The 72,089-nt window shown below is 29.2% G+C and overlaps 6 protein-coding genes across 7 annotated transcripts; 2 read left to right on the top strand and 4 right to left on the bottom strand.

Moving 5' to 3' along the window:
• The first annotated feature begins 3,058 nt into the window (after nt 1-3,058).
• LOC111281637 (cyclin-D4-1-like) lies at nt 3,059-4,979 on the top strand. Its single transcript, XM_022869321.2, has 5 exons — nt 3,059-3,651; nt 3,720-3,806; nt 3,904-4,216; nt 4,322-4,440; nt 4,543-4,979. Exons 1-5 carry the CDS (start codon nt 3,352-3,354, stop codon nt 4,780-4,782), a joined length of 1,059 nt encoding a protein of 352 aa, XP_022725056.2. The 5' UTR covers nt 3,059-3,351; the 3' UTR covers nt 4,783-4,979.
• A 19,482-nt stretch (nt 4,980-24,461) lies between these two features.
• LOC149518908 (protein SOB FIVE-LIKE 5-like) lies at nt 24,462-25,820 on the top strand. 2 transcript variants are annotated; one of them, XM_089761509.1, is made up of 4 exons: nt 24,462-24,994; nt 25,081-25,164; nt 25,270-25,343; nt 25,453-25,820. In XM_089761509.1, the coding sequence occupies exons 1-4, from the start codon at nt 24,569-24,571 to the stop codon at nt 25,484-25,486; spliced, it is 618 nt and encodes a 205-aa protein (XP_089617635.1). In that variant the 5' UTR covers nt 24,462-24,568; the 3' UTR covers nt 25,487-25,820. The 2 variants fall into 2 exon arrangements, with proteins under 2 accessions (XP_089617635.1, XP_089617634.1); XM_089761508.1 differs by having other exon boundaries at nt 24,470-24,994; nt 25,432-25,808.
• A 2,768-nt stretch (nt 25,821-28,588) lies between these two features.
• LOC111282486 (magnesium transporter MRS2-3-like) lies at nt 28,589-31,625 on the bottom strand. Its single transcript, XM_022870593.2, has 6 exons — nt 31,071-31,625; nt 30,734-30,943; nt 30,505-30,633; nt 30,135-30,286; nt 29,844-30,048; nt 28,589-29,162 (listed from the first exon to the last, which is right to left on the bottom strand). Exons 1-6 carry the CDS (start codon nt 31,500-31,502, stop codon nt 28,878-28,880), a joined length of 1,413 nt encoding a protein of 470 aa, XP_022726328.2. The 5' UTR covers nt 31,503-31,625; the 3' UTR covers nt 28,589-28,877.
• A 1,013-nt stretch (nt 31,626-32,638) lies between these two features.
• LOC111281638 (uncharacterized) lies at nt 32,639-33,389 on the bottom strand. The gene has a single exon (XM_022869322.2). It carries the CDS (start codon nt 33,259-33,261, stop codon nt 32,764-32,766), a length of 498 nt encoding a protein of 165 aa, XP_022725057.2. The 5' UTR covers nt 33,262-33,389; the 3' UTR covers nt 32,639-32,763.
• A 1,480-nt stretch (nt 33,390-34,869) lies between these two features.
• On the bottom strand, nt 34,870-35,642 carry LOC111283072 (uncharacterized). The gene has a single exon (XM_022871461.2). It carries the CDS (start codon nt 35,467-35,469, stop codon nt 35,008-35,010), a length of 462 nt encoding a protein of 153 aa, XP_022727196.2. The 5' UTR covers nt 35,470-35,642; the 3' UTR covers nt 34,870-35,007.
• Nucleotides 35,643-53,726: 18,084 nt separating this feature from the next.
• On the bottom strand, nt 53,727-54,435 carry LOC111283179 (phytosulfokines-like). Its single transcript, XM_022871615.2, has 2 exons — nt 54,230-54,435; nt 53,727-54,117 (listed from the first exon to the last, which is right to left on the bottom strand). Exons 1-2 carry the CDS (start codon nt 54,416-54,418, stop codon nt 53,980-53,982), a joined length of 327 nt encoding a protein of 108 aa, XP_022727350.2. The 5' UTR covers nt 54,419-54,435; the 3' UTR covers nt 53,727-53,979.
• Nucleotides 54,436-72,089: the final 17,654 nt, after the last annotated feature.

Below are 72,089 nucleotides of genomic sequence, written 5' to 3'. Positions count from 1 at the left end.
TAAATTAAATTTTCATTACCAGTAATCTCCTTTGTAAATCAATATAAATCCACGTAGAAACTCCTAGTATACCCTGACCCTGAAATCAGATAGATTCTCGGTTAAATTTTTTTATATATAAAAAAAAATCTCATCTTTTTATTGAGGTTGAAGGAATAGTGAAGTAGAAAATAAATTCACAGCGTTGGCCTCGAATGGAAGGCAACTTGGACTAATCTAAATTGATTTGGGCCTCTACACAATGAAGCCTTAATAGTTAATTAATACCTAATACCCATTTCGACTGTAAAGTCTATGTTGTTCATAAATAACCACTACGTAAAGGCCATGAACCGAAGTATTATTTCGTATTTAAAATGTTAGCAGCGGTATTCTCAGAATTTCTTGCGACAATTCTGGCATTGGAATAGTGAATAGCGACAATTCTGGCTCATGTGCTGGACCCAATTGCACATAATGTCTCTGAGTTGATAATCAGAAAAATCAATTCTCAAAATTATAAGGCTCACCGGTTCAGTGGATTTTCTCCCTTAGTCAAGACTCAAGACCCCATTTGTTTCAGGGGAAAATATTTGTTGAATTTAGGCCATTAAAAGTTGTGTTGATGTTAGCCTTGTCCTCTGCATTTTATTCGAGGGAACAAGTTTTTTTGTTTTTTTCTTTTCCTTTTTTGATGGGATGGGATTCATTGGGCAGGCAAATTCCTTTCATGAAGTTGGTTATAGAATTCGAGCTTGTTCACACTAGTGGTACAAACGGAATAAGTGAAGCGCCTTGAGAGCTGCTTGAGCTGGCCCCTATTTTCTAAAATGAGCCTACTTTAATCTCAAATCACGAATTGCTAGGCTGATCAAGCTTCAGCCCATCAAATACATTGAGGTCAAAAAAAAGAAAAGAAAAAAAAATCCCAGGTATGGTTATATTTTGGTCATTGGATCAACATTTTTTCAACCATCAAATTAATATTAGTTAATTATCATGTTGATTATCAAATCAATTAATCTAACTTTTAATTAATATCAAATAAATTGATCACATTAACATAAACCGTTATAAAAAATAAAATAAAATTACAAATATTTTATTTTTATAATTTTTTTATAAGAAATAATTTGAGAATAAATAAATTACTCGATTCTCCATAAAATATATCGTTTCTGACAATTTAAAATTAATAGTTGTAGATCATACATACAAGATAATTTTAATAAATAATTACCAATAAGATTCAAATTCAAAAATTCTTTAATATAAGCTTTAACCAATTGAACCCAAGGCCTTTTATTTTTATTTGTTCTCTTATTTTTCTCCTGTCCTCGTATCTACCTTCCCTTCCCTATTATCGATATGAACGTAGGAACATGGCCTGAAATTTTACTATCAAAAACCTTCTAACCGTTTTCTCTATTACAAATTATTCCAACTTTCAAATCAATCATCCAACCAATTTCCTAATAAAGCAATTAGTAATCAAATCCAAAAAACCATCAACAAATCTCAACTGATTTAACCTTACCAAGACTCAAATTCTGATAAAACTTGGTACTCAGTTCATGAAAATGAAATGATAATACCATAAGAAACAAAGTCATATCTAAGCCTAAACTTCGTTTAAGTTTTGATTATCATAATGAAAATGTATTTGATACACACAAGAGGGGTTTCATTGCAGCTACGGCCTGTTAAGTTGAAGGGAAAACCATCTTCTAATTTCATTTTATAGATCCCTTTAAACCCAAGTGATCATCTTTTTTTGACCATAAAAGACAGACGACAGCCACAGCTAATATCGAGTTTGAGAAAAATACTCTTTTCATCGATAGAATCCATAGGGACCCATGGCTGCAAACCAATGGATCGACCGAAATACGAGCCTGTGACTATGAGCTGACGCCCACGAATTTAGTAAGACATTAATCAATAAGCATGTGCGCTTTGGTTTAATCAAAAGGTCGAATCAAACTTGACATTCCATCATCTGCCCTTTATTGCAATGCATTAATCCAAAAGTCCAATGGGACCTAATCCCTCTTCTTCAACCACATAATCCTTTTTCCCTTTATTATAAATGATTCTACATTTGACTTGATGCTTAGCAGGCCTTGTGTTCTCTTCTCCTATAGTAATATAAATGATATATCATACCAAAGATTTCACACTAGAAGAAAGAAAATTGGAGGGAAAGAGACAGAAATGAACAAAAAAATTATTTTTTATTTCTTATTTCTGTTATATATGATTTTGAATTACAGAATGGAAAGCAATTCTTTCTCAACCATATTTTCACTCATCTAGCTTCAAAATTTGGACGCGGAACTTTAGATATTAAATTCCAAACTATAATGAGCGGAGGATATGTGTGATGAAAAAAAAGAAAAAAAAAAAAACATTTGATGGTATATGAAAATCAAAATTGAAAAGATAATATATTCCTTTCTATTACTTGGAATTTTTTGGGATAAAATTTTTTATCAAGACTGTCTATAAATCTATGCTTTTGCACCTTTTAATAAAAATATGACAAGTCATGTAAAATTTATACTTTAATTTAAAAAATAAAAAATATATTACCTATAATTATTGAATTATTGAATACAATTAATCAATATTGTGCAAGGTCCATCAAAAAATTATATAAAATTAATACTTTTAAGTAATAAATTTTTTATTTTGATTGATTAATTGTAATATTATAATAAAAATTATAAATTAAATATTCTTAAAAAAAATAAATGTATATCTATTTTGAATTTTTAATTGCATACATTATTTGAATTTTATGTTTTTATGTCATATTATGATAATAAATTAATTAATAAATAATAATTAAAATTTTCATACATCACACAAGGGACTAAAATTAGTTATTATAATAATTATAGTATTACATTGCAATTTGCAAACTCTACCATGTGAAAAAAAATTTCTTCTATATAAATCATTTCGATCCCATAAAAAGAAACTGTCTATTTTGACATTCATCTATTTATAATAAATCATATTCTTTTTCTAGTAAAAAAATCATATAACCTTTAGAAATGGAGGTTTTTTTTTAATGTTTTTTTAGAGAGAATTGAAATTAACACAGCATTAGCCCGCCACCCCCAATAAACTCTAGAGAAAGAAAAAAGCAGAGTCAATAAAAGCAAGAAAAAAAAATTGATAAAAAAATAAGATGCAAAACCATGAAGCAAAGCTTCCTCATAAAAACTGAAAGCCGAATGACCAATATCACTTACTCCTCCGCTCCATAGCTGCAGTAATCAATGCCGTCGCAGCCTCCAAAGCTGCTATCCCTCCATTAAAAGCCGTTTCAGCCGCCACCACAGCATCTTTATCATTACCATCCAAATGTCTCCCTCTCACTCTCACTTTCCCTTGGACAAGTCCTCTCGCTCTGCTGGTAGTAGCTGCAGCATCAGCTTGTCTTGCTGTGAGGACGCAGGTGAAGTGGTAAACTGGGAACCCGACACGTCTTCCCACCATCAGTTTCCGTCTCCAGACAATTATCCACAGTACGATGAGGATACCATTTCAAAACTCATCGACTTGGAATCCGCTCATATGCCTTCTACCGATTACCTCCACCGTTGCCAGGACCGTTCCATCGACGTCATAACCCGGCAGGACTCCATCAATTGGATCCTAAAGGTACCCATTTTCTCTTATATACACAAAATATAATTTTTATTGATTTTTGATATGATAAGCCGATGCAGGTGCATGCATTCTATCACTTCAGCCCAGTAACGGCATTTCTCTCCGTCAACTACTTCGATCGTTTCCTCTCTTCTCATTATCTGCCGGTAAAGACGCCCTTTATTTCTGTATTTTAGGAATGAAAAATTTTGCAACTTTCTTTGCAAAATGCATAACTTTTTTTTTTTCAAAATTCGTCTATAGCAAGCAAATGGGTGGCCGTTTCAGCTTCTATCGGTGGCTTGTTTATCTTTAGCAGCGAAAATAGAGGAATCCGAAGTGCCATTGTTACTGGACCTTCAAGTATTCGAGCCCAGATTCGTTTTCGAACCTAAAACAATCCAAAGAATGGAGCTTTATGTCATGGCTACTCTCAATTGGAGACTACGTTCTGTAACACCCTTTGATTATCTCCATCACTTCATTCGCAAGCTTCCTTCATGCTCGACCCTGTTACCCGATTCGTTTTCTTTGGTTATCTCTACTTCTTCGGATCTCATACTCTGCACCGCCCGTGGTATAATTATACTATTGATCTATGAACTGAATTAAAGCTTATAATTTAATTTGTTAATGTTTCTTGAGTCTTATCCTTTTTGTTGGTTTCTGGGGTTGTTTGCAGTTATTGATTTCTTGCGATTTAGGCCGTCGACAATGGCGGCAGCCGCTGCGCTTTGTGCCGCCGGAGAGAGTTTTGAATTTCCTGCTGATTACGCTTTTTTTCACGAGAGTGTAAACGAAGTAAGTTATGTTTCAAGTGGATCTAAGTATGATTTTATGTTTCTGTAAGGGTCGTTTTGCAAATATTTAGTTTTTTGGCTCTTTTCTTTTTGTTTGGGATAGGAAATGGTGAGAAGCTGTCAACAACTAATGGAGGAATATCTGATCGACACGTGTCCTTCTGCTCGGCTCAAAGAGCTAAGAGTCAAACAGCCACCTGCGCCTCCAAGTCCAGTCGGTGTGCTCGATGCTATTGCTTGTGGCAGCTGTGACACGCGCTCCGAGCATCCCAGCTCCAGCAGCCAAGTAGAGCCGCCAGCCAAGCGGTTGCGATCTTCTGCTTCGGATGTACAGCAATCATAGATAAGACCCCACCTCATTTCATCTCAAGAAAATTGGAGACCCTATTTTTTGGTCATTTTTATGTCATTAATTATATAATGAACGGTCGAGATTGAATGTTGTAAAGTGGAGAGGGAATTTTTTATTTTAATCCTTATCATAATTATATAATTATTATTTTAAAGGCTAAATATAGTAGATATTATAAGTTTTGTTTTTCTATGGGCTTTTTGATTAAACCGCCTAAGCTGAGCTGGTTCTCATGATGTTTAAATTATACTCAACGCATAACCCAATCACACTGCATTAACACTTGTGAGTCGTAACTCGTTAAGATAGTTGGACCAATCATTTCATACAGACTAAGACCAAAATACCCTTTTCTTTTTCTTTCTTGCACCGTTGGTTGTGTATCTACTTTTGCTGATCTTTAAACGAGCAAATTGATTGGCAAATGGTGATACAGGTTACTGTGTGTGTGGGAACAGATGCTTTCACTCCAAGTGTCCGACAAAAATTACGGACAGTGGATCAGCGTATTTGGCGACTGGCAAGTGGTATGAAATAAGTAGTTAATGCAGTGTTTCAGGTTATTTCGGACATGGTTCTATAATGAAATAAGTAGTCATACGGGGACATTATGGTAAATTCAGAGTAACCAATTTTATTGGGTGATCGCCACGTAAGGGTATGATCTCAGGAGTAATGCGAGCGTCTGGCATGTGAGATTTGGTGCCAATTGCTAAGGGGAAAAAAGTTGAGAGCAAGTACGAATTATAATTTTTTTTTTATCACAATGCTATAATAAAAAAATTATTTTATCATTTAATGCAGATTTTACATAATTTTTTTAATAAATTTTACAAAACTTTAAATTATTATTAATTAATTATATTATAATAATTGTCGGTGATTAACTCTCGAAAAATAGGGTGTGGGGAGGATTTGGATTTGGAAGTTAAGCATCAAAGTGGGGGTGGGGGGTGAAATCTAGGCCGTCCAATTGTACAAAGTGTTGAGATCCATTTTCAGTCTGAAAAAAATTTATGATACTTAAATTTTTGAGTTTTTTTTTCTAAACTAATATATTTCTAAATCTTAATTTTTTAATAAGAGTACTTTTAAATTTTATTACAAAATAAGAATACTTTCACTTTAATCGTTATTTTCTTCTTTCAATATTCTTCCTTCATAATTAGAGGAGTGGTTAGATGTCAATGTTGCCATATAACTTGCATCATCTTACTATTCCTCATTTGGGTCCGGGCAACTCCAGCAACCAGTTCCTCAGAGATAAAATGAAATGGAAGATTCATGGAGTTCTTCTTACTATTCTCCTAGGCACCATGGACATCATGATCCGAGAACATTATGTCATTATCAAAGTTTCCACCTTCACCATCTTCTGCTCTTTACCGAGTAATGTTTCCAGAATTACCGGAAAAATGCTTGGATAGAATGCCTCAAGAATATTTGTTGCTGTAATTAAATCATCATCCGAACACGAGCCACAATTGTTAGATAATGTAGTATGGATGCCAACTGGAGCTTTTTCTGGTGACAAGGTTGGTGTTCCTCAGGTTAATTCGATGTGTTGAATGCCCCCAAACAGGGAATCTTTCATGCTGAAAGCAGATGGAAAATTGCATCTTGGGTTTTATTCCAAAGATCAAAATGATCCTTCTTCTGCTTACGGTGAAACACACGATCATGAAAGAGGATAGAGTTTACAGCACCAAATGAACCTTCGTGTTGAGGAAGCGAGAATCATGTACATGGAGCTGGAAGATAGAATTACCGGCATGTACTAGATGTTGCTGGCATGAATTTACCTCATGAGCAGGCAAGTTTAGTTGAGGCCATCATCTCCCTCAACTTATGTTCATCGTCGAACTGGATATGAATTGGGGAATGAAGTGTTTCATCATCTAGTTGTGGTTGTTTCACCCCACATCCACATTCCTCTTGAAGAACGTGGAGTCTGGTGCCTATGGGAATTACCCTTACTTTTATGAAGGAGATAATGTTTATCAAGCGTCACATGGACATGTACATGTGCAGTCTTTACAGAGAAATGTTTAGAATCTAACTTATGGTACAAATAATCAACTCAACACTTTGTCATTATCGAATCAGTTCAATCCCCTTAAGACATGCTAAATTTTGTCATTTTCATACAACCTGTACAGATACCCAATCAACCTTCAACTTTAATGCATCAATCATAAATCTATTTCCAATAACAATCTCGAATCACGAGATGATTCTAATGCTACCGAAGCATTGAAGATTGAGGACAAAATTGTTCCAAAGGAAGATAACGAACCAAATCATGTATTGAAGATGGAAAAGTCTACTGTTCTAAGTATTTATTGTACATAGCCAAAAAAAAAAAAAAGAGAAAGATGGCGAATGAGCTGCACCGAAGAAAGGGAATACAGAGGATAGAAGAAAAGAGGTGCTGACATGAAAAAAAAAAAAATGTTACGGAAGTTCACCAAGTCAAAATATCTCTATTTTAAAATAAAATTTAAATATATTTTAATTAATTAATAAGTTATTGATTCAATTGATTAAAATTTATATTTTTCGACGAAAAAATCTTTTATTCGAATCCTATTAATGATTATTTATTGAAATCATTTTAAATATATGACTTACAATAACTTATTTTAAGTTATTAGATACGATATATCTTATTCTGATTTAGAGATCTAAACAATCTATTTAATTTCAAATTTTTTCTTAAAATTTTTTTTTTAATCAGTGAATTAAGATTTGAAAGATCCGAAAAAAACTACTTAAATTTTGGTTGGAATATCGTTTTGATTTTTAATTTTTAAAATATAATTTGTTTGTTGGTTCTCAATTGTCAAAACCTATGACATTTTGATTCTTTCATGAAAAATCGTTGGCGTTGGCTGACAGTAAGGAGTACGGACTGAATGACTTTTCATATTTCATTTTTAAAAATTAAGATAAAAAACCCAAATATTTCCCATATTCTATTTTCCCCTCCTTTATTCTCTTTAATTTTCTCATTCTTTCTCTCTAGTTCATCTTTCTTAGAAACCAGCAGCTACTAACCCAAATTCCGACATGTAGATGCCGATAATCATCATTAGCCGTCGAATCGTCCGTCATCGATTGCCATTCATCGACGTCGAAATTTCACCCAAATTTCATCTAAATGCTTCTTTTCAACCCCATTACATCCTATCAAATCAGTTTTTCACGTATTTCATTTGAAGTCAAAAGCCACCCATGTGAATGTATCAATGATTTATAATTAGAAGAATGTTAAACGCAATAAATATAAAATAGTCAAAACCATTTATTTCTCTCCAATGATCATGCATTCATGTTTTTTTTCTTAGTTTTTTTACCAGTGTTTTAATTATCTAGCATCGTAGAGTGCAAAAGGTGTTATAAAATGATTTTCTATTTAGATATGTTAAATTTATATGGTTGAAAAGGATGTCAAGCCTGTATTGTTGTTGAACGTTTTGTACTTTTTGTGAGAATTTAATGGACGCAATTGATAATAGTCTTCTTTAATTTTCAATGGATTATTTTGTTTTGGGGTGTTGTGTTTCCAAATATCTATTTTATAAACTAGTGTTTGCATGTGTAGTTACTGTATGGCTTACATCAAAATCCTTTTACTTTCCGAATTTTGGAACCTGTTTCTTGTTTTGTTCGGTACACTGCTTGGAAATTTCTATCAGTCCCAACTTCGCCCATGTTTTCTTCATGTACATCCCTGCCCTGCCCAGTCCAGAAGTATAAATAATTGTGTTCATGGCTCCCCAATGGGTGAAATTGGGGGGCCACTAGATTTTGTGGCTGGGATTTCGTATAAAAATATGGTCAAGACGGGTCCCAAATCCAGGCTGTGTGCAAAAGGTTGCCGTAGAACCAGCAGATATTCCTGCCCTGCAGGAACAGCAGATAAATGAAGTTAATGTAAACTATACACAAGGAGGGCAAGAGTATCGATTTGCATGTGAAACCTGGGCTGAGGCAGTGAATGGACCCATGGAGGCCCACAAAAGTGGTAGCAATGGGCCCCACACCAACCCCTTGAAGTGATGGCAGTAAAAGCCCTTGCAGGCTTTAGAGAAAAAGGGTCTGACCCTTTAGGACAAAGTCTCACTGGGGACCCTTTGGAAAGGAGCCAATGCATGAGACAAACCAGCATTAACCACCCCAGATCAACACCACCCCACCACCATGCCACCCTCTCTCCTTTTCTCTTATGTCAATGCCACTGTGCTAGCTCCCTTTGTCCTTTGGTGAAACCACAGGCCCCTCCTCATCAATGACGCTTTTGAGGTTTTCATCTCAAGCTTTTTTGGTGGTTTCTGCCTTCCCGGCTAACCAATTCTAACCTTAGCACAGTCCAGTTTTTTTTTTAATATCTTTTCTGTCAATTGCTTTGTTCGTTTTGGAAACGTTTTTACCTATGCAACAATCTATCCTTTTGTTTATTTCTATCATTTCGCTTTTGTTGGTCGAGTTGTTTTTTCAATGTTTGTCATGTCTGGGAGTGCCAATAATGTTGTTCCTTGGCTAAAGATTGAACAGAAACATTAAGAAAAATCGACACAAGTTAAACTAGCAATCTGCATTAACATTTTCTTGAGCCATATCAAATTGTGGTCCAAAATCCAACTCAATGTGCACTGACTGCGTCTGCTTTTGCATCATTTCGAGGAGGGAAATGGAAAAGAAAACCACAGGAGGGGGGGAGATCGATTGGAGAAACAAAGACCATGGATCCCACAATAATTAGAAAACAAATGAAAATTTCTAGCAGTTAGATAATATAATTCATAAGCGCACTTAAAGCAGAAAATATTTGTTTGTCTAATGGTAAAAGATCTTTAGCCATAGTTGCGTTTGACATTCCACAAAAAATCAGAATAACTTTTCAAGTTTGCATGCATGATTGAGACATATTCTTGGATAAAATTAAAAAGAAAAGAATGTACCGGATTTCATTGGTGCTTTGAGGGAGGAAGCTTTTCTAACTTTAAAAACTGTCTTTTCATCATTGTATAGGAATATCTACTGGGAATGCTTCTGGCAACAACATTCACTAACAAAACTAATCGACTCTTGAACATTGATTGAAAACAGATTAATGAAGAATTGATGGGATTGTTTTCGGGTTTTTAAATTTTGTCATTTCATTAAACGTGGATCATATATTTTCAGAAAAGAATGCATGATCTGTATGGTTCCGGAGAGGCACAAGACAGCGAGAAATCACGCTGAAAAGCCCGGAGTCAATGTGAAAAAGACATTGCATTAAACAACGAAACAGTAAATTGAAAATAACTAAAGATGATTTAGAGCTGTATGGAATCAGCGGGGCATGCAAGGGATACATCGCTTTAAATAATGATATTTTCTGGTGAGTGGCGACCCCATTTAGCAGCCTCCTAAGTGTTTTACATTTTGATGTAGGTTATCTGTCATAGGCCAAAAATCACATTAAAGCCACAATTCAAAAGACCAATTTCCTATCATAACAGCTGGGAGTATCCCATGTAGCTCGAAGTTAATTGTGAGTTTGTTCTTAGATTATGTGAAAATGCATTCTTTTTTTTATAAGTTTAATTTAATTAATTTATATAATTACCTATTAAAGATGTAGAAAGTTTAAATCTTAATAATTGTTGTCTTTTTTTCTTATACTCAAGTTACGATCTCCTTTATACTAAAAAAATACAGACTTTTCAAGTGTCTTATTCACCTTTTTCCCATCTCGTTTTAATCGGCAAGATATAGAAGGAATGATTATGCAGATCAAGAAAAGAGAAAATCATTGAAAATCGAAAAAGAAAACATTAGTAATAAATTGGCTTTGATGTAACACAAAACTGTAGCTTAAGACTTGGCATCAGGGTTAGTCAACACTTGAAAGTTCATAATAATTGAGTATGATATTCTGTATCAGATGTCAGTTGTCTGATCAGTTCCAAGGTGCAAAAACAGCAAGACAATTCAACAGAAAAAAATTGACAATTAGATTGTAGGGCAAGTGTTGGCAATTGAGTTACAGGACAATTACATTTGTATACTATTGATGAACATATGGTTTCTGCTTCACTTGTTCTCATCAACCCCAATTTGTGGGGAAAAAATCAGTAATGCTGACAAAATGTCATGGTGTAATAGAATATTTTGCACCTGGGATGCCTTGTTCAACATCTCTTTCTCTTAGAAAAATCAGTTATATAAAACTGTAAAGTAAGTAAACACCTAGTATTTTAACGGCAATTGAAAATGAAGCGTGGTAATGTCAAGTGGTTCCGGTCCATGAAGGTTGATGTTGGGTTTCATAGCCTTAAAATATACTACTAAATGCAAGCCCGTGTTTTAATACCACAACAGTAAGCCCAATAATTTGCAAGTTAACTTGCCCAAAATTTTAAATAAAAAGGACATATGGTGTGATATTTAATTTTTTAATTTATAAAAACTATTATACATTAAAATTAAGAGACCAAAGTGATATAAGAAAGTAGCCATGCAAGGGTCTAATGACTGGTAGTTTGTCAATTTATGTATAATTATAAGATAGCGTTTGGTTAGTAAGAATTCACAAATTTTTTTTCTAAATTTTATTGGTGAGTATCTAATTTTCACGTTTAATTTAAGATAATCCAATTATGGGAGAAAGTGATAAATTTTTAATAGTACCTAAAATTTCAGAATAAAAACCCACATTTATTTGTGATATTTTAAGATTTTCAGAGAAAAAGTTAGCTTATTTTTAAATTTGATTTAAATAAAAAATTATGAAATAATATTTATCATTTTAAAAAGCATATTTAGAAGTAACTGAAACTCAGTTATAAGTTTTTGTATAAATTTTTTTTTTATATTGCAATTAAGGCGTTTGGCATAAAGAATGTCTTAAGTAATGCTTTTTTATTTTTATAAAACAATTATTTAAAGCGATTCTGTACATAAAATGCCTTAAATAATTTTTTATATCTTACGATTTAGGGTTAATATTTTTATAAAATGATTATTTAAGGTGTTTTTATATAAAAAAATGCTTTAAATAATTTTTTTATATAAATGCCTTAAATAATTTTTTTTATATTTTTACAAATAGATTGATAGAAACGCCTTAAATAATTTTTTTATTTTTTAAATAAGATTATTTAAGGTATTTTTTACCTAAAAATACATTAAACAATGCCTATTAACAAATATATCAATATTATTTAAGGCATTTTTGGATAAAAAGTGCCTTAAATGATACCATAAATTTTTTTAAAATGTATTATTTAAGGTATTTTTGATAAAAAAAATACTTTAAATAATCTCCTGATATTTTTTAACAGAGATTATTTAAGGCGTTTTGGTTAGGGATGGCAACAGGTTGGGTCGGGACGGGTTTTTGTTCGTCCCGACCCGACCCGATTTTACACCTGTCAAACCCGAACCTAACCTGAATTTTTTTATTTTTTTTCAATACCCGAATCCAACTCGATATTGTATAAATCGTATTCAACCCGATCCAAAATTAATAAAATATTATTTTTTAAATATAAAATATTATTTTTAAATATAAATATTTAAATATATAATTATATAAATATATAAATAAAAAATTAATTTAAAAATCATTTTTTATATAATATCGGATTAGGTTAGGTCGGGTTTGTCTAAAACCCAAACCCGATCTGACCTAGACTTTTCCTTAACATTACCCGACCAGACCTTACCCGAAACCTGATTTTCAAAAAAAAAAATCGACTCTATAGGGCCGGGTCAGGTCAGAACCCGTCAATGACGAGTTGGGTTACCCACCCTAGCTTTGGTCTAGAAATGCCTTAAATAATTTTTTTATTTATTTTTTAAAGATTTAAGGTATTTCTAGACTAAAAATGCCTTAAATAATCTCTTTTATTTTTTTAAAAGGCATAATTTAAGGTATTTTTGGATAAAAAATACTTTAAATAATGTCTTTTAAAATATAAAAGTATTATTTAAGGTATTTTTGATATGATAAAGTCTTAAATATTCCTCTCATATTTTTTAAAGGACATTATTTAATGCATTTTTAGTCCAAAATATATTAAATAATGCCCTTAAAAAAATGAGGGGATTATTTAAGGCAATTCTGGACCAAATACGCCTTAAATAATTATCTTCATTTTTTTAAAGAGCATTATTTAAGGTATTTTTGGTCTAGAATTGCTTTAAATAATGTCCTTTAAAAAATAAAAGGGATTATTTAAAATGTTTTGGGTCCAGAAACGTCTTCAATAATCTTTTTCATTTTTTAAAAAATATTGGAGATTATTTAAAGAATTTTTGGTGAAAAATATCTTAAATAATCTCATTTAAAATAATAAAGAAGATTATCTAATCTTTTTTATTGATGATATTTTATAAATAAAAATAGCAATAATAAAAATATTTGTTTTCTTTTACTGCTAAAGGCATCGTTTGTCGTTTAGATATTTATTATTAATAAAAGTTAATGAAAAGTTGTCATCATATATGTTAAGGAGATTATAGTAATTGTTCAAGAATTAATATACGTGGATTCTTCTTAATCAAACGAGTAAATTTGAATATGGGATGCCCTGAAAATGAAAGAAAACCTCGAGTATCATACTTTATTAGTTATTATACTTTCTCTTAGAATCTACGATTCCATGAACCAAATGCTTCTTTAAAAATAGAAACTCATATATATATATATATTTATAAAGGAGGGATTAATTTATATTAGTATAAAATTTTTTAATTTTAGATATATTTTAACTTTGATTGCAATAGATGAAAAAAATGAGAGAGACAATTAAAAAGAAATAGTTTAATGCCATTTTTGAATTTATTAAAATCAATAATTAGAAAAAAGATATAAAATAAAAAAATTTTACATTGAAATAAGTTAATTTTTTCTTTTATATATATAGTAGAGATCTATTTATACAAGTGTATTTTTTATACTTTTTTTTTCTTAGGTTAAAATTAAATTCAATTTGAATCAAAATAATATTTTTAAATTTAATAATTTTGATTCAAGGGTATGTTATAACATATAGACATTTAAATTTATAGCTACACTTAACAAAATGAGTCGCCACCAATCTTTTTTAGGTGTAATTGTCACTTAATAAATCTATTTTTTTAAGAAGCTCTTAAATTTGATTACAGGTCCCTAAAAGAATAGATTTTGACCTACTAATTAGAATAGGGTTTGAGAGTTCGGTTAATATGAGGAAGGTTATAGCACCCAAATATGCCCATCCAAAGGGCAGTACCATTTTATTTTAAATTATCATAAGGTCTTGATTCTAATGGTCTTAAATTTTAATGTTGATTATTGGAAATAACGTTCAAGATTTTCTATCAATTTGAAAAAAATTTTAAAAATATTTTTTCAATTCAAGAGCAAGAATCTCATTTATTTTTTTTGAAGAGGCTCCGTCATCGAAAATAGATTTAATCATTTTTATTGTGATTTTTTTATTGAAAATATATCTAATTATTTCACCATTTAGGCCAAAATTAGAAATATCTTCTCATCTAGAAATTCTTTAGATAATTAACTATTTGTGATTACTAAGAATTTCATCCTCGAAATTTATTTTTATTTTATAAGTTTTATTTCTAAATTTTTCACCATTTTAGTCTATTTAAATTTTTTTTTTTTAGCTTTAGAAAGAAAATAATATGACAACTATTTTCTTGAAGGTTCATTTAAATTCTTTCACCATTTGAAATAAAATTAAAAAAATTTCTCACATAGAGATTTCTTTAAAAATTTACTATTTAAAATTTCTAAATGTCTCATCATTGGATAATTGTCAAATATTTTCAACCAAAAATTTTTATTTGGAAAAGAATAAAATTACTTTTATTGAAATTTTATCTAAATTATTTCACCATTTGAGAGAAATTTCTCACCTAAAGATTTTTTAGAGAATTTATCATTTGAAATTTCTAAGAATCTCATCATTGGGTAATTAATATTTAATTTCAAATTTTTTATTAAAATTTCTTTTTTTTTAATTTTTTAATCTTTTTTTAATTGAAAATAAATATTAATTATTATTATTGAAATTTTATCTAAATTATTCCACCATTTGAAACAAATTTAGAAAAAACTGCTCATTTAGTAATTTTATATAAATTAACCTTTTACAATTTCTAAAGGTTTCGTCATTGAATAATTATTATTTATTCTCAAAAAAATATTTTGTTTTATAAATTTTTTAATTTTTTCTAAAATTTAATCATGAAAAAGTATTTAAAAAAATAAATAAATAAACTAACTAAATAAATAAATAATACCAAAAAATTAGCTTAGTTTGGAGGTTAAAACAGCTCGGCTAGAGACATAGATGACGACTTCAAAGATGCGGCTCAAAGGTTTGGCGTGGCTTAGCTCAGCTAAAAAGCTTGGTTGGAACGTAGGTCAATAAAATGGGTTGGCGGTCAGGTCAAGTCAAAGGCCAAATCGACGTCGTTTTTTAGAAAGTATAAAAACTTAAGTTTTTGCTTTTCCAACATATCTCCTTTTTCATGCTCTCTCTCATCTTCTTTTTCTCTACCTCTCATTCTATAATTGAATAACTCTAATTGAATCTTTCGTCGAAAACTAAAAAAATCCACCAAAAAAAATGAACTCGTCGAGAAAATTGTGCCAAATTTTGAAAATTTTTCAAAATATTTTTAGAAAAAAAAAACTTGTAGAAAAAAATTCTTAAAATTTTTGTACTTTTTGATTACTCTTTCGTATGTTTCCCTTTGCCTTTTTTTTCTATGTTTCTGTGTGTTTTTTTTTTTTGCTTAATTCAGGTTTATATTTATAGGGTTATGATTTTAAGAACCCTAATCTAGAAGGGATTTTGATTCTCCTTTAAACTTTCCCTTTAGATTTTAAATCTAACCCAAAATCCAAACAAATAATTTTGTTTAAATTCAACCACTTGATTTTTTTTTCATTATTTTTAATTAACAAAAATAAATAGACTTTTAGACAGATTGGGTTGTCTACAGGGTAAAAAAAAATGTAAATGTTACATATTTTTTTACCATTGAATCAAAATGGTTAAGTGTTAAAAAATTAATTTTGATCCCAAAGTTAAAAAAAAAATGTAACATTTGTATTAGTATAAGTGAATCCCTCATCTTTATATATATATATATATTGTTGTATGATTCTATCAAATTGATTGGTGACGAGTGATGAATAATTTAGTAGTACAATGAATTTATAGACACTATTAAAATGGGTTATTCTACATCTAATAAATTTTTAATTTCTTATAGTCTTATATTCAGGTTGAGCCCTTCTACTAACTATCAATTGATTTTAAGTTAGATGTTTAATATAGTATCATAGTCAGTATTTTTTTCGTTGCCATTTCTTAATTTGTCACGTGTAAGTAATTAGTTTTGAGTTAAATATTTAATATGGTATCAGAATCAGAATTTTTTTTATTATCCTTTTCTAAATCTATCACATGATAAGTTTTTTTTTTTATTTCTGCTTATACGCGATGAGAGCTTATTAAAGTAAGATTTTAATATCATGTGATCTTATATTTAGATTGGATCCTTCTATTTACTGTTAATTAGTTTTAAGTTAAATACTTAATAGACGCTATCCATTAACCTAACATACTTTTTGGAATTGAAATATCATGGATAAAAAAAAAGAAAAAACTATCTATTACAAGAAAAAAAAAACAACATTTTGACATTATTATTTTATCTTAAAGATTCTCTTAATGGGTATAATTGTGTAAAAATTTTAAATCCAATTCTTTAAATGAAAAAATTGTGCATATATTATTAAGTATTAAATCAATTGTTGGAGAACTACTTTATGTTAATTTTAAATGTATATTTTCACCAAAGCTAGATAAAAATTTTCAAATTAATAAAAAATACCTTAAATTTTATATTCAACATAAGATAGTAAGTAGATTAAAGAGAGAAGGGGGAAATAAAACAAAAAGGTAAAAAAAAAAAGAAGGTCACGGTGAGAAGGAAACACTGCGGTCTGAATTGGCGTGTAGATGAGAGGAACCTTTTAGGGGTGAGTAAATGATTGGTTCGATTTGAAAAAATCAATAACCGATTTAATCTACTTTCATTTAACAAATAACTGAACCAACCGAATATTATTAAATAATCGACCATAACCGAATCAACCAAAATCAGTTCGGTTCGATTAAATAACCGATTTTTTTATCATTTTTCTTCTTATTATGAATAATTATTTAACCATAAATTCAATTCAATAAAATTCAAACTCTAGTATCATTCAAACTAAATTACTAAAGAATTTAATAATTTCAACAATATTTAAAAAAAATATTTATCTCAATTTTTTTATTTTTAATTATTAAAAATTAGTTAATTCGGTTAGTGTGATTATCAATTTTAAAAATAAAAAATTGATCGAATTAATCAATTTAATCGATTTAAAAAATCGGTTATAACTAAAACTGAATAAATCAAATCGATTCAATCAAATTCACTTAATTTTGATCGATCTAATCGATTCAGACCGATTTTGCTCACAATTCTAACATTTGTCCCAAAGGCATACAAAGTTGGGTCAGGCGGTAAATGATTGTTGGGCCAATTACCCGACATCAGCGTGGCAGCGTAAATATGGTCCCTATGGTCGGTGTTGGTGCGGCCCCCTCGTAAACCAACCGTACAATGTACTTTTGCTACGCGACAAGATGTATTTTGACCCCTGGGCCCTTCCCTCGCTTGCTGGATTCGCCGGCCGTGCGCCAACTACGCCCTCTGAACGCTTTCCTCCTTCCTCTCTAAGCTCAAATTTTACACTAGAAAAGTCCTTCCTGCTGTCATAATATTTTGCACCATGCGATTTTTGGGATAAAGGCTGTTCCTTCGACAAATATATAGATTGTGAATCTCAATACGGAGCCAGCCGACAAAATTAAAGCCATGAAACAAACATAAAGTAAGCCAAAGAGGTTTGGGGAGATTCATTTTTGATAAATACTTTCTTACTTTTTACTCCCTTTGTCATATTATATTTGTTCCTTATCGATTTTTCGGATCAACTAAATTTAATTTGTCATTATTTTTAATTCATAAATATTTTTTAAAATAATAATTAAAATTGAATTCATTTAATAAAAAAATCAAATAAAGACAAACAAAACGGAATAATCATAATACATACTTTTTTCAAAAAGAAATTACTTGGATATAATATTTTTATAAATTTTTTACACATTTTAAGAAATATTCGAATAATTTTATTTTATTTTTATATAAGAACACACATGATGAAAATATTTTTTACTTGTTAGTATTTAAAATTTAAAATAAATAAATTATTTAATTTTTTAAATAAAAAAATATATTATAAATTATAAATCATACATTCGAAATAATCTCAATAAACAGTCAATGATAAAACTCAAACCATAAATTTCTTTGTTAAGAGAACGAATTTTAACTAATTGATCTAATTACTTGTGAGTTGTGACCATTGATCAAAGAAAAAGCTTCAAATTTAAGTTCTCTGGACTTCAAACTTAAAAAAAAAAAAAAAAAAAAAAAACCTTGACTTATATAATCATTGTGTTATAACATGGATCAAAATTAATATATTATGTACACAGTTAATTCAGGTGGAAAAATCATTTGACGAATACTTGGTAGGTGTAGGCTCCAATAACGGGATGATCAAATCAGAGGCAACCGTTGCTTCCTTTTGCTAATGTATGGTTTTGCAAATAATTGATGAGAAGTTCACTCTTTCAACGACGTACGACTTAGGGACCGGAAAAAAAAAAGGCATTTAAATCAAGAGGAGGGAAATTGGGGGACCAAATTCTTTTACCCTCTTATATGTACAAGCTACAAACCTATGCTTTCTTGGAAAAGGGAAAGGACAGAAAATTTTAACTAAAAATTTTAAAATTTGAGTTTTAATTCCTTTCATTTGTATAATTCGTATATACGGTGGTGAAAAAACAAGGTAAAGTAAAAATCATTAATTATTTATTTATTTATTAAGAGTTGGGGCTGGCATCATGAACGGTGCACAAGGAGTTCTTACCATCGCCACTGAAGTTCTTGTTTTTCATTAGATTCACGGTGCCAATTGGTTCCTAAGCACATCATTAAAAACTTAACATCGGCTACGTATAAAATGTGCGACGAACAATTTAGTTGAGTGAGATAAAAATACTCATTAAACTTAAATTAATTAATCAGTCGATATGTTTTGGTTAGGACTGTATGTTTAACTTACGTTTCATCTAAGGACAAGGGGGAAATAGTTTCAGGGTTGATTGGATTTGTTGCTCCGTAACCTGTCAACCCAAGTTGAGTCTGACTGTGTTACTTAAGATGAACAATAATGCATGTCAAATAAGAGTCATGGACCCAACACCATTGGAAGACCCACATGACCTGTTGACGAAATTATGGTCCATATGAGCTGGATAGGACATATCTAACCTTTAATGCTTCATCAAACAATCAGTGAAGCGCGAGAGAGAGAGAGAGAGAAGACTAGCCAATTTTCATCCCTCAAGCCTCATCACAGCTTGTTGGTGGAAACCTTTGGAGAGCACAATAATCAACTGAAATCCCTTGTTTCTTTGAATGGGATTGTTATAAAAGAAATGAGTGACCAAGTGGGAAAATTTGCACATGGATATTGAAAGTTTCAACCTCTATTTTCTCTGGTGAACCATGTGGTCTCTGTTCGTCTACTAAGATTTCTAGTGGATTTTTCCAACCTTTCTGCTGGGTTTGGGGTCCCCTCCACTCTTACAATCCTCACTTAGAAATCTTATCAACATAGGCCTTTTGCTGTTCTGCTTGCACATATAGGTAAGTACACAATAATAAACTATCCTGGAAATTGGGTAAAAAAAAAAATCCTGGAAGAAGTGAAATATTATTGGGAGCATCGTGTTATGCAATTATCATTAATTATAATTAAATGGTGATGACATAATTAACTAATATCTGTGTTTTGCCTTTGTTTGAGAATTCACGTGCAGAAATTAAAATGGTTTAGGGTTAAAGATAATAGTGTCACGGGTCGAAATTTAAGCTTCGAACTGACACAATTTTGAGATCCAGACATTCATCTTTTCGACGTTTTGGATCAATTTTTCTTTTAAGCTTCGAATTGACGTAGCTTTGAGATCCAGTCATTCATCATTCTGACGTTCTGGATCAATTTTTTTGTCACGGTTCACACCATTATGAGGTATTATCCGTTCTAGTCCTTCTGATCTCACGATTTTATCCTACAAAAGGAACCTCAGAAGACGGAGATGGTGTGAACCCTTTTATATCCCAGTGACCCTCTTATTATGTTCGACTCGTGACGCCCTCGTCACGGAGGTTGGCCACTCTACCTACCTCCCTCGAGATGCTTGACGTGGATCGAACGATTTAGGGCTAGCTCTGATACCACTTGTCACGGGTCGAGACTTAAGTTCCGAACCCGCACGGCTCCAAGACCCGGGCATTCACCCTTCCGACGTCCCGGATCAATTTTCCTGTCACGGTTCACACCCTTGTGAGATATTGTCCGCTCTGACCCCTCTAATTTTCCGGTTTTGTCCTACAAAAGGTGTCTCACAAGGTGAAGATGGTGTGAACCCTTTTATATCTCAGTGACTCTCTTATTATGTTCGATGTGCGATTCATGACTTTCCCTTAAATCCGTAACAATAGTACCATATTGGATTAGCCATCTTATTATACATTTTAGGCACGCGGATTTTCATTTAATGAAGATATTTCACAAAGATTAATTCATTTACCTCTTTAAATTAGATGATCAAGTTAATAACATTTTTTTTAAGAAAATGAGAATTCAAACTTTACACTTTTTAGTACAAAAAAATCACACTATGTTCTTCAAATTTTTAGTTTTGTTTGGCGATTAAGAAAGCTTAAGAAAATATATAAAACAAGAGTATTTTCATCATTTACAATATCAATTGAAGGAAAAAATTGTAAGTATTCAAATTTAATTTTTAAATTTATTGAACGTTATTTTTTAAAAATTATTATATATATTAATAAAAATACATATATATATATATATAAACTAACAAATATAAAAAAAATATACATCATTAAATTAAATATTTGAACTTATAACAAACAATAATATCTAAAAGTGCATATATATATATATTTATATATATAAGGGCAGCTCGTAATACAAGTCAGAGGCCCCTTCAAAATTTTAAACCTCAAATATTAAATGTATCTTGATAGTTTAGTTTTGTGTAGCATGGATACATAAAGAAGCTCTGCGATAATCTCCTGATGTATTTTTATGTTGTATTTGATTTATATCTGGAATTTTTTTTGGGTAATGAAAATTTTTTTCATTGCCAAAAAAACTATAAATAAATTAAATTCATCCTTAAACCAAACATGTTAATTTTTTTTGGGCAGCGTTTAATTTACTTTTACACATTGTAATTTAAGAAGATTAAAATCATATAATTATTTGTTTATTTATTATATCAATCAATCATTGCTTATAAATTAAATCCAAAATCAATAGATTTGTTATAAGAATTAAATCGCATGCCAATTTAAAAAAAGTCAAGTTAACTTTTTAATTTCTTTATAAGACTCTAAGACTACAATCAAATATTAAATATGTTTTTTTTTTCTTTTTATACAATTATAAATTTTTTCCATATACTCTTCAATTTTAATTCTATCTTAATTTTTTTTCTTGCTATAATAGGATACATTAATGGAAAAAAAATTTAACATTTAGTATAATATTAATTGATTCCTTTAAAATTAAATATTAAGATCCGTCAATATAAATAAATAAATATATATTTATATATATAGTTGAGTTTAGCATTATGCAGCTTCAATCAATATACTTTAAAAAAAAAAAAACCTTCCAATAAGAAAGGATTGTGCATTATTTTGATTAAGAACTGTCGTATAAATATATATTTTCACGTGGCAAGCATGAAAGTAAAGTCCTATGGTACGATTATTCAAATGTTTATAAAATCTGATTGGGCAAAATCTTCCTTCTATATTAATCTATCCATTAACAAAGAATCAACTGAGAAAAACTATAAGCATTGGAACCAGTACCAAAGATCCCAAGTGACAATTATAAATGAGCAATTTAGGTTGAAGTTCGTGAAAATGTGCAAACATGTGTATGATATGCAGAAGCTCTTGATTTTAATAGTAAAATTGAAAAATGTATATATGGAATCTTGCATATGCATATAAACCCACAGTTGCTCACAGGTTTACCCATATTTTGGAAACTGAGAAGTGCTTGATCGGAAAGAAAAAGATAAAGGTTAATTTTAGTGTATTTAGACTCTAAAACATGATTAGAAGGTTTTGGTTAAGCATTCAATTTAAATAAATTAACAGCAAGTAGAGGGTTCAATCTGAATATAAAATTATAAAAAATTAAATATTTATTAGATATAAAATAATATTATTTTAACATATCCTTATCATGTATAAGTAGAGATAAAATAAATTTATCATGTGACGGAATTATAAAGGGTAACAAAAAATTTTTTTGACTATAATATCATATTAAACATCAAATTTAAAATCAACTGACAGTAAATAAAAAAATATAATTTGAATATAAAATTACAAAAAATTTAATATTTGTTAGATATAAAATAACACTACTTTAATAATTTTCATTACATTAAAAGAGTCAAATTCTGTAGTCATTGATTCTAAGGTAACTTTTTTTTTAATTTTATTTCATCTTTTATTATTATTATTATTAATTTTTGCTGTGGTTTTTTAACTAACTAAAATTGACCAAACACTACACATGGAAATAATTAAAAGCTAGAAAACGAAAGAAAAGGAATGATATACAGTCACTACTTTTTGTCCCCAAAAGTTCCATAATTTCTTCAAAATGAAATGAAAGAGAAGAGTGGGTTGAGGGTCCATTTGGATTTCATCCGAGCTTCAGTGCAATGCTATTAAGTAATTTTTTGTTCAATCTCGTCGTGCCTTTTCATTTGGGTAATTTTGCATCATTACTATTCATCCTACATAGCATCACTTGGAGGAAAAAGCTCCACTGGCGGCGAAAGGCTCTGGTGGCTCATTGCACCCAATATTAACTCTTTTATCTTCACTAATTTCTTTTAATTCAGCTTTATTTTTTCTTTAAAAATTTATTAAAATTAAAATACTTTTAGTGAATTTAAAAAATAATATTTTATTTTTACTCACATTATTTTTTTGTTTAATTGTATCTTTAAATAATTAATTTTTTTATATATTAAATATTAAATAAATTTTAAAATATATATTAAAATAATTTTAAATTAATATTTTTATTTGATTATTATCTCTAAATTTATATTTAAATATAAATTTTATCATTAATTTTTATTTTATCGTTATAATATTCAACATCATTGTTATCGCTTTTAATCTCGTCGCGTATCTAAACGGACCTCGAGACTATATTGCTGCGGAGGGGACAGCTGTCCCTACTTCTGAGGAGGGAAAATGGATGTGTGCCCGGTTTTGCTAGAGTGCCTCGCTGTCCAGCATGTGAAGGGGTGGCTTTCCCTTCTCTCTCTTTCTTAATTGGATGCACCCACTAGAACCCACGCTACTGGCGCTTTTGATCATTCATTCACGTTGAGAGCCGTATGGGGCGGATCGCGGATGAGGACAAAACTAGTCTAGGATTTTAGTCTGATTCGCTTGCCCTTTTTCCACTCCCATAGTTCTATCCTACTCGATCAACAATCCAAATATAGGGACGCATATAACCTCAACGGTCAACATCTACAGTATTATTGATAGAAATTATTAAAATAAAATATAAAAAATTATCTCACGTTAAAAAAAATAATAAAACAATCATTTAAATTAATAAGAACAAAAGTTCAAAATATTTAGGCTTAAATGACCAATGGATCATGAATTTGGTTTTTCAAGTTTGGTTAATCTTGTATTAATTAAATAATTAATATATATATTAATATTTAATTAATGACACTTATATTTAGTACATGTGCAAAATAAAATATTATTTTATTTAAAATTTATAAAATTTTATTTTATTTATATGATTAAAGTCCGGTCAAAATTGATAAAAAACAATTAAGTTTATATAAAACAAAAAATAAATTTGTTCAAAATAAAACAGTTTTAATTATTCAAAACAAACAATTTTTATTTATTTAAAATAGATAATTATGTCTATAAAAAAATAAGATATTTATCTGTTTATATAAAATTTCTCTTGTTTTTTTTTAAAATACACAAAAAATAATTCTTGAAACTCTTTTTTTTTTTTTTCAATTTCTAGATTTATTTTATAAAAATTTTATTATAAAAAACTTTTATAAAAATTTAATGATTTTATGATATATCGATGAATGTTTAAGATGAATGTTTAATAGACTTATTTCGTTAATATAAAACATAATTAATCATTAAACTTCATTATATTCTTAAAATTTATTAGTTGTAATCTTTTTTATATAGTTACTAATTAAATAATAAGGTGGGACAAATAAAACGTTAAGAAAGATGACATCTTATACGTCTTGAAGCTTTTTGTCAAATTTTCAAATTTATCAAAAACAGTAATTTTAGATTTTCAGTATTTTTACTAACAGTTACCATCGGAAAGGGGAGAGGGGGTTCTTCTCTTCTACATAAAAAGGAGCCAGAGATAGAGGAAACACACATTATGGGTGGGGTTTTTATTTAGAGGAGGAACTTTAAAGAGAAAAAAGAAAAAATGAATGTCTTGGCCCCAGAATGTAGTAGTGGGTGTGACTCTGGTTGGACTAATTACTTTGAACAATCTTTTGTATCTGCAAATCCTTCACATAACAGTAATGGTTTCAATGAGAGGAAGAGTCGTTTTTGTGATGGACATGGAGAGAATAGAGGTAAAGAAGAGGTGGTTGATGATGATGTTGTCGAAGAAGAAGACCTGTCCATGGTTTCTGATGCATCCTCTGGGCCTCCACATTTCTATGAAGATAATGGTTATTTCAATGATGATAGTCAATATCAATATACCGCATCCAAAGGTGCTACATTGAATAAAAATGGGGGTAAAAGACACAGAAACAAGGAACGTGGAAGACGCCGAGAAGATCAAGAGCTGTCTTCTTTTCTTGATGATACTGCCAGCTCTCCTCTCATCAATTTCTCCAAGGTAATTAGTTCACCTCATTGATATCTTCTCTCAATCATTCTCTTATTGTTAATGGTATTAATCATGGGTTCTTGACAATTTTCCAGAACAATTTTGTTCGCAACAATAATCAAGCTTCAATGGAGAGTGTCTTTGGTTATCCCCAGGTGTTCTCTGCAACACACTTTCAGGTACTTGCCTAATCATAATTTCCAGGTCCAGGTTTTTCCTATAACATTAACTTATATGTTCCAGTTGTCGGTTGAAAAATGTTGATAACCATGGAACGATTGCAGGGGGGACCTGCATTCCAAGGCCACTTTGGTTTTTTTCAGTCCTCCCCATCTGGAATCCAGCTACAAAATAACCAGTTAAGTAACTTCCAAGTTTTTTTTTTTTTTTGCTTTATTTTCTAACAATGCACCATATTTCAGAATTCCAATGTTTTAAGCATTCAGCATTATCTTCTTTCATTACAGTTTGAACTATCACCTTTGGAAGTTTCAAAATTGACAGTTGGTTCTAAGGAAAGAGAATGGAGAGGGTTTCTATATATCAGCCAGCTTTTGCTGCTACTGGAGTTTGTGGCTCTAAAAAGAAATGCAAGAAGGGTTTCCAAAGTATATATAAAAAAAAAAGAAAAGAATCAGATCTCAAAGGTGGTCTTGTTCCTTCTATTTTTCATTTCATTTCATTTCCAAGTTCCCTTGTACCGGCGGCCAATGAAATAGGAAACAGCCTGAGGTCAAAAGTGAAAATAAAAATTTCTTGTTTTTCAAAATCTAACAAGCTGAGCCTTTGGGCGGCCTCTACTTCTAATTATGTTTAGTCTTTGTTTTTGATGGATCTCCCTTGCTCTCTTTTATCTTTATATCTCAACTTGTAGTTGATCACTTAAAATTCAACTAAATACAAAAAAGACTCCAATATAAATAAATTAAACTGCCATCAAACATTATCAAAATCTGAACATACGTGAAAAACATTCACTATGCGTGTACTCATAATATTTTATACAAAAATTAGATATCATATACAAATTGTCATAATTCAGAAGTACTTCATTTTCCCCAGATTCAGTCCCGTATCTTTAGGATACTGACTTCACTTCAGTAAAGCAAAACTGAGTTGGATATTTACAAATTGGTAAATCATTGCTTTTCACTTTTAGATATGGATGTTACCCCTGCGATGAAAGTATAAGCTTTATCAAATGCTTCATTATGCTTCCTAACGTTTTGACATTCCTCTCATTTTGTCCCCATCATCCTCAGTTAAGTCACATGCCTGTTGTAATAAATTATGCTTCCTACTAATCTTTTAGAAGATGCGAAAACTACTTCCTATCCACAATTTCAAGCAATAAACGATAAGAGATCAAGAGACCAAGCCCTGTCGGCCTTTGCGTGTTGTGCAGGCAGAGGTAAATCTTTATAAATATTGGTCTTTTCTTGTTTGATAAAATTTGAATTTAAAAATTTGAAATTTAGTTCACTTGAATCATATAATCACTTTTTAAGAGGTGACATCTTATAGATTTGGAGTTCAAATTTTAGTTCTTACAAATTGTTCTCCTATTTCTGATTACAGTATACTTTATATAAAAAATTTTTGAACCTAAAATGGACACCATTTATTAACTTGAATAACAAGGACGCTATTATGCAAGTGAACTAGTATTTGACATTTTTAATGATATTGTTTAATCTCTAACATTATTCTTTTCAAGAAAACAGGGCAAATGGATGAGTCATCCGCCTAACTTCGGTATACTCAAATAGAATATGATCAAGTAAAGATGAGATATTCAGATATGATTAGGTGGGATTTCCCCGATATCAAAATTGAAAAACTAGCACTTTCACCGTGAGTAGTTGAATCAAATCATAGAAAGGACTTGGTCATCAACGAGGACAAGACCCCCATGTTTCTAATTGTCGAGACAGGGCTCCATCCACCATAGTTTCATTTCTCATCATAACTCAGAAGATTAGGCCTAAATATGCACCTGAGAATGAGAACAGTATGATGGAAAGTGTAATGGGAAATGGGCATTCATATCAGAGCTCAGAGATGAGGAGGGAAACGACAAAACTAATGTTGGAATATTTATTTCATATGCATCTCCATGACCCTTTTTTAAGCCCCGGAAGATCATGCTAAAAACCCGAAGGAACATGCCCCATTATATTTAATAATTTGCTCTTTTATCTCATTTTGAAGGCTCTTGTTTTTAAAATATTTTTTATTATGGTTTATTAATGCCGCTTTGCTCCCTCCAAGCCTGTCTGCTTTGCAGCTGTTATCGAGCTTGATGTCATGCACAATTATATAATTTGGTTTCTGCTGAAAATGTTGAAAGGGATAAAGAAATGATAGCACTAGGGGAGTTTTGGATGTCAAAACGTTCTGATCTATCTATCCCCATTACCCACCACGTGGTATTTTCTTATATTTTAATCTTCAATATTGAGAGCTGTCAATGTTAGTAAAAAAAAATTACAAAGAAAGAATCAAAACATCTATTGTTCTTCCAACCACCACCAAAACTAATGCTAGAGTCTTTGCCTCGTTGCATTCCATCATATTGGACAAGGATCTACGAAAGCATGGGAAAAACATCTGTTGTTCTTCCAACCACCACCAAAACAAAACCTTCAATCCCCTGTAACATACAATGGAGAATGCAGCTATGGCGCTATTTCTAGTACTTATCTAATTTCTGTTCCTGTCTCCATTGCTGCTTTAACAAGGCTTGTTTCTGTTTTCCACGACAGCAGTCTGCTTGTCTCTTATCGGCTATGTCATAAAGCTGCATGCATGTGCTACAAATCAGTGAGCATGAGCACTATCATATCCGATTCCTGCCACCACAATCTATGTTCTAGAATGCAATAATTTTATTCTTTTTTCCCTTCCAGTTTGCAAATCTCGTTAAGGTATTAAATCTTGGTTTTGGCTGCATAATTTCCAGTAATAAGTAATAAAAATTAAATTATGAATATACTCTAAAATAAATTTGTATACATTCAATGCTAAGAGAACCTGCCAGAATTAATAATGAGAAGGATGGAGTCTTATTACAGTCTACAGAATCAAGAGCAAAGGTTGTATTATATAAAGCATGAATCCCATCATCACAGGAACTATAGGACAGGGATCAGCAAAAATAAATGGATTGTTCAAACAGTGGGAGGACATACCATCACCACATGCCACCACTCTGATAATTTTCCAAGTACAATCCCAAAAAAATAGAAACCAATCTTATCATCTGAATATTGCGGTACATATTGTCAATTTGATAATTGTTTGCAACTGCTATAAGCAATATTATATTCACTAGGATTAAATCAAAGATCATTCAACCAAAAGGCAGTCACACAATTTTATATATTGGGTTAGATATTCTATGGTATTAACCTGTCAAAACTGGATCATAATAAACTTGAAATTTAGTCTGCCGTGCATGAAAAAGAAAAAAGAGTAAGTGGAGAATGCATTAATTTATTGGAACTAGTCTTCACAACCCCTTTTTTTTTTCTTTCAATTTTTTTAATTTACTCGTATGGCCTTGGCAAGAAAAATAGGTGGCAGTAAAAAAGATGAGCGAGGTCAAGAACAGTACAACACGTTTATTTTGTTGTGAAACTTTTGGTAGCACAAAGAACAGAACCAGAATATTCAGATTTTAGGGTGATGTTGATTGTATCAGAGTCACAAATCGTTAACAGCATTTAAGAGATTTATACAGGTCACCAAGTACAGGATACTTAAATGTAATTACAAATTAGTGTTCCCCGCACAAGGCAAACATAAAAGCAAATCCTCACAGGTTTCCACGAGATGCTTCACTTCATGTATTACCCATGGCTTTAGAAGATACGCAGCTTAGTCCCCACTACTATAACAAGCGCTTGTACTTGCACCATGCAATAGCAATCACATAGAGGAATATCGTCCCAGTGGTACCACCTCCAATTGTCCATAGAAATTCTGGCATCCCTGCTTTACTTTCATCAAATAGCTCAATATGGATGTTCATGCCAAAGATACCGGCAACAACGATAAAGGCACTGATGACAAGCGTTGCTGTCGTCAGCATGACTCCCATCTGCAGGAGATGGTTCTGTTTGTCATCCAGCATTATGTTAATATAATCCTCTGTGTCATCCACATATTCCCTCAGCTTCCAAGAAAGAAGAAACAAAATTAAGAAAAATGTCAATGACCTCCATCACAACTCACAAGAATAATGACTGATACATGAAGTTAATCTCCATATTGCAGATGAAGGCTTAAATTATGGTGTATACTTTTGCTTAACATTGGATCTAATAGATGCTAACGAAATGAATAAAAAGGGTCATACAGTTTTAGTATTGTTAAGTAAATTCTTTTCCAGGTAAAATATGAGAAGTGTCTTTTGCAGATAAAATATGAAAAATGTAAGTCAGAAAGCAGCATGAGTTCTTTTCCAGAAGAGTTACAGGGGCGATAGCCTTATGGGCTCTGATAGTTGCATTTTTTTCTTTATCATAAATAATAGAGCAAAAAGTCCAACAGCGTAAAAAAAAAGAAAAAAGAAAAATATTCATAAAACAACCGTATTTGAAGTAATTGGCATATCCCTTGCATTATTTTATCCATCTCTTTCCTAAGAAAAGTTTATGAGTCATATATCAATATCATCCACTCTGAGTGAACTAACAAGTCCATAAAATGAACTCAGCTTGGATTCTAGGATTACTGCCTTAAAGCTGGACCAGTATATTGAATCAAGTTCCTTAAGGAGGAGGCTGAACGATGTCCGAGTTATTAGATAATAACAAAGGAGATAGTAATCAAGTGGTAAATGCAGGTGATATACCGTGGATAGCTTGTTCAGTGTACCATCAATTTGTACAAAGTATGCTTCCAAGAGCATTTCTAACTCCTCTACATCAAGGCGCTTGCTGATAGTACTGCGAGTGGTACTTGTACGAGTTCCATGGCTGTCTCTGCCAATTGCATTAGGAGCACCAAACAAATTATCACCTTGAAAATTGGTTGCCAAGGAGATTTCAGCAGGTGTCCTGAGATGCAGAAGACGGAAAGTAAAATGTAGTGAAAAAAAGGGAATCTTTAATGAAAAAATTTGAGTGGTGAAATTGTTTAGTGCCTGTCATCCATGTCTGGTTGAAGAATTTCATCCATATCATCTCTCTCATTCATAGAAGAGGTTGAAGAATTTTCAAGTAGTTGTTTCTCAGTTAAATACATCTCAGCCATATCTTCATCATCATCTAGCAAGTGTTCCAATTCATCCCTTACCTGAAGATGAGTATATTTATATGTTTAATTTAAATTAAAAGTAGAAGAAAAATAAAGAAACAAAAGATGGAATTAGAAACAAGAGAATTGTTGAATTGGCTGATGTCATCTGAACTAAAAATTAAATCTATCCACAACAACATAAGAGCTTTTAGGTCAAACAGTTGACATGAGAACTAATGAAAACACAAACAGTTCAAAAGCTTAAAATACTGAACCTTTTGAACACGCCCAGTTATTGCAACCAACCGGCTTTTAATTTGGCGAACACGCTCCAAATTGAGAGTACTAATCTTTGAGGTCAATTTATCCAAGGCTGGATAAGCCTCTTGCTCCAATGTCCTTGCCTGCTTTGGCAGTACAAAACAATGACCATAAATAATGAATAGAACAACATGATGGTGAAAAAAGTTCAAGGGCAAATTAAAAGAGAGGAAGAATACTAACTTCATTTTCTAAGCAGCTGCAAGCAGCTTCAAGGCATGCCTCTAATGCAACAAACTCCAATGGGAGAATCTTTGATCCATTTGGGTTCTCAAGACCCTGTTTCTCTTCTGCCTTACCTTCCTCATCTTGATTCCGAGGCTGTGAAATCCTTGCTGACAAATTTTGAGAACTACTTCGAATTATGCAGCTCGAATCATCAATAGCGCCCTCCTAAAGCCAATAACAACCATAAAAAAAAAAGGCTAATGAATACATAATTTTAACAAAGCAGGAAAAAAAAGTACCCTAAATTGAAAACCCAAAAAACAAAATCCATTAAACAAAGATACGTAAAAACCTGGGCTTTGGTTGCTTGATAATGACAAAAAATCCGCCTTTGTAGCTCATTAACAAACGGCGTAACCGAAGGATCCTTGGAATTCAACAGAAAAACCTCTTGGGCCGTGATGATTGCCTTTATATGCTCCAAGTTAATCACGACCGCCCTTTCTCGACCCAGAATCGTCGACGGGTACGACAGAAGCGGGTCCAATATCCGAAGATCTCGAGCGGGTAACCCCGTAAGTCTCATTATAGCATGCTTTCCGGCCTCCACCATCTGGGTATGGCCGGTCGAGTCCAGTAGAAGCCATGCCCGGACACCGGTCCCTTTTTTCCGATGACCAGGGACGGTGGAGGTGACAGTTTGATTCGGGATTGAAGTGGGGCGAATTGGTACGTCCGGATCGTCTTCGGATTTGGGCGGTGGCGGTGTAGGCTGAGTTCTCATTGGAGTTTATTCTCTAGGGGTCACTCGTAACCGGAAGTTAATAGCGAGAAAAGTGCCGTTTGTATTGTTTGTCCATGAATGAACATGAGAAAAGCAGTGGTCCTTTGCAATGAGCAGTAACACGTAGTTATTAACTTATTATTTATCTATATAGAAAATGAACCCTTGAAGTTAAAACGCGTTTTTTCTTGATAAATAGCTTTTCACGGCTCCTAAAAGATTCGACCGGCATTAATGATCCAATCCAAAGGAAAATCAGGATTATTTCTTATTTAAGGGTTAAAGTCAATTTTCCAATTATACCATAATTTAAGATGAATTTTGTTATTAAATTTAAAAAATTTATTAAATTTTATCATTACCCTTTAGTTTTGGTGATTTTTAGATAAAAAAATAAATTAAAATATTTTACGAATATTTCATGCAAGTGATAGATTTATATAATTCATTATCTGAAAATTAATAATACTAAAAATATAAAGTAATTTTAAATGAAATTGAAGTACAACCATAAATATAGCAATTATTCATAACATAACAACAATTTTGTTTTTATCTTAAATTTCTATGATCAATAAATTAGTCCAATTATGAGAAAAAATAATTAAAAAAAACTCAAAATTTATAGCGAGAAATATATTAATAATATTGAGTGACAAATAGAAGTGTAGAAAGTGAATCATTTATAATATTTATTTGAATTTAAATTTGATTTAATTAAAAAATTAAGAATTTCAGTTTATTCGGCTTAAATTGATTCAAATTTAAATTTAATTGAATTTGAATGGAGTGAAATTTAAATAATTTGAAAAAATTTATCTAAAATAATCTAAAATTAAATACATAGTTGTTCTCGCTGCTCACATCATTGCCTTTCAAGTTACCATTTTAAAAATTAAATAAAAATCTATTTGTGGAATTTGGAGTTCATTAACATCTCAATTTCACCGAAGGGGTTAACAGTAACATCAATTGAAACTGAAAAAAATACATAACATAATAGGCTAATAGAAGAAAGAAGTCACACCCACAAACTTTTACATTTTTGTCTTTCGTTTTTTGACTTTGTGACAAAAAAACCTTAAGAAAAATATTAAAATTTGGATTCGAATCAAGTTATTTCTTGACTCTTTTAATGTAATAAGGCGATATCTTCTTTGAATAATAATAATAAAAAAAAACCTTTTAATGCGTTTAATTTAATGCGTCTGACACTTGGTTTCGATCTATTCAAAATCCAAGCTTTCATATCCTTCAACCTTCAATAATAAGAGTATCTCTTGTAAGCATAACTTTTGCTTCTGGCATGCAACGCATCTTCTTCGAAGTAGCAGGGCTTGTCCTCATCAATTCTCGCCAGGCCAACGCTAGTACTGAAACTTCTCTTCAACCCACAATACTGATCTTTCATTGCATCCCTTATCTCCTCTTCCTGCAAATTTGACTCCTTTGATCTCTTCTTCGACATTGCTTCTAAGAAATTCATGAATTTCTCTTCATTTTTCAGCTTTGAATAGTTGACACTGAAACTCCTTGGCAATCTTGAAGCTTGAGGTGCAGCAGGGCAGCCAATAACTCCACCATAACCTACCTTACTAGCACATTCCTCCATGCTCTTCACGTAGAAGTCTCTTGCCCTGTGTAAAGCTCTCTTGGGCTTTGACATGTAGTGCTTCAACTTACTTTGTAACTCTGCCTTGCTCATGGGCTTTGTCATGTAGTTCTTGAATTTACTTTGTAACTCTGCTTTGCTCCTCATTTCTGTAACCTTTAACTCTTTGTTACCAAAGCCCTTGTACTGATACAGGAAATAAAGTTAAAAAAGATTTGCCAAGAGGAACTTGGAAGATTGAAACTGGGTGCTGAAGAGAATGAAGCTGGGTATACATATACATATATATATATATATAGAGAGAGAGAGAGAGAGAGAGAGAGAGAGAGGAGAGTTGGGTTTTCAATGTTTTTGTTGGGCTTGAATTTTGGATGGAGCATGAAGGAAGATTTGAATGCTAAAAACGAGTCCATTGAAAAGATGGTGGAGAAAGAATATTTGGAACTTGGTATTTCGGCCTTGTTTTGAAGCCGACCTGCTTATTATCTCATAGTACTCTTAAAGTCAAATCTTTGAAGCATGAACAATTTGGCATTCAACTGTCAACAGAAAACTGTTCTGATCATGTACTTGCAAAATTAGTTAACAAACATACATTAAACAACAAAAGAAGAGCAAAAATGTTCAGTTTTTCATGCCGTTACTTAAAAAAAATGATATTCAGCAAATCTTAAAGTTTAAATTTCAAAACTATTTTGTACCAAAAAAAAATTATCTCTGGATTTTGCAACTAAGTTTAGTCAGAAAGAGAGATTTATAGGAGCCCTTTGGCCTTTACCTAGCGATGGAAGTTTGAAACTTATCTTTATTTAAAATTAACTCTTAAATAAATATTAAATCAAATACCAAAGTTTGGAGGAAAAATGGAATTGTTTGATGGAGGGATGAAAGGAGTACTTGTCGTCAGTTTTCAACCTTAAAACTTTAGTCATATTATGCCAAAATTAATCTTCTTGTACGCAATAACACCGCCCATTTGCTAACAACTGGATAAAGATTTCGACTTTTGCCTGAGAAATTAAATTAATACGTTGAAAAGAGAAGAGATTATCTTGGAAGAAGGAAGAGTTCGGAGAAGAAGCGAGGAAGGCCACCGCGAGACTGGTTGGAGTAATCAGAAGGAGGTGCAGACAAGAATGCTCTCAAGTTAAATGGATTGGTATGCCAAGGACGCTTCAATGGCTCCGTGAATCAAGGTCGTACAGGTCACATGGTTTGCATTTCATAGCAACAAACAGAAAAAAATAAAATAAAATTTGGCTCCGTTTACTTTCTCAGAAATTCGATTTCTTACTTTTTCCTGGAAAAACACCACGGATAACGGCAATTCTCTTTTCGTGGATTTTGGGTTTTCAGAAGAAGCTGGAAGCAATAATACCTGCTGATACGGCGACGTTCTTTTTCTTTGTCCTTAAACGGTTCGTCACGGTAAGTGTTCATCAAAATGCCAGAGCGAAGTTACTTAGTAGACTAGTAATAAGAAACCAACCACCATGCTTCTCAAATTTCCCCCCATTTTTTTCCGAATGATTATTTTTTATGCCCAAATCCGAACCATTACTTCAAAAATAATTTTTAATGTAGCGGAACAAAGTAGGAAATTGGATGTTTAGTAGCCAAATTTATATGCTCAATTACTCTTTTTGTGTCCTTTGCACCTAACTGGAATTTCTTGGTCTAAATCTTATCAAAACAATAGTATGAATTCTACTATCGTAAAACCAAAATACAACAAACAAAAAAAGCATATAGGACATATCCATATTTAATTCATTAATTCAACATGGTTAGCTACAATCTAATCAAGCACACTTTTTTCTTTCTTTTCTCTTTACCAAAAACACCCATATTCTTGATCATTTCTAGCCCCTTTAACCCATATGCTACTCCTCATCAGTCATCGCCATCATCCTTGCCAATGCCATCCCCTTCAAACCCATTTCCCAATTCACAAATCCTCTTCCAAACCTCCTCAGGCACCGGCATAACCGACAACCTCGGCTGTCTAAACATCACAAACCCTTTCAACTCCCCATCCTGTTTCATGTCCTTTAAGTCCACTTGCCTCCTCATCTCCCCAACCGCTTTCACATCCACAACCACCGCACTGTTTTTGTCAATGCCCTCCGAGTACCACTCTTTTACCACGCTGACCACACCCACCAACCGGCGAGCACTGGCGCCCGAGTGGTAGAAGAAGCAGAGATCGCCTAGTTTCATGGACTTGAGGTGTTTCTGGGCTTGCTTGTTCTTGACACCATCCCATTTGGTTACACCTCCGTTTGCCGCTTGGTCTTCCCATGACCACTCTCCTGGTTCTGTTTTCAGCAGCCAGTACTGCTTTCCTTTCACCATTTTCCTTTTTTTTTTTTGCTTTTCCTGTTGTTTGTAGTTTTTTTTTTTTTTTTTCAATTCTCTGTTTGTGGATTCTTTGGTTTCTTGGTGGTTAAGGTTTTGTACCGAGGAAGACGTATTGGCATTTGGCGGGAAATACTTGGCGCCATATGCGGTTTGTACGGCACATTGGTTAATTGCAAAACTGCAAGTAACTAAAAGAATATGAGCCCAAACCCAAAAGGCCCAAAACTCAAAAGAAATAAAAGTTTAAAAGGAAGCCACATTTTATTTCCTTGGTAAGGTTGCATATTTGGTATAAGGATTATTATCTGATAAAATATATAAATTATAAAAAGAGTGAAATTTATGCTTTTTTTTAATCTAAAAAGAGTAAAGTTAATTGTAGAATTGATTTCAAAGAGAAACAAATTGTATTCTACTTATATGAAGATAATCTAACAATTTTACCCTGAGAAATTAAAAATAATAGTGTGCTAATACCAAGTTTTTTGAATGATGTTTCAGTTGTGCAAAAAAAATTTTTTTTGTTTGACATGCCTTCAAAAGGGTTTGCTTCAATATAAACTTACTCCAAGATGTAACACATTTCCTTTGGCGACTGGCCAACGTACCAAGTGGCCTAAAAAAACCCCACAAGTATATATATAGACATAAGATTAACGTATACCAGTATAAAATATTTTAGTTTTATATTTTTTTAATCATTAATTTTATATTTTAAAACTTTTTTTGACTTGTCTTTCTTATCTTTTAATTTATTAAAATCAGTGGTTAGAAAAAAATATAAAATTAAAAAGTTTTATATTAATATAAATTGAACTCTTCCCCCCCCTCTCCACACATACATACATATATAAGTGAAAGAAGGTTGGAAATTTTGCAAATTTTAGATTGACTCGGGTAATAGGTTCCACATAAGTATTTATTTATTTTTTCATTCAAATCATATCACCACTACAAAAAAATAGAAGATTAGATGCAGTTTTATAGCGGCGTTTCACTTAAAAATGCAGCTAGCTTTTGTGGTTTTATGAAACTTAAGGCATTTATTATCAAAACGTCACTAAATATTCAAATAGTGATATTTTTACTTATAAATGTCATCCAATACTTGATATTAGCGATGTTTATCGACTAAAATGCTTTGAATAATCCTGTTTTAAAAATTTGAGTGAATACTAAAAGTATTTTTGGCATAAAACGAGTTGAATAATCCCGTTAAAAAAATTGATAGGGATTTACTGAAGATAGTTTTGGTAGACAATGCCTTTAATAATCCCCTTATAAAAAAATATGTGCAATTATTGAAGGCGTTTTTTACAAGAAACGCCTTTAATAATTTCACCAAAAAATTTCACAAGTTTATTGAAGACGTTTTTTGTCAAAATGTCTTCAATAAATATCATATCAAAATTTTAGGATCGAACGAATGTTAATCATAAGGTGATAGGTTCGATCACTCCTTTTAACCTTTTTTGGGTTTTTACAGAGATTATTTATAATTGATTATTCTAAACATTTTTTTGGACAAAAACGCTTTCATCAATTGCTTTAAAAATTTTTGAAGAGAATATTGAAGCTGTTTTTAGTAGGGAAATGCCCTTAATAATCCATAGAAAAAATATAGAATCATTCTTAAATGCATTTTTGGCCTAACTCGCCTTCAATAATCCAATTAATAAATTTTTAGTTTGGATTATTAAAGGTGATTTTTGTCAAAAACGCCTTAAATAATCCATACATAAAAGCTAGAATGGATTCTTGAAGGCGTTTTTAGCTTAAAACGCCTTTAATATTTCATATGATAAATTTGAATGGTCAGATTATTGAAGGTAATTTTTTTTTCAAAAACGCCTTCAATAACGTTTTGTTATGGATTATTGAAAGTGTTTTTGGCTAAAAGCTTATTTAATAATTCATTCAATTAAATGTTCGTTGGTATTATTGAATACGATTTTTTTAAAAAATACCTTCAATAATTCATATAAAAAAATTGGAATGAATTCTTGAATGTATTTTTTGTCCAAAACGCTTTTAATATTTCGCACAATAAATTTTTAGGTAGGATTATTGAAGACGATTTTGGTAAAAAAATGCATTCAATAACATTTTGTTATGGATTATTTAATGCATTTTCTTGCTGAATATGCCCTTAATAATCCATAAGAAAAATGTGGAATGGATTATTGAAGGCGTTTTTGGGTGAAAGCGCATTCAATAATCTAATCAATAAATTTTTAACAAAAATTATTGAAAGCAATATTTATCAAAAATGCCTTCAATAATTCATACACAATATTTGGAACGGATTCTTAAAGATGTTTTTATCCCAAAACGCCTTTAATATTCCACAAAATATGTTTTTAGGTAGGATTATTAAAGTTGATTTTGGTTAAAAACGCTTTCATTAATCCTATTAGAAAGACATTTTTGATATTGTATATGTCAAGTCAGTTGTAAGTTTATGCCCAGAAAATATTTGAAGTCAGTTGTATATTTATGCCCAAAAAATATTTGATTTATATATGTGATACTACGAATTATATTTTAGAATTTACATAATGAACATTGTTATATTTCAATAAATTGACCATACAGCCAAATTTAAAACTAGTAACATTGCCATATTAATATATTTTTTTGAAATAATCGTACTCAATAATATATTAAATACATATAGTGTATTCATATTAAGTATACCAATAATATTAAATCAATACCCCAATCTACAAACTTAAATTTTTCATTCAACATGGCATGTTAAAAACATTATAACAATTTATTCCTCATATATTTACATTCAACCAACAATGTCTAATCTCAAAGTTTATCAACATTGATAAATGATCATACATACTCATACCATTCTTTACAGACTTTATCCAGTTCTTCTACCGTGAAACTTTCTTTACTTTCCCACTAAAAAAACTGTCAGACGTAAATGTTAATAAATGAAAACATAATTTAGCTTTTTATTTTTTTGAAGATATAACGAGTTTATGAAATTTATACTAACCTTGAATGGTGTGATTATAAAATTATATTATCTCTCACATAAAACGAAGGACATAATATCCACATTCAGTATTATCGAGTTGATGATGTACTTGAAAATTAAATTGAATAGGTTTAAAAAATATTTATCTACACAAACTCAACATAAAAGAATAAATTTTACATTTACCAATAATGACACCTATTTCAGTTTATTTGCCTTTTTATCGAATGCAGATATTATCCTAAATTGAAAAGAAAAAAATTGCTTAATACATAAATAAAATTACTTATGAAGAAATAGAAAATATATAATATAATAAAGTGTAATACCTCTTTATAAAAGTTTGAATATCAGGGTTAGGCATTATTGTTGGATTAACTGAATTAACTAAGTATGGCGTTAAGGATTTTGTGTTAATCACAATAAACACCTAATGATGATTATAAAATAATAACAATGATATTCTCAGATTATGCATCAATCAGATTTGGGTAAAGTTGGAATAATTAAGGTTGAAATATAACTTAATACGTATTATATGGGGAGTAAATAATAATTAGTCGATTTTTTCATGCATTCAATCACATGATTAGCACGATAAGTGATTGTGTCACTCTGCTCACTAATGAAGTTGAGGTTAATGAATCTAAATCTATTGGTCAATTGTCTCCCCTTATGCTCTCTATATAAGAAGTTGCACGATAATAATCAACAATGCTAGTTAGTATTACACCATAATATAAATTAATACATATTGAATGTGCATATTTGTATTTATAAGCTAACCTTATATAAGTAATAATATCAACAGCTGATAATTTATCTAGTTCACAAAATTCTTTAACCTCATCCACACTAATGAAAGAAAATAATGGTTTATCAAATAACCATTCCTCAGACTCAATGGTTATGAAGTTTTCTCCGGATAAATGCTCTAGGGAATAATTAGATAGCTTATCCATGGTAGCCTAAGCAAGGGTTATACTCTTAGTGCCAACATCCTGCTGCAATATTTAATGAAATATAAGTATTAAAATCAAATCAATAAATATAATAAACAAATTAATATTAAACTTATAAACAAAATCATACTTCATGGGTGATAGCGGAGGTTGGGTTCACTGTCTAACTTGTAACGGAATCTTGTCTTACATGAATGATGCTATTAGACTAGCCTACTAGTATGCTATACTGCATTGTTGCCAACATGGCCTCCAAAGTAGGGAGTCTTTGCTGTTGCTCATTGAAGCCTTGCTTCTGGTCATCAAGTCGTTGCTGTTGTTGCTCAATGATTGCTTCATATTGTGCATTTATCATTCGTAAGATTTTGGATTGATTACTAAAAAATTTTGATGGCAAGATAAATTTACCAACCCCACAAACTCGACCGAGCCTTTTTTTAGCTCTTAATGCTAAAGACAATAAATCTTCACCATACTAGGTTGCCAGTTCACTAGATTTGACTTTGGCAGCATAATCATCTTGGAAGACAATAATAAGATGAGCTGCAATAACAAATCTATACAAGCTAGTATACAATCATGCATATAACCATAATGTCAATCATACATGATATTAAAAAAAATAGTTATACATATAATCTTTTTTGTCATTTATTCATTTGCTTCATCTATAAAGGATCTATCATTTCATAGATGTCTTTGTTTTCAAACATCCCATCTAGAAACTTCAATCCCATAGCTTGCTGATTCCTATTAAATTATCGCAATATAAGAATCAAAATGTATGAAATGAATGTTTATAAATATTCAGTAATAAGTGTAAAACAAGTGTACGAATACATACAAGCTCATACTTTATATTTGCATATCCTTTTCTCATTGTCTGATGGTGATATTGTTGTTTGGCTCGAATGTTTCGTTGGTTTTTTTTTATTTTGTTCAAAAGAAAGAAATTATGTCAATCACATATAAAGATAAAATGATATATTGCATAAAGACTTATAAATAATTTTTTTGATAACAGGTTTACGTATTGATAAATTTTTTGAAAGCTGATATTAAACAAAATTTATCCAATCTTTAACACTTATTACATCTGCATATGACGCAGGTGGAACAGTCAATACATCACTTTGATAAGCCAATGATAAAATATATTGGGTTGTTAATATGCTTTTAAAGTCTCTGAATGCTTCCTAGCAGATTGCAACACAATCTTTTTACAGTCAATTGGGACGTCGAATCATTCCTAAATAATTTAACACAATTAGTATGAACACATTGAATTTTAATTAAGTGATTATTTAATAAATTTTATGAAATAGTTGGATAAACATACCACAATCGACTGTCATATATAATCTTTTAAATCATTGAGAACTTGTCGTCAATTGGTGTACGTAATTAAAATCATACTACGAACGACGGCTCCAATATGAGTAACCAACTTAACAGCTCTTTCAGACACAGGCTGCCCACTTGGATTGAAGTCAACGTGAATTTTTATTTCACTCACTTTAATTTATTTATTTGGGCTCTTCCCTTTTTTTTTTAGCCCATAAGTGTGTCTTGTACATGTTCAATAGAAGAAAAATGATATTGTTCAGAGTCCATAACACTTACAATTTTGATCATAATTATACAAATTACACAAAATGATTGTTTAAATTTAACACTGTATGTAATTAAATACAACCAATATCATACTATATACAAAAACACCATTCAACAAACCAATTAGCAATGTGTTCAGACATACCCTTCAACAAACTATTCAGAAACACCATTAAACAAACCATTCAGTATATGATTCAACATACCAATATCATACAATACCATTCAGCAAAACAATATCACATAACAAGGTTCAGCAAACTACAATATTTAAATAAAACTACACAAAAATAACATACATGCAATGAAAGGTGCTTAGACGATTATGCTTACGGTGAAATTAATAAAAATATATGCATATGTAAATAGTAAGAAATAAAAAAAATTAGCTCTATCGGATAATATAAATAATACAATAAATAAAAAAATAAAGACATACTGATAAATAGAAAGGTGCGTACTGTTGATTTGTTGAAAGTTGGTAGCGATAATAGAGATAAAAAAACCAAAAGTCTGATAGAAATATGTTTATGGGTTTGGTTTGGTTGATTAATACAGCTTTTAATCATTCTCAGTACTAACAATTTGTGATTCCAATGTTTAACAATTTGTGATTCCAATGTTTACGACAGGGGAATGAATATAAAAATTTTTATTAAAGGTATTTTTCTGAAAAAAATACTTTCAATAATTCCCTTAAAATTTTAGTTGGAGATTATTGAAGGTATTTTTTATTGAAAGACACCTTTAGTAATCCAAAAAATCATTTTTAAAGGAAATTATTAAAGGCATTTTTCATCAAAAAATACCTTTAATAATTTTGAAAAAAATTATTAAAGGTATTTTTAGTAAAAAATCGTCTGTACTGATATTCTCGTGATAAGAATTGAGGAAATTATTGAAGACGTATTATATAGAAAATACCTTCAATAAATTTTTAAAAAAAATTATAACAAATTACTGAAGGCATTTTTCTGAAAAAAACACATTCAAAATTTCTCTTAAAATTATTAAAGGTGTTTTATACTAAAATAAGCCTTTAATAATCCAATTTTTTTTAAATTATTGAAGGCATTTGTTCTCAAAAAACACTTTCAATAATTTTGTACAAAAATTAAAAAGAATAGTGAACCATTTTAAAATTTGAGTAGTAGAATATTAAAAGCATTTTTTACTAGAAAATGCCTTTAATAATCTTAAAAGTTTTTTTTTAAAAAAATTAGTAGTAGAATATTAAAAGTGTTTTTTACTAGAAAATACCTTTAATGATCTTAAAAATTTAAAAAAAAAAAATTATTGAAGGCATTTGTTCTAAAAAAATACCTTCAATAATTTTGTACAAAAATTAAAAAGAATTAGTGAAGGTATTTTTTTAGAATAAATGCATTCACTAACCATCTTAAAATTTGAGTAGTAAATATTGACGGTGTTTTTTAATAGACACCTTTAATAATCTTAAAAAATTTTAAAAAAAAATTATTGAAGGCGTTTATTCTAAAAAAAGACCTTCAACTAATTATGTACAAAAATTAAAAAGAATTAGTGAAGGCATTTTTTTTTTGGAATAAATGCATTCACTAACCATCTTAAAATTTGAGTACTGATATATTGAAGGTATTTTTCACTAGAAGACGCTTTTAATGATATCAAAAAATTTTTAAATGAAATTATTGAAGGCATTTATTCTCAATAGATGCCTTCAATAATTATGTACATAAATTAAAAGAAATCAGTGAAGGTGTTTTTCAAGAGTAAACACATTCACTAACCATCTTAAAATTTGAGTAGTGAAATATTGAAGGCATTTTTCACTAAAAAATGCCTTTAATAATCTTAAAAATTAAAAAAAAAAATTATTGAAGGCGTTTATTCTCAAAAAACATCTTTAATAATTATGTACATAAATTAAAAAAAATTATTGAAGGTATTTTTCTAGAATAAATGCCTTCACTAATTGTCTTAAAATTTGAGTAGTGAAATATTGAAGGTTTTTTTTACTAGAAGATACCTTTAATGATCTCAAAAAAAAATTTTTAAAAATTATTAAAGGTATTTTTATGAAATAAACGCTTTCACTAATCATCTTAAAATTTGAGTAGTGAAACATTGAAGGCATTTTACATTAGAAAATGCATTCAATAATTTCCTTCAAAAAATAAAACGAATTAGTCAAGGTATTTTTCCTGGAATAAACACCTTCAATAACCCCTTAAAATTTTAATAGTGTAATATTAAAGGCATTTTGCAAAGAAGAAGCCTTTAATAATCTCAATCAATTTAAAAAAAAAATTATTGAAGGCATTTTTAGTAGAAAATCACATTCACTAATATTCACAGATAAAAATAAGAGAATTATTGAAGGCGTATTATACAAAAAATACCTTCAATAAATACATTATAAAAATTAGATGAAATTAGTGAAGGCATTTTTGGGGTGTAAATGCCTTTAATAATCTTAAACAATTCTACTATGACTCTGTTGAAGGCACTTATAATATATTTAAAAAATATTTATGAAAAAATTATTGAAGGTATTTTTCTTTGTAAAGGCCTTCAATAATCCAGTCCAATAAAATTATCCCCAAACTTAGCGCATCCAATCACCAATTTCAAGCTTTATCTTCATTATTTTATTATTTCTCTTTTCAGACCAACTACAATTTATTTTCCCTTTCTTTCAGCTTTTAGTATTCGAGCATTGTCTTTTATAACCCTATTTTGACTATTCATTAGTTATTTACTTTAGCTTTTACTTCATTCGACTATTCCTTCAGCTTTTGATTCGTGATTTTCTTTTTGGTTTAAACAATTTTCTCCAAAACCCATCATTTTCATATACCTATTTGTAACCCACATTCACTTCTCTTTCCCTTTTATTTTTTTTCTTTTTCTGGGTTTTTTCTATACCTATTTTACCTTATTTTAACCCCAACTACAAATACTCTTAGATATTATCTACATTAGCAGCAGAGTTTTAACATTCATAATATTAGGTAACTGATAAAATACTTCACAATAAAGAGTTCTCATTTTTTGTAAGTACTAATCTTGTTATTATCTTTTGTTCAAAATAGAGTAAACTTAAGTATTTTACATGTTCGTTTTCATATAAAATATTTATAAATATTTGGTCTGATAACGTAACAAGTACTAAATGGATAAGAGTTGGATTGAAAAGTTAAGATTAAGTTAAGAGTATAAAGATGGAGTGAAAAATTTTCTTAATTTTGTATTTAAGAATACAAGTGAAGATAAGATGATATTATACCCATGTGTGAAGTGTACTAATATCGATTAGCAAATATGTCAAGTATTTTTGAACATTTAATTTATATTGAATTTCTCTCAAGATATGTTAATTGGTATTTTCATGAAGAGTCTGCATCGTTAAAGTCTTCCACTAAAGTTTCTTCAACTTCAAGGGCTCCCTAATACTAACATGATCCTTTTATAATAGATGATATTGAAGGCATGTTACGGATGCTTTTAACATTCATAACTAACTTTTTGTAATTTTTCTCCTTAAAATGATAGATTTAATCAGTCCAATGTTGAAATGAATGATTTTGGTGAACCTGGGATAGGTGTACGTAACCAATAACCTAGAAGAGAAACATCAAAGTTTTATAGGTTGCTTGAGGATATGAATGAAGAACTTTATAAGGGATCGAAGTATTCAAGGTTATCTTTCTGTATTCATCTTTTTCATTTGAAATGCTTATATGGATAGACGAAAAACTCTCTGACTTTATTATTAGAGTTTTTGAAATAAATGCTTTCTTTTACAAAAATCTCTGAATCTTGTAAGGAATCAAAGAAGATGATCAATGATTTAGGTCTTGGATATGAAAAAAATTCATAGTTGTCCCAATGATTACATGTTGTATTGAGGTGATAAAAAATAAAAAATTTTATCATTTGTGTGGTATTTCTCGTTAGGTGGACAAAAATTTCAATGAAAGGTTAAATGGGGATGGTAATGAAGTTTATGTAAAAAAAAAAATCTATTAAGGTTTTACACTATTTTTCATTAATACCAAGACTTCAAAGACTCTTCATGTCTTCCAAAATTGTAAATTCAATGAGGTAACATCATAAGAGGCGGATAGATAATGGATCATTAAGGCATCCTACAGATTCTTTGGCATAAAAATCATTCCATTCTAGGTTTTCAAACTTTACATATAATCCTCAAAATGTTATGCTTGGCCTAACATCTTATGGATTCAACCCATTCAAAATTATGAGTACTTTTTATAGTACTTGATTAGTTGTATTAATTTTTTACAATTTACCACCATTGATTGCTATGAAGTAACAGTCATTTATATTGTCTATAATAATTCTTAGGAAAAAAGGTCCAGGTAATGATATAGACATCTACTTACAACCTTTTATTAAAGAGTTAAAGCAATAATGAGAAGAAGTTGAGACCTATGATGTATCAAAAAAAGAGAACTTCAATATACATGATGCTTTATTATGGACTATCAATGATTTTCTTATTTATGTAAATTTATCTAGTTAGAGTATAAAATGTTATTATACTTGTCCATGTTATGCTGCATAGACATGTTTAAAGTGGTTACCTAATGGTAGAAAATTCTATTATATGGGACATCGTCAATAGTTAGATGATAATCATCGATTTAGATTTTAAAAACATCTCTTTGATGAAACTGAAGAGTTGAAGAGATCACTTTTACCCATTAGTGGGTCTAGTATCTTGTCAAAATTAAAAGATATAAATTTCACTTATGAAAAAATGACTCCATGAAGAAAAAGAGTGAGGGACATCTTTGAAGATGTCTGATCTCATATTATGCTAGTTGGTAATACTGATATTGAAGTTGGTGATCTTAATGTTTAAAGTGATGAAGATGATGATGAAGAAAATGACCCCAATGAGTTTGAGTTATGAAAAAAAAAGTATCTTTTTTAAGTTGCTTTATTGAAAATATAATTTATTATGTCATAACCTTGATTTGATGCACATAAAGAAGAATGTTTGCAAAAATTTTATCAGGACAATTCTCAATGTGAATAAAAGATCAAAGGATGACTTAAAAAGTCAGTTTGACCTAGTTAATATGGGGATTCACCTTAACATTCATTCAAAATTGCTTCCTAATGGCAAATATCGATTACCTGCTACTTGTTTTGAGATTTCTAAAGCTGAAAAGATGTGTTTTGCAAGGTTTTGAAAAATGTCAAAGTTTTAGATGGCTATGCATAAAATATATTGAGATGTGTGAATCTAAAAGAGTGAAAACTTTTTTCATTGAAGTCACATGATTATCACATTTTGCTGCAAGACTTACTTTCAATTGCTTTATGTTCATCAATGTCAAGTGGTAATTGAATTGAGTAACATATTTAAATCTTCATGTGAGAAATGTATGAATGTGAAAGAGCTTGGCAAACTTCAAGATCAAGTTATAATTACTTTACACCATTTAGAGAAGATTTTTCCTTCAAACTTTTTTACTATTATGATGCATTTAGTTATCCACCTTCCATGTGAAGTAAAAGTCGATGGACTGATTTATTATCAATGGATGTATCCTATCAAAAGGTATTATTATTTAATAGATTGATTAGGTTTTTATTAATGATCATGCCACTCTAGTTAAAAAGATATATGACTAATATTTTATACGATAGATTTTTGAGGAGGTTAAAGTCTTATTGTCACAACAAACGCTATCCGAAAGGTTCTATTACTGAAGGATATTTAGAAGAAAAATATATGACATTTTATTCTCGTTATTTAGAAGATGTTGAAACGAAATTTAATAAACTATCGAAAAATATTGGTATGTAGCATATTGACTCTACCTACAGTTATCTTATCAAAGTTTTGGACAATCATTAGGTAAAGTTGAAATGGTAGAGTTAGATGATAAATCTTAGGTACAAGCATATTGATATGTTCTTTTTCATCATGACTCTATTGAATCATTTCGCATTTAAGTTTTTTAGCAAAAAAATTATTCATTACATTAAGCATAATTTATTGTATTTTTTTATTGTTAATACTTTATCATGATGCTTTATAGTGAGTATAAAAATAATTTGAAAGCTCTTGCACATTATCGACGATCAAACTGTTGAGAGCTTGATAAGTTATTTGCTGAAAACTTTCATGAATGATTAAGAGCAACTGTAAGTAATGCCATACTTCCCATTTTGAGAAATCTACATAGAATGCTTACGGTATAACTAACATTAATAACATATATATATATTTATTTCACTTTAATAGGTTTAGAGTGGAAGGCTTGTTAGTGAAGAGGTGAAGTATCTTTCACAAGGTCTAAACAGGATTGTGAAACGATACAAAAGTTTCATCATAAATGGATTTAGATTTCACACTAAATCTCATGAGAGATTTAGAAGTACACAAGATTCAGGAGTTGTTCTTACTTCATCAACTACTAGCTATGCTAGTGCTAGGGACACAAACCCTTTAGAGGAAAATATTGACTATTATGGTATGATTAATGACATCATTGAGTTAGATTATTATGACAAGTAAAAAGTTATCTTATTTCAGTGTGATTAGGCTGATGTGAATAGTGCAAAGGTTATTAAGAAAGATCAATATGGATTTATACTTATGAATTTTTCTTGATTAATTCACACTGGACAACAACTCATTGATGAACCTTATATTTTTCATTTCAAGTCAAATAAGTTTTTTATTCTGAAGATCCTAAAGAATTAGGTTGATTTGTTGTTCTTCGAAACACACCTAGAGACTTATTTGATATAAGGTTAGATACAAGAGATGATGTTGAACATGAAACTGAATGTTATCCTTTTGCTGAACAAAATTTGGATGAAAATATCTCTAGTACCTACACTCAATGGGTTCACGAAGATGTTAATAAAGACATTTATGAGCCATGATGGATCATCTATATTTTATAATTTGAGTGTTTAAGACATAATATAGTAAATGATTGTATGTAATTAATGTCACATTCGTTATTGTATATTTTTTGTATTATAAATCATACATTATCTTTTAATTTAATTAAATCGATATGTACTTTATATATCGTAGGTTATGATTTCTTAATTTCTCAATGTCTTTATATATGTTCTAAATTAATATCTTTTATATATTCACTTTTATGATGCAAGTAAGCTACAATGTAAATGAGTAGTTTGAAAGAAATACATATCAAAGATATTAGTTTAGAACCGTCTGTGGCACCTATTGATATTGGCTATGGATTGAATCATTTTGAGGGGAATGAACGTATTGTTGGATCTAACTCAGTCACTTCTAACCCTTCAACTGATATTGGATCTGATAATACAAGAGGTTCAAGTTTAGATAGCATCCCATCAATTGATTATGCTTTAAATTTGAATGCAGGTATCATATACCCCATTTTTAGAATTCGATTATAATGATAAAAGTATTACCATTTTATAAATTTATTTTTTATTTTTTGCAGTTGATAACAATGGTCAACGGAAGATCAAAGGTCGAACAATTTTGAAGGAATTATTTGCACTACCTCCGAACGAATGTATTGTAGTGTTTGCAAACTCTAATAGACAACCAATTGGTGAAGAGGCTCAACTGTTGGCTGAATTTCTAGGCATGCTTACCCGTAATGAAATGAAATTGCCTATTCATTATGAAACATAGCATAAAGTTCCAGCAGAAGTTAAGGTCGATGCTTTAAACTTTATTGAGGTATTAGTATAATTAACTACATATAAAAATATAATTGTTATATATTTTGTTTACTTATTCAAACTTTTCTTATTGTATTATTACAGTTAAGATTTGTACTTAAAATACCAATTTTATTCCTGCTTAAGTCATTGGAAAAGAAATGAAAAGATTATAAGCATAATTTAAAGAATAAGTATTTCGATTGAAATACTAATGTAGAGGCAACGATGAAAAATCTACCCCGTAATGTGATTAGGTGACAATATGAACAATTAGTTAGATTTTGGTTCTTAAGAAAAAAAAAAGTACTAATTTATAACTTTGTATAGTAGAATAAAATAATGAAAGTGTTTTATGCTTTAAGTTGGTAATATTTGTATTTCTACCATATACGTAATTATTTTTTATGATAGAAAAGAGAACAGATTGGGATTGGTAGCAGAAAGCAACAAAAATATAGCCACACAAGTAGATCAAAAAGTTTTGCAAGAAAGAAAAATATAGTAAGTTTATGATTTTAAACTTATTCCAATGAATGAACTTTTTATGCCGTTAAAAGGTAAATATGTAAATTAACAGTTATTATTCTGTTTTAATAGTTTTGATAGTTTCAATACATGATATTAAACTTATCGAAAGTTTTGAACTTAATTGACACGGATGATATGTATAAAAAAGTTATTGTTTACGTCTATTTAGGTAAAAATACAAATTTGTTCTTATTGTTCTATTTAAACAATTTGGATAGCTTCAATACTTGATATTAAACTTGTCTGATTGATTGAACTTGGTATCTACAGTTGATATGGGTGAAAAAGTTGTCGTTTATATCTATTTGGGACTAATTTTGCCTTTAAAAGGCAAAAATACAAATTAAACTTTTGGATGGCTTTCAACAGTTTGAATGGCTTCAATCCATGATATTAAACTTGTCCAAATATTTAAATTTGATTGCCATGATCAATATGTGTGAAAGGCCAAAATGCTTTTATTGTTTGCATCTGTTTAAGACTATTGTGTTGTTAAGGGGACAAAATATAAATACATGATATTAAAATTATTTAAAATTTTTGAACTTGATTGACAGGCTTGATATGCATGAATAAGTTACGGTTGATATGTATCCTATCAAATAACAGATATTTTTGTATAGGAGATTGAGATGGGTAGTAAAATTGGACGTGTGGAACTCTTTCGCTTAACACACATAAAAATATGAATCTTAAATGAATGTTGAAACATAATAAATTATGATAATTTGTAACATCTATTTTAACAAAAAGTAAATATTTATTCTTTTTAACATATTATCAATTAATCATTAAATTTGATAGTTGTATATGACTAATTTACAGGAGAAAACGAAAGAGAAAATAACTGCTAAGATTGAAATAACATCTAATGGTTCTCTCAACATGCAAAAATTAAAAATTTGAATATTCATAGAAGTTGCTGAAAAAGAAAGGCATGGAAGGGTCCGAGGCCTTGGATTGGGCCCAACACCATCTACCTACTATGGATATAGCTCTAAGCAATTTACATTCTCAGCAAGTCAGTCTTTGTGAGACATTTCGATATTGAGAAAGGAGTTGCAAACTATACAACAATATTTCCAGTAAATGAATGTAGAAAGAGAATAGGAGCGTGCCAAAATTGAAAAAGAACGTGCTAGAATAGAGCAAAAGCGTGCAAAATTTCAGTAGTTGCATGATCGATTCGATCATCTTATGAATTTTATGCAATAACAATTTTTAGAAACTGATCTCGATGGTCCACATACTCAGGTATTATATTTAGTCAATATTTTTATTTTTTAATATAAAAAAAGCTTACAATGAAGTGTTAAAAATTGTATGCTATTATTTAGTAGGTTTTTTAGCAAGCTAGTGACCAAGATGAAAAAATTCCTTTATCAATTGACAGCCTTCAAAATCTATGCAGTCATTAATTTCATATATTTTAATTTTTATTTTGTTAATGTATTCAAAAAATTTGAATGTTATTATACTAATTATTAAACTTTTGTGTTAATTAGATGCATATTTGAACGTTAATTAAGTTTATATTAATTTCGGTTTCTGAATTTAAGCTCGTTTATGAAAATAATAAATATTAACAAAAATTTTTTATTTTTTTAAAAAATACATTTCTTAATTCCATGGCATTTACGTTCAAAAATGTCACTAAATGAATAATTTAATGACGTTTGTACCATAAAACGTCACTAAAAATAGCGACGCTCTTACTAAAAAATGTCGCTAAATTAACGATTTTTTTTATACAAACGCTACTAAAGTAATAATGTTTTTCTGATAAAAATATCACTAAATTAGCAGCGTCTCAAAGATACAAATGTTGCTAAAATAGTTGTATTTTTTATATACAAACGTCACTAATATAGCAGTATTTTTCAGATACAAACGTCACTAATATAGTAATGTTTTATAAAAAACGTCGTTATTTTTTGCGACGCGTGTATAGCCGAAACTCTGACTGATATTTTTCGTAAACGCTACAAATCTTTTAGTGACGTTTATAAACGTCATTAAACTTTAAAAAAAAAATGTCACTAAAAATCTAAACTATTGTAATGCACATAATCGTATTATTAAAAAAATCAATTACTTATTACATATCACATTTATGAATATATTAAAATAAATATTTATCATTTAATTACTGTATATGATATATAATAAATGATTGATATTTTTTAATAATACGATTATATAACATAATTTAAATGAAAATGATATATACTAACGTATATTAACTCATCATACAATCTTTCTTATTGCAAAATGGTAAATGGAGAGGAAGTTGGTAAAAATTTTAAGCCATTAGTTAGCGGGAAAATAACTACTAATTATATTAAATTGTCAAACCAGGAAAGAATGGGACACATAATAATAATAATAATAATTAATTAATTAATTAGTGGGTGAAGCATCTTAGAAGGTACGGCATGCAATCACAGTTCACCTAATGTTAATTTTAGACCAAAGCCAAGCCATAAGAAGATAAAGTAGATTCTAGATATTTAAAGAAGGAAGAAAATGCCAAGTCATGGATTACAATATGGGCAACCAAGTGACAACCGCTCATTCTGCCCTGGTCAAATATCATGGCATCACAAAATTGGCTACTTCACTGGTATCATAAATTTTATAGCATAATTCACAATTAAAAAACATTTAAATTACTAATGAGCTGTTAAGTTAGTGATTTTGAAATTAATTTTTGAAGATTTCAAATTTGGGTTTTAGTCATAATTTAATAATTTAAAAAGAAAAAAAAATGAAAACACATTAGCAATTTTGTGGGTGCCAATTGTTTTGGGTCCATTCGTTTTTGGATGGGTGCTGTTTCCCATTAATTTAAGATACTATTCTTAGCCTGCAATATATCCCCAATCGTAAAGGATAGAATTAGTACCAGCCGCATCATGATTCATGTCATGTCCCAATTCCACATTAATTTGGGTTTGCCAATTGAGATATATAGAAACGAAACTTTGAAGCACTTGCGGCTATGGTTGCAGCAACAAAAGACAGGTCTTAGTTGGATGGAACTACTCTCTGATTGATACAAAATCTGCCTTCATTTTTCAACCCAAAAATAGAGAGAGCCATGAAATAAGCAATGGGAGGCTGACGGATGCATGGGTCTTTATAAGTTGCCCATGTCCCTGAACATCGATCGATCAGCTGCATTTATAAACGGCTTAATTTAGTTGATTAAAGATTTGATCGCAACAGTCCAACATACGTTTATATATTATAACCGAGATTATTAGAACTTGAAATTTGATTATTAAAATAAGAAATATAATATCTTATCATTAAGTCAAAATGTAAGATAGATGGTCCTAATCCTTGATGATATTTCCAAAGTGTAAGATATATATTTATTAATGATAATGTTTGCCAATTAAAAACTTGTTTTTGTTTGCAAATTAATAATGGAGAAATCAATGTTAACAATGTGTTTAATTGTAGAGCAGGTTTTATTATGACTCTTTTCATTTTTTTTTTTTGGCCGAATTTTATTCATCCAATACTTAGAATTAGCTATGAACATTAATGTTGTCAAGTGTAAACTAGAATGAAATTGAGGAAAAGCTAAAGGAAGAAAACAACCAAGAATTCGATATGTAAATTGAAAAGTCAGCCACCTTTTATTTTCATAGTAAAAAAATTGAAATCTAGAAAATGTTACCATCAGTAATGTATAGTTGAATAAGAAAAAAAAATCCTTACACATCCAGGCAACGAAGAGACCTTTTCAATGTTTTACGTGTCTTGCTCAATATTGACAAGTAGCAAATTTATTTTCAATAATTAAAAAAACATTGGCTTCTCTTTCACCTTTCTTCGATACGCATTTTAGGCATAAACTAATTAATTTGTACAATTTTTTTTGATAAATACGTGATCAATTAATAAAGTATTAAATTTTTAATTTTTAATAATTTCGTATATTTAAAAAAAAAAAAATCTTAGTGCAATTAGACGAGGAATGTATTGTCCAAACTTCAAAGCATGCTTAATTAATATGTTATTATTCCTTTAATGTATTTTTGGTAAAGCCTTTTTCTCCAATTTTGATTCATGTAGTCTCAGTTCTTGTAGGTAAGTGGGTATGACTTGACCTCTTCACTCAATTAAAAATGGCCAATTTCCTAATTGATATCCATATTGAAAAAGGAGGCTTCTAGCTGTTCTTTTACATTCCCTTATCTCTAATTTTCTTTTTACCTTTCTAATATTATATAAGAAAACTTTGAATAATAATACTTTGAATAATAATGTTCTCAACAATACATCTACTAAAAGGGTTAAGGATTGACCAATCTTATGCAAGAGAAAGGTACTCGTTTTAAACAAAAGGTCCAATCTTTCTTTCAGCCGTTGACAGCAGAAAACACAAGCAAAAAACTCTGCCATGTTGGCAAATTAATTCTATGAACTATTGAAACATATAGTAATAGAAAATTCACTAGTATCTATGCCATAAATATATATATGTATGTATGTATACATTACAGTACTGGTTTAACAACCAGAAAATTTCTCCTACATGAATGGAAGGATCAAACATTATATATTTATCCACTAAAACCTCCCTGAAGTTGAAAATGAAAAACTATCCGAACCTGATAGAAAGAACATGATACAAATGAAGAAACAAGTTTATGAATAAATAACTTTCGTGAAAACATGAAGAGAGGTCGATCGTCATGGCTTGGTCTTCTGGGTATAGATGTAATCAACGTGAGCTGCGAGTGTTCTTCTCATCAAGCACTCTTCTTCTTCTTCTTCTTTCTCAATTCCCTCGCAGCTATCCTCCACCTGAACCTTCTCTGCTTCGCTATCCTGGAATGTTTCACAAACAAATCATCAGAAAAAAAGAATCAAAAGAAGACCCTTTCCTAAAAATTTTTTTAAAGCAGATTCAGCATCTGGAAGTTGACGTGTATATATATACCAGATGTTGAGTTCTGATTGGAGTATTAGCATATTGAAGAGCAGACGCAGGTCCTGGGCGGGCTGCAGCGGCACCTGATAATGTGAAGAAGAGGAGGAAGACGATCATGCAAAAGGCGCTGACCTTTGAACACATTTCTGCTTTCTTTTTTCTAGAGAGTTTTGGCAAAGAAAAGATGGCGTGAAACATGGACAGGAAACGACTGTCCGGGGGGGTCAATTTATACACTTTGTCAATATTCAAGGGCAAAAAAATAAATTAGAGATTGAAAGGCAAATGGGTAATTAAGTACGGTAGAAGATTCTCATATGTGCTTCATAAAATTAAATATACTATAATTAATCCAGAGAAGACATTAGCTCATCTTAATTATTAATTAATTAATTAATTAATGTATCCTTGAAATTTTTGCCAAAAGTAGTTCTAGAAAGTGGAATTTTCTTTTCTTCGTAGAGATATATGATAATTTTAAAAACATATAGTAATACTATATAAAAATAATAAAAAAATATAAATTTAAAATTTTAATAAAAATAAAAAATAAATTGAATAAAAAAAATTATATTATATTTTCATATGAATATAATTTGTGACACATCAATTTTCATATTTTACATATAATTAATATGAAATAGATAAATATAAATACAAAAATTATTAAATCTATATAAATTTGAATTAAACCAATAATAACCCTTTTTCTTCTCAACAGGATTACTAATCTTATTCTTTTCCTTCTATTTTCATGTTCTAGAATCGTTGTTTTATTTTTTGGAGGAAGTTTTCGGTTGAATTAATATTCGTAATATGCATCAGAATTATGGATTTAAATCGGCTAAAATTCTAAACCAGCTCTTGAACTTTCACTTTTTTAAAGTAATTTTTTTTTATATTTTTATTGTACTTTAATCTTTAATTTATATTTAAATAAATTTTTTATTTCAAATGAAAAGTTAATTTTTATTATAATTAAATCCATTTGGATTTTTTTTCCATATAAAAGCTTATGTGTTAAAAAATAAAAGATTTAAAATTTTTATTTATTTAAAAATTATTTTTTCAATTTTCAATTTTATCCACATAATCAAATTATATCAAAAATAAATTTTTTTCTTTAATTTCTCATTTTTTTTCATGTCATCAAACTATACTAGCTATCAAATGAACTTAAAAAAATTCAGTTAAATAAATAAAATAAATATTTACTTAAATATAAATTAAATATTAAAATTTTATTGAAATACAATAAAAATATAAAAAATTTACCTAAAAAGTATTAAAATTTGAGACTTTTCTTTGTTATTTTAATCATTTTATAGCTAATCAAACCTTGACCACATGATTTAAAAACATAGGGTAGCTTTAGAGACATGCTTTATTCAGCGTGCCTTCGCATTGTCAACTATCATTACGATAAGTATGTAATCAAAACATCTGCCGTGCATAATTATCGTTACACGTGAGGATGTGGACAGGCCCATTTATTAGAGGTAAAGACTAAAGGATACTTAGGATTTTAAAAATCGGAGAAAATTGTAGGTTAGAAAAAAATTACGAGTGTAATTTTTTTTAAGTAAATAAAATAGATAAGAATTTGGGGTTAACATATATATATTAGGAATTAAAAAAATAATAGGAGTTGATTATACTAATAATCTTAATTAATCCTTTGTTTAAGTTTTGATTAAGCTTAGCTTTATTTATATGGTTAATATGTGATTTAATTTTTAAATTAGGTCACTTTTCATAATTTGATATTTATAGAGTAATTCATGATTAAATATTAAAATTTTGTTTTCATAAAACATTTTACTTTATATTAAAGATGGTAACTCAATTAGTTTTTGATGGATTTCAATTTGATTTGATCTTTTAAGATCGATTTTTTTTTAAATTAAATTTTAAGCTAGATCGGATCAGATAATAATAAGAAAAAGTTTATGTTGGATTAAGGTCAAATTTTAAGCAAATTTATCCCGCTTTAACCCGATATGCATAAAAATTTTTTAATTAATTATTTAAGTATATATATTTTTATATTTATTTAATTTTATATTTATATTAAAAGTATTATTTTATATTTTAAAAAATATTATTTTATTAATTTTAGGTCGAATCAAATCGGATACGATTGGATTAGGTTGAGTTCAGGTATGAAAAAAAATAATAAAAAAATCATCAGATCTTATTAGATTCGAGTATTATAAATATAAAATCAAATCAAATTTAAAATAAGTAAAAACCTATCCCGATCCAACCCATTACCACCCATTCCATATACTAATTTTGTTAATGAAATTAACATGGCCAAAAACTAGTTAATAATATCATAACACATAATATATTTTTTATTTATAAATTATATTCGAATTTTGACAAATGATATTAATCAATGATACAAAATACTTAACGAAAATAAAATTCAAATATCTAATCGTGAATTTTTTTTATAAGTATTAACTCATAAAAAATAATAAAATTTATGGACAAATAAAATATATTAAACTTTATTTAAAGTTTATTTGGATGGACGATGAGATTATTTTTTGAGATTGAAAACAATAGTAGAAATGAGATTAATTACTATAACAATAAAATTAAAATTGTTAGTGAAATACGTGGTTAAATACAAAAGCAACGATAACAATGAGATGAATTGTAATAAGAAAAAAAATTATCATTAAAGACATTAAATATATTAACTAAAATTATATTAAAAAATTTTAAATTATTTAATATTTTAAAATTAATAAATAATTAATAAATTATTTTAAAATAAAATAATAGTTTTATTAATAAGTAAATTTAAATAATTTTTTAATTAATTAATTATATAATAATAAATTTTATTTTATATTAAACTAACAAAATTACTTTATAATTTTTAAATAAAAAACTTAAAATATGAGAAAAAAGTAAAAAATAATAAAAATAATAAATATTTAAAAAAAATTAAAAGATGTTAACTTAAAGAGAAAAAAGAAAAAAATTACGTTTGAAGTAACTGGAACTTTCAATTTCAGTGAACAAGTAACGAAAATTTTAATGTACCGTAATAATATTTTGATATCAAAACTGCCTTTGGTATAATTTTTTATAGCAACTACATCGTCACTTCGTCACAGAGGGTTCGATGCATTCCAAACGGGGCCTTATAGTATCATCTAGGGTCGGTAATCTAATCTGTTCTCAACGAGTTTTGATTCAACCTCATAAGATTGATTTTTTTTAAATTAAATTTTGAGTCGAGTCGAATCAGATTGGATTCGGTTTTAAACAAATCTGATCCGATCCGATCCGATATTATATAAAAAAAATTTTTTTATTAATTATTTAATTATATATATTTATATAATTATATATTTATATTTAAAAAATAATATTTTATATTTAAAAAAATAATATTTTATTAATTTCGGGTTGAATTGGATCAAATTCAAATATAAAAAAAATAATTGAATCCGATCAAATTTAAATTTAATGAATATAAAATTGAATCGAGTTCGAAACGAACAAAAAGCCGCCTTGTTGCCAAGTCTAATACCATCAACCCTATATTTTAGATGAAATTGGAATCTTTAGAATAAAAAAAGATCAAGTTACATGTGGTCCAAAAATATTGTTACTAATATAGTCATATATATTATATATTAATTCATTAGTGGAATAAAAAACCGTGATATTATACATGTACAAGATGCACAATTATCACAAGAGTGTAAGACAAACATTGAATCTAATAAATAGAGATTATAGAATCTCTAGAGCAGCAAATAACTTACGTCCAACTTTTTTTTTTCCCAAGCTTTTTCCAGTTTAATTTGCCTTCCCTCAGCCTCCTGTTTTTCTTTTTTTACCCAAAAACTCAAAAGTGGAAATTTTTTTTTTTATAACAATGAATAACACCTAAGGAAAATGTAATTAACAACATAAATTGTCAATTACACAAAACCAACCAAGCTACATGCATGCTGGATAAGGATTCAACTAAAAGTGAAAAGAATTAAAGGATCTACTTAAATAAAAGCTTCTTGCTGCTTTCTAAGTGTTCTAGAGCACCATATATTTTGTAGTTTATTATTACTCTCAAGGCCAATCATAACCAATTAAAATAATAGGTACCTGCAGAAATTTGAGCAATACATTAAACTACATTGACAGTTAGATCCAACATTTGCAGACTACAAAAAAGCTTCAAATGCATCTTTAGCCTCCTGGAAGAGAAAATAACTTTTGAAATGTAATGGAGTCAAGAATTGGAAAAGGAATATTAGCTGGAGGATACGAAAAATACTACTACTTGCTTGCTTGCATAAGTCAACGTTCTCTTCTTTTACAGTTTCCTGTAAAACAGAAATCACTTGTCATCTTGCCGGTTATGAATGTGCAGAAGTTATTGCTAGAAGAAAAGATAAATAAATCCATCACATATATCTGCATTTTGAGTTGAATCACCTTCTGCAGAACGAATCGTATCTAATTAAAAACTTTGCTGATATTATTCCTACAAAATTAAAGAGCAAAAAAGTATGCGAAGATGAAAAATGCAAAGCTGCAATAAGATCACTCAAAAACGGTTATGCTAACAATACATTGGTGCTGTAGCAGCATTAAACACTGTGACAGAAACTTCATAACTTTCTGAAACAGCAGCAGATGGTGTTATAGATGCTACCATGGATTAGATTGTTGACGAAATAATTGACTTAATCCGACAGTAAAATGGACAAATTAACGATAAGTAAAGAATTTAAGGGCCTGTTGCAGAACTTTCAAAAGTGAAACAGCCGCAGTTCGAGCCTTTATCCATTTCTTATATTAACTACTAAAACCTTGTATAGTTTAGAGCAGACTGTAGACACCAAAAAGATCACAAGGAAACGAGAACAATAAAAATAACTACATATCAACAAAGCAATCAAAGAGAAGCAAAGAGAAGAATTGTACACAATTCAAAAGAGTGATATTTGTCCCTTCTTTTATATTTCAGACCAATGTGGGTGGGGGTGGGGGTGGGGGTTATTAGCAAAAGAATTATACTATGTACCATTGTCCGAGTGAAAATAATACAGATTATATTGATAACTACTAATTCAAGGAGATGGAACCAAAACTGAGCTCCAATTGGTTAGGCACTAGTAGCATGCCGATTTGGCTGAGCAGTTGGCAATGAAACTGCAGGTGGTGCAGGTGGAATTTGGGCCTGGTTGGCCTGGTCATTCCGGTAACTGTTGCATTACTTGGGGAAATTGGGGTTGCGGCGGAGTTTGAGGAGGAAACCAGCATTAGTCACAGTAACTCTTCCGGCAACAGGTTGAAACAGTTGAGGAGCAACTGTAACAAACTATTGTGTCTGTTGCTTTGGAACAACAGGCCGGAACTGCATAATACACAAACACACATATAATTGGAAAATAGTTTAGATAGAACGTGTTGAATAATATAACAGACATTAGTAAGAAATTAAAGAAAAGTTATTACCTGACCAGACATAGATGGAGGAAATATTTTACAAGGATCCATCGAGCCAATCAGCCAACGATAGGAGGTGGACGAGGCAACTTCAAGAAAAAGTGAAGCACAATTTTTGTAGCATGCCACTTGCCAATTATAAATGATGGATATGGGTAGGATAGTTTCGTCCTTCAGTGAGATTAAGGATGAAACAAGAAATTCCAAAACATGTACATTTGGTTCATGGAATTTTAGGTTGTAAGAGGGAAAGTGATCTAAAAAAAGTGTGGATTGTTGACAAGGGATGATTATTCCTGGCAGAAGATGTGTTTAGTTTAAAGAAAATTCAAATTATTTAATAAAGTCTTTTTATTATAATATCTTTCATTATATGTCAAAGACAACATTTTTGTTTAATATAAATGTAGTTTTTTACAAAAAAGAAAAAATCAAATATAATCAAAGACTAGGGTTTGTAATTGAAAAAATAAAAAGTCAATTATAGTTATAAATTACGTTTTTCTTATATAAAAGTAGTGTTCATATTAAACAAAACGTTTATACGACTCTAAACACAGTATTTAAAACATAAAAATTACATTGTTTTTTTTAACTAAATGACTGAATTTAATTAAAGACGATGTTTTTGGAGAAAAAAAATACAATTTTTGACTTTATTTATAGACTACATTTATACATATACAAATGTAATATTTGATTAAAGACTATGTTTGTACGACCTTTTTGGTTTCTTCTTGAACATGTATCAACTGCATGTGTTGCCAAGAACCCAAAGTTAGTTTGACAGAGTTTTCGATGTGTCTTGTAATACGGGTTTTAAGCTGTGGGAATCCCAAAAACCTCCAATAAGTGCATGAACTCTCTCCTGAAGATTACCATTCATTTGAAGTTTGGAATGTTGGCCAAGTAACTCTCGGATAGATTTGGGATAAGCAGGTTCAGTAAAACCACCTTGTTGGCCATGGTTTATAAAACCCCCTTGTTCATACCTATCTATAGATTTGGGATAGAATGTTGGCCATGGTTCTATAAAACTACCTTGTTCACATGGCGATCTGTGGAAACAATGATGGTTGTTCCCAAGACATGTGTTTTGACCATCTTTCCATGCCTGAAAAGAGATCGATAAATTAAAATAATATATAAGCAAAGACCATGATTTTTACATGAAAAATGTGGTCTTTGTTATTTCTCATGTCTAGCATTTTTTTTTTGTTTTTTTTTTTAGATTATGTTTTGCAAATGAAAAAAGTGATCTTTGATTTTATTACGTTTTTTATAAAAAAAAAATTAAAAAATTAAAAAATATTATTTTATAATATTATATCACTTATTACGTTTTCAACATAGAAACTTTGTTGATATAAAATATTTATTTTATTTTATTATTACTTTAATTGATCCATTACATTTCATATATAAAAGTTACAGTTCTTTATAAAATAAAAAAAAATTATTATTGAGGCTAAATGTGGAACAAAATTTTTTTTCTCCATAAATCTTTAAAAAATCATAGGAAAAGATGGGTTTTTGGTTCCAAGACATTCGAGTATTGTTAAAAATTTTAGATTACCTTCAAAAACTAGATACCCTTAAACCACACATGGGAATTACATTTTAACAAGTGAGATTATGAAAGAAAATCTCAAATTTCCTCTAACTAAACACCTCCTAAACATAATTGAGAAAGTAACACAGAGAAAACTAAAGAAATATAAACAACATGATTAACATAATTTTTGCTACGGAATAACTGTTAACTATTTTAGTCAAATATGAATATCACAAATTTTCTAACCATAAATACTGCAGAATTCATTCTCGAATTATGAGGGAAACCAAGAAAAACAATTAATACATTAATGAGGGAAAATACTGTTATTTAGTATCATATAAATATTTTCCTTCCAAATTAAGATAAAATAGTGAAACTCATTAATACAAAAGATTGCACTGTCTTTTGAACAAAATCAATATAACCCCATATAAAAACATCCCTTAAAGAATTTGGGTATGACACATGGCTTTTTTTTTTCCTTTTATGCTACCTGTGTTTTGACTGCAATCAATGTCTCTTTCATTCTTTTCATTATTTTATCATTATTTTATGTTTAACCGATAAGAAGATAAAGAAGTTTCTTTTGATAGGTGTTTTTTTTTCCTTTATATTTGATAGGTGTAACTCCTCTCTATTTTCTCAGTTTCTTTCTTTTGTTTGTATTTTTGGTTGAAAGAGAACTATGACGGTGTTAAAGATAGGCTTCTTTGCTGTGTGAGTTTTTTCTTTCATTATTTCATTTTCTCCAGCTATTTTGGGTACAAATTTGTGTGTTTTTTAGTTTGTTTGATTGAACATGAGTTTTTTTTATTATTATTTTGTTGTGATGATTTTGGTGTTATAGATTTTAATTTTGTTTAATGGAGTTTAATTGTTAAATGGGGTTTGGGTTATGTGCTCGAGAGGTTTGCATGCTGTTGTTAATGTGTTTTTTAGGAAGATTTTGTCTTTACATGTTTAATGTTGGATGAAATTTAGTTTTTAGTTATTATTTTCTTTGACGATACTCTTTTTTATTGCTGTTGTAACATTTGTATTTTCAATTTTAGATTTTTTTTGCATATTGTTTAAATGAAGTTTTGATTTTATTTTTGATTGATTTTTTTTGTTTCAGGGTTTGTTGAAATTTTTTGGATATTCAATTTTCAGGTTAGTATGAATTGTTTTATGTGTTGATTTGCTTTATTTTTTTATGTATTTGGGTTTGTTAAGTTATATGTGGTGTTTATTTTTTTGTTAAATTGTATAAACAACTTTATCTGTTGAGGATTGTGGTCATCATAGCTAAGTTTCGTTTTTCTTTTTTAAGATATTTTTGTTGATAGGTTCATTTGTTTTAGTGCTAGCTTCTTCTTTTTTCTTTCTTAACATGTTGATGTTGATAGTTGTATTCCTCATGTGGTTATTAGAGTAAGTTATATGTAATTATTTTGAAAGCATTTTAAATATGAGTTTGATTAAGGGGTAAGTTGATTACTTCAATTTTTTTTTTGTTAAGCTCTATTTTTTACTTGGGGATATCTTTTGCATGATTTTAAACAAAAAGAAATTGACTAATAGATTTTGACCATATTAGAAGTTGTTTAGAGTTTAATCAGGAAGTATAAAATTTTTATGTGTATTGTTTAAAATCTTTAACTTTGAATGTGAGTTTGGTATGATTTTAAGTTGAATGTAACGCAAAAGGGAAGTAATTTTTGTTATGTGATGTTACAGACCATTGTAAATTATTCCTTTGATCACCTTATTGACTTCTCCTTTTTTGACGTTGATCAGTCTCTTCTTATCGATTGTACTTACAAGCTTGGTTCCCTCTTTCTCTGTGCCATCAATCGTTCCATTCAAAAATGTGATTCGTATCATAACTGCATTTTTTGGGTCTTTCCGTCTGATTTCACCATTAAGGTAAAACCTTGATTTTTTTTGTCGATGGTTGTAATTTTGTTATTTCTTTCTTTCCTTTTAATTTTTTTTGGTGGTTAAGTGGGTTTTTTTTTAATTGCAAGCATTTTCAATGCTATATTCATATAGTCATTGCTACACCACTGATAACATTTTCAAAGTTTAACAAGTGTGGCATGGATCTTTTATGCTATGCAAATATTGACCTCACCACTGTCGTGCCCAAGGTTAATGATTCTGTTGTCTCTACTATGATGCATGTTTGTGTTTTTTTGTAGATTGATTTTTGTTTTTTGTTTAATTACTATTGCATGTTTGGTTTTTGTATAGAAAAATAACAGCAGAGTAAAAGAGTGGGAAACATGGTGGCCCCAAGAATCGGTTATGATCAAATGGTGTATGTTCATTATTTGCATAATTTTAATTTTCTAAACATGTAAAGTAAGTGATTTTTTTTAATTATGGAAATGGCAGGATACAGGGAAAAGCACGATCAAAGCCTACTAAGGATAAGTTTGTTGACTTCATTATCTTTTTGTTTGTTTAAATATAAAATGTAATTTTTCAAAATTTTTTGTGAGAATTTGCTAATTGTTGTGATTGTGCTAGCTAACGTGGTGATTACTATATTAATGAGTTTAGTGAAACTTGCTAAAAGTTTATATATGAATGGTTGATAAAATGGGTACATGGATATTGTAGTGATGGATTATGTGTATCTTTACTCTATTCAGAAAGGCTGTGAAATGAAAGGCATCTACCAATATCAGCAACATACAAAAAGCAAAGAATGAAAGAAAGGCTAAGAAATATGCTAATACTAAAGAAGCCTCCTAGCTATTGGTTTTTTTTTTTTTTTTTTGTTCCTATATGTATCTTGAATTGTGGGTTGTAAATAGAAATCATTTGAATTTTATGCTTTCTTATTTTGGTTAATTTAATGTTATGTTTGTGTAACAGTGAAGAGTTTATAGTTGCTTTCAAGAGGGAACATCCCAATGTAAAGGTTGTATCAGTTGTAAGTAATTAGTAATATTTGATTATGCTTTTGAATCGATTTTTTTAAATAACTTTAGTGTTGTTTCTTTGAATTTTTTTTGCTTGAAGGTTGGAAAAACTATCGGAGAGAAGTGGAAATCTATGTCTGTGGATGTAAGTTTTGAAATCTTTATATAGATGGTAACATGTCTTTTACAATGATAGGTCAGTTTGCATCCCAAGAAATTTATCCCTTGCTTTTTGTTTGTCTATTGGTTCATTAGTATATTATGTGTTGGACCTTTATCATCTGCTTCGGTGACTTTGGAATTCTTTGTCGCATATTGTTATCTAAATATATGCATTTTCTTTTCAATATTTGCCATTTCGTTTATATTGATAATGTTATTATTGTTGAATGTATGCATATGCATTTTCATTTTTTTTAAAATATTTTCAATGCTATTTCTGTTGTGACGCTAATTATTGTGTAAAGTAGATTAGTAATCAAATTACATAAAAGTTTCCCCTTCATGTTATGTTTATGAAGGAAAAACTATTTATGAAACCAAACCTAAAGCTGTAAAATTGAAGGCTAACTATGAAAAACGAATGAATCTTTACAATAAAAAGTAAGTGAACAAGCAGTGTTTTGCTTAACTTACTACATGACTTTTTTTATTGCCATATTGGTAGGAAAGTATTATAGTTTTTTCATTTCAAGGCTCAAGCAATGCTTTGCTTAACTTTTTTTGTTGTCGTAATTGGTAAGAAAGTGCTGTTAATGGTGAGGTGAATGATGAAAATGGTGAGGCTAGTGCTAAGGTAATTTAATTTTTATTTTTGGTTGCATCATTTCGGTCATGTTTCTTGTGCTATAAGATAAATAATTTACAATATACATTATTAGGACTTCACTGTTAATTAAGGTCTAACTTTTTCAACAAAAATTAATATGGCTTTATTATTATTGTTATTAGTTTAGTGGTCTAACTTTTTTAGCAAAAAGTAATACAGCTTCATTATTATTGTTATTAATTTATGTTTGTATGTGTAATACTAGTTTGTATTCCCCTTTTTGTTCTATATTTATGATGTCTTATTTCAGGATAAAGATAAGGAGGAAGAATAAAATAAAGATTGAAAGAGAATGGTTTACTAGACATGAAATGATTTAACATGATAAAAAGATTCTAGATTTTGTATGTTCATACTTTTATCTCAAATGTGATACCTTTACACAAATACCATAACATCGTGATGCTTTATCATTTTCTTAACCTTATATCTTTGTATATTTACTAACAAAATGTTAGATATTCTACTTAAATACCATATGTATCATGTTTCTATTTCATTAATTTGTAACATTGCTTTGTGTTTATATTCTACTAAAATACTTTGCAATTTTTTTGAAATTAGCAATTAATAATGTTAAATTACTATTAAATGATTATTTTATGTTAACTATACATAGCTTTTTAAGTTTAATTACTCTAACTTTTAACTTAATCAAATATTAATTCAATAAAATACAAAAAATTAATATAACAAACTGGGCGAAGTCGGGCATCCATTATTAGTGTATTATAAAAACTCAAGTAAACTTTCATGGGAAAAAAAATCTTATTTCTTAATCATAATCAAATCAAACTTTATGAGAAAAAACATTATTTCAATCACACACTACCTGTATAGATGGAAGTTGTGAGTTTAGCCATCTCAGTAATTTAGTGAGCCTAAAAATAAGAATGGCAATGAAGTTGATATCCTCTATTTTTAAGATATATGTATCCTAATCCATTAAATATTTATAATACCCAAATCTATTTAAATATCCGTTTAAATTTAATATCACTATCTAAATCTGAATCCATTAAAATATCCATTTATTTAAATTTTTTGTCAAAATATAAAATAAACAAGAATTTAATTTAAAATTCAAGTTCACACCTAATTAAAAATAAATAAAATTTATTTTTTAAGGTTTGAAACCTTCTATAATTATAAAATTTTATATATTTTATACATGTAAATGGGTAATGGATTTAGATATAGATTCAAATATGGATTCAGATACGAATTCGCATATCCATTACTATTTATTAAAACTTAAACAGATTTAGATATTGGATCTCTATGAGATATTGTCCGTATCCATTCCAAATTCGTCATAGATAGTAAAATAATTATCCGAATCCATTAATAATTCATTTATAATTATCTGAATCTTACATAAACGAATCAGATAATGATATATATTCATTTATTTACTATTTATTGCCATCTTTAAGTAAAAATATAAAAAAAAACTACAAAACAAACAACCATCATATCATGCTAGAAGCCTTAGAGAAAACAACACTTGTAGCCCTAATGATTAAAATAATTAAAAAATCACATGTATCAAATTAGAGTTGTTTGATACAAAACAAAACCCCAAAATTCCCCCATTACCCCTAAAATCAAAATCATTGCAATGCTATGCACGTGGATTAATGCCTCGTATGCTTTAAGTATAACAAGTAGATATCAAACAAATCTAGTTGAATATCACTAGTATGCTGTGAAAACAATCCATAAGTATTTGAAAAGAGCTAAAGATATGTTTCTTGTTTATGGTAGAGCCAAACTCCTTGTTAAGGGCTATTGTGATGCAAGCTTTCAATCCAATAAGAATGATAGCAAGTCTTAATGTGGCTATGTCTTTACTTTGAATGGTGGAGTAGTGAGTTGGAAAAGTTTCAAATAGAGTACAACTATTGACTTTGCAACCGAAGCCGAATACATTTCTATATCTGAGGTTACAAAAAAAGCATATGGATTAAGAAGTTCATAACTGAACTAAGCGTTATTCCTAGCATTGTTGATTCAATAATAGTCTACTGTGACAACAATGGAACTATTGCTCAAGCTAAGGAACCAAGGTCTCATCAAAGATTCAAACATGTATTGAGGTAAATCATCTCATTAGAGATTTTATTTTTAAAGGTGATGTTTAAGTTAAACGAGTAACCTCTAAGGATAACATTGTTGACTTTTTTACTAAAGCTATGTCCTAAAAGAAACATGATAAGCATGTAGTCAAATATAGTATTAGATACACGAATGATTGCTTTAGTGTGAGTGAGATATTGTTGGTATTTGTCCTTCAAGCCAAATTATATTTTTGCTAAGATATTGTCATATTTGTAGTATTTTGATATTTGATATCTTATAAATGTCTTATTTCTTTATCGTTGAGCTTGTGTACATATATTTCAATGTTGATACTTATATGATAAAGTCCTTGAAATATAAATAAAACTTAACAAATGAATTACAATTAGATTATAATTATAAGATCACCATTGCATAAAAGTTATATATTCCAAAATTATTCCTAGTCGATACTTTATCAGTAAGAGAACATTGACAAAAACTGTTGAGACTAGCACATGGTTATACTATTATTTATGAAGTAAGCAATCGATCTCATATTTTGAAGTTTAGGTAAACTTAAACTAATATGTGGGTGCTTGTTACAAGAATAAGTTCACTAAACATGACCTAATATAATAATCTTATATGGTAGTTTACATAGTATCTATAGTTATATTCTCAGGTAATTGTTGGATAAGTGATCATTTAACTTGAAATTACTTATGATCTTATATGTTGAATGTTATATTTTTTACTTTACTTTACTTATGGTTCTAACCAAAAATACTCAAATCAAATATTGTTAGGTATAATATGAGGCATATAAAAATGTACGAAGTAATCAAGATAGGATTCATCACATTGTGTGATTAAGAGAGTATTGCAACTAGTCTTGATTGAATTAACTTAAGAAATATTTAGTCAAATGAAATAAGAGTTTAGAATTGTTTTAAAACTTATTTGTGAGTTGATGCTAAGAACAAGACTTAACATGGTTGAACAAGATTTAATAAACATTAAGCCATCCTCAATGTTCAAATTGAGATACTATATGATGAAAGGATATTAATTATACACTAAGACCATTTATTGATAAGTTGTTAAGCCATATTGATTTTTCTTTAGTATAAAGACCTATTTTGTCTAGGAAATTAAGTATTGTGATCATTTTATACTGATTATTAAATTTTTATTAAGTTTTTATAACAATTTTTCTATTTTCATTTTATTATTATTATTTTATCTTTTTATTTTTTTTCTTTTATTCTTTAATCTTTTTGTCAATTGTCTGTGTACTTTTTCACCAAATTCAAACATGTCAAATGACTTTGTGCATCTTTTACATCGGATTCAAGCCTGCTAATTTATGGTATAACTATGTAAGCTGAGATTTCAAAGTCAGCATCCCATTTTTCTTCCACAATCCTTTCAAATCTAGGATTGGTTTTAAAAAATTTTGGATATAAATACAAAATCAATTTACAGATTAAAAGGGAAAAAAGAAGGCCAAAATTTGTTTTAAAAAATTAAAACTACCTCTATGTTGATTCACTTGTCATAAAAAAAAAAAACCACAACAATAACACGACTCAAAACCATTAAAAAAAAACCAAACAACAAGCAAAAGCAAAAAAAAAAAAAATTTCAACCGAAAATAAAAACCTTGATTTGGGAAGCTTAGGATTTTTTTTTTTTTTTTGGAAAAATTATTTTAGAAAAAGTATGGATGAGGATAAGGGGTCATTTTAGAAATTTTTGGGATTTAAAAAAAATTTATCTTTATCGAAAACTAAAAAATTTTGAATTTTTCAATGACTGTTGAATTTTTCGATCACCGAAATCTAGGTTTCAAGCTGGAATTTGAGTTTGTTTGAATTTTTCATCCATCGATTTTTTTTTTTTGCAAAACCTATCAGAATCTAGGTTCAGTTGAATTTTTTGATCGGTTTAGAGAGAGAAAGAGAATTTGAAAAAGAAAGAGAAAGGAAAAAGATAAAATAAAAAAAAGGTTACATTTGGGCTATTTATAGCCCCGTAAAATGCCATCATTTCTATTAAGGGAGATATGCGATGGACTCAGATCCAACCCAAGTCCAAGTAATCCAATCTGTTTCCTTTTTAGTTGTTGACTGATCTAGCTAAACCGATCTAAGACTGTTCATAACATTCCAGATCGAGGTGGATTACTGCTGACCACCTGTTGCTATTAACCACCATTAACTCTAGCTGTGAATCATCGTTGACCGATTTAAAATTGGTTTTTTTTTTCTTTTTTATTATTTATTCTATTTTTTATTTTTGTGTTATTTTTTGTATTTTAATTTATAATTTAAGATATGTTAAAATAAATATAATAATAAAAAATAAAATGATAAATGTAAAATTTATAATAATGAATGAATAAAAATAAATAATGAAAAATAAATAAAATATTATAAAATAACTGTAAAATCACAAGTGGTGATTTTATTAAAAATATTTACAAAAAAATTCTAAAATGTTCTAAAAGTGTTAGAAATATTTTAGAATTTTGCAAGCATAAGAAAAAAACATTATTAATAACTATAAAATCACAAATAGTGATTTTATTTACACAATTAAATTTTTTAAAATATTCTAAAAGTATTAAAAATATTTTATAATTTTTTTCAAACATAAAAAACATTATTAATAAAAAAATAAAATCACAAGTGATGATTTTATTAAAAATATTTATACAAATGGATTTTCTAAAATATTCTAAAAATGTTATATATATTTTAAAATTTTTGCAAAAAAAATCAAATATTATTTAAAAATAAAGTCGCAAGCGGTGATCTTATTGAAAATATGCATATAAAGAAATTTTCTAAAAAAAAAACTAAAAGTGTTAGAAATATTTTAAAAATTTTCAAATAAAAAAATTATTAATGGGGTAATGATAAAGTTATAAGTGGTGATTTTATCGAAATTCTTAAATAAGAAACTTTCTCAAAATAGTCTGAAAACATTAGAAATAGTTTGAGAATTTAACTAATAAAATTTTTTACCTCAATAATAACATAAACAATAAATAAATGTTTCAAAGTAAATTAAAATTTTTGTCAAAAATAAAATTAAAAGGGAATTTCAAGCTGTGATTTTCCTCTAATTTTTTAAAATCATACCATAAGTGTTTACATAAGGAAATTATAATTTACTTCGCTTTCAAAATATTAAAATGAATCCGATGACAAAGTCTTTTCAAAGAAATAAGTGATTTTTTTTAATATTCTTGGGTGAGAAAATTTTTTAAGTTATATCGAAAGCATTGGAAATAACTTAAAAAATTTGCAATATTCAAATAATAAAAAAAAATGATAAGGTAATCAATAAAAAACTATTTGAATGAGACAAATTTAGGATTATATAAGATTAATTGGTACCATTTTCAAACGAACGTTGTGGGGCTGTTAAAACATTCTTCATATGTAACTGTATTCTTGAACTCAACATTAAATTCGTAGACCAAAAAATTGAATTGGTCACCAATCACACCTTAACAAAAAATATTAATGATGACTTTTGATAAATCATGTTTAGCGATCGAGTTTTCGACTGATACGTTACAACATTTAGTAATTAGAGGTCAAGTCAATAAAGCTAGCATTGTTCATGATCTATAAACATAAGATTGGTTAATTGAAGAATTGGTAATGAAGACAAAAAGTTTGTTTTATCCATAACCGAATACTAAAACTTATAATGTTTGTGTTTATTACCAACATGCTAAAGCTAGCATTGTTCATGATCTATAAACATAAGATCGGTTAATTGAAGAATTGGTAATGAAGACAAAAAGTTTGCTTTATCCATAACCGAATACTAAAACTTATAATGTTTGTGTTGATTACCAACATGCTAAAGAATCTAATGGGTCACACATAATAGGATAATTATGAAAGATTGAAATTGGGATAAATTAAGTTAGACTTAATTTGATTTTGGTTTGACCAAAAATAAAAGAAAAAATTTTCCTTGTTTGGTACATTCGGCTAGCTTAAGGTTAATTGTGAAAATTTACATTTTAAGGATTAAACCTAATGTGGCCAAATGCATCCTTTCTTGTAACAGCATAGTAACAAACTAAGAGAAAGAAGTTTTACTTAAGAAAATATAAGAGGTCTTATAAACACTTATTAGCTAAAGTGTGGCTTTAAGTTCTACTAAACTTTAAAAAAGATTACTTTGCAAGAGTTAGTGTGGACCACCATTAGAGGCTGAACACTTGGGCAACTTCTTGACTTGAGAAACTATTTGGTAGGTCACTAAATTCAACCAAAGAAATTTTGGCATCCAAGGTAACCATTTAAGCTAAAACGCATGTATGCTTTTATAATCTTGTTGATTGATCTAGAATTTAAAGAATTAAAATTTTTAAAAATTTTGTTGGTTTAACTTTGTATAATGATGTATAATTCCCTTCACATATAATATAAAATATGTAAAATAATATTGCAAAAAAGTAAAATATTTAATACTTATTGAATCAATAATTTATAAAATAGTTAAATATTATTTTACAAAAAACTACAAAATATAAATCAATTTTGATAAAAATAATTTCTAAAAAATAATTAAATAAATTCATTATTTTTCTATTAAATATAAATTTATAACATAAAACCTTTTTAGAATAAGTTATTAAAAATTGATTTTTTAAAATTTTTACTAGCCAGTTTTTTGGGGTAATATTAACTATATTTTTTGTGATGGTAAATTATTCAAAAATAATATTGCAAATTACTTTATCATGATGATAATACTTTTCTATCCTTTAGGTTGAAAATCAAATCTCCCCAGGGCAATGATCTTATCACTACAGTGATTTAAGATTATTGTCATGTATGATCTCTAAATTGTTACCAAATAAGATGATGTAATTACTAAGTGCAAATCATTATAATTTTTAAACAAATCACCTTATACCAAATACTCACTACCGGTGAGATTAAAATTAGTAACAAGATATATATTTAGATGCAAAAGTAGTGGTGACAGTGAGAT

This window comes from Durio zibethinus, chromosome 5 (genome assembly GCF_047325235.1).
Source record: "Durio zibethinus cultivar Kanyao isolate XHJ-2024 chromosome 5, ASM4732523v1, whole genome shotgun sequence".
In the NCBI taxonomy this organism is placed as follows: domain Eukaryota; kingdom Viridiplantae; phylum Streptophyta; class Magnoliopsida; order Malvales; family Malvaceae; genus Durio; species Durio zibethinus.
This window is presented reverse-complemented; position numbering and strand designations above follow the sequence as displayed.

What these genes read in the sequence shown, in the direction of transcription:
- LOC111281637 (XM_022869321.2), top strand. Translation starts at nt 3,352, where the DNA reads ATGTCTCCCTCTCACTCTCACTTTCCCTTGGACAAGTCCTCTCGCTCT. An exon ending in CATACTCTGCACCGCCCGTG is followed by an intron (nt 4,217 to 4,321) that starts GTATAATTATAC and finishes GGTTGTTTGCAG; the next exon opens with TTATTGATTTCTTGCGATTT. An exon ending in TTCACGAGAGTGTAAACGAA is followed by an intron (nt 4,441 to 4,542) that starts GTAAGTTATGTT and finishes TGTTTGGGATAG; the next exon opens with GAAATGGTGAGAAGCTGTCA.
- LOC149518908 (XM_089761508.1), top strand. Translation starts at nt 24,569, where the DNA reads ATGAATGTCTTGGCCCCAGAATGTAGTAGTGGGTGTGACTCTGGTTGG. An exon ending in CTCTCATCAATTTCTCCAAG is followed by an intron (nt 24,995 to 25,080) that starts GTAATTAGTTCA and finishes ACAATTTTCCAG; the next exon opens with AACAATTTTGTTCGCAACAA. An exon ending in TCTCTGCAACACACTTTCAG is followed by an intron (nt 25,165 to 25,269) that starts GTACTTGCCTAA and finishes GAACGATTGCAG; the next exon opens with GGGGGACCTGCATTCCAAGG.
- LOC111282486 (XM_022870593.2), bottom strand. Translation starts at nt 31,502, where the DNA reads ATGAGAACTCAGCCTACACCGCCACCGCCCAAATCCGAAGACGATCCG. An exon ending in ATCAAGCAACCAAAGCCCAG is followed by an intron (nt 30,944 to 31,070) that starts GTTTTTACGTAT and finishes TATTGGCTTTAG; the next exon opens with GAGGGCGCTATTGATGATTC. An exon ending in GCAGCTGCTTAGAAAATGAA is followed by an intron (nt 30,634 to 30,733) that starts GTTAGTATTCTT and finishes CTGCCAAAGCAG; the next exon opens with GCAAGGACATTGGAGCAAGA.
- LOC111281638 (XM_022869322.2), bottom strand. Translation starts at nt 33,261, where the DNA reads ATGAGGAGCAAAGCAGAGTTACAAAGTAAATTCAAGAACTACATGACA.
- LOC111283072 (XM_022871461.2), bottom strand. Translation starts at nt 35,469, where the DNA reads ATGGTGAAAGGAAAGCAGTACTGGCTGCTGAAAACAGAACCAGGAGAG.
- LOC111283179 (XM_022871615.2), bottom strand. Translation starts at nt 54,418, where the DNA reads ATGTTTCACGCCATCTTTTCTTTGCCAAAACTCTCTAGAAAAAAGAAA. An exon ending in CAATCAGAACTCAACATCTG is followed by an intron (nt 54,118 to 54,229) that starts GTATATATATAC and finishes GAAACATTCCAG; the next exon opens with GATAGCGAAGCAGAGAAGGT.